A 72089-nucleotide genomic window follows, 5' to 3' on the forward strand; every position below is an offset into this window, starting at 1 on the left:
CCACCCACCCGCCCAACTGACAGCCAGCCATTAGACATGCACAGATAGTTCTGAGGGTCTTTATGTGATGTCATAAAGGGCCTGCTGATCAATGGGCAGCTTTCTGATTGGCTGCTGTATTTGATTGACAGATGGAAGCTGGCAGCTGATTGGCTGTCTAGCCTAAAGTGCTTTACACACCTCCCTGATGGTACCACTGGCTAAGACTCCACCTCAGCTCATTGGGTAATGAAAAATTTAGAACAATTGATGGATGAAAGCAGGCAGGCCGGCCATTTTGGGACACTCATTGGACTTGTTTAATGCAATGCACCTTTGTATATTCACATGCATTCGCTTCGTGCTGTAACCACTGTGCATAAAAATTTGGAAACATGGCATACAGTGTATCATTTTCTGTCTAAGTCATGTTTCCCATATTTTCCCTTCCCAGATACAAGCCCGTTTGAGTGTTTGGGGCAGTTTTTAGCTAAAATCATCCTACGGGGCCTAACTGCATATGCTAAAACCTGCCTATTTTGAATGGTGTAGTGGCCCCTGCAACCTCCAAAAATATCAGGACTTACTTCCCCAATAATCTGCTAACTCACCCCTGAAATACATACTTATTCACCCTATTTTGTTCATTGGACTCATTTCTCATTTGAAATGCCCATTTTTGGGGGGCCAGAAATGTGCTTCTTTAAAAGGTGATTTCTACGATACCCCACTTTTGCGCGTCGGACCTCAACTTTTCCCGTAAACGCAGAAAAAACGCAATTTTCAGGAGAAACGAGACAGACATCCCCTCCCTCTGCCACCCACCCGCCCAACTGACAGCCAGCCATTAGACATGCACAGATAGTTCTGAGGGTTTTTCTGTGATGTCATAAAGGGCCTGCTGATTAAGGGGCAGCTTTCTGATTGGCTGCTGTATTTGATTGACAGATAGAAGCTGGCAGCTGATTGGCAGTCTAGCCTAAAGTGCTTTACACACCTCCCTGATGGTACCACTGGCTAAGACTCCACCTCAGCTCGTTGGGAAATGAAAAATTTAGAACAATTGATGGATGAAAGCAGGCAGGCCGGCCATTTTGGGACGCTCATTGGACTTGTTTAATGCAATGCACCTTTGTATATTCACATGCATTCGCTTCATGCTGTAACCACTGTGCATAAAAATTTGGAAACATGGCAAACAGTGTATCATTTGGTGTCTAAGTCATGTTTCCCATTTTTTCCCTTCCCAGATACAAGCCCATTTGAGTGTTTGGGGCACTTTTTAGCTAAAATCATCCTACAGGGCCTAACTGCATATGCTAAAACCTGCCTATTTTAAATGGTGTAGTGGCCCCTGCAACCTCCAAAAATATCAGGACTAACTTCCCCAATAATCTGCTAAATCACCCCTGAAATACATACTTATTCACCCTATTTTGTTCATTGGACTCATTTCTCATTTGAAATGCCCATTTTTGGGGGGCCGGAAATGAGCCACTTTAAAAGGTGATTTCTACGATACCCCACTTTTGCGCGTCGGACCTCAACTTTTCCCGTAAACGCCGAAAAACTGCAATTTTCAGGAGAAACGAGACAGACATCCCCCCCCCTATGCCACCCACCCGCCCAACTGACAGCCAGCCATTAGACATGCAGAGATAGTTCTGAGAGTCTTTCTGTGATGTCATAAAGGGCCTGCTGATCAATGGGCAGCTTTCTGATTGGCTGCTGTATTTGATTGACAGATGGAAGCTGGCAGCTGATTGGCTGTCTAGCCTAAAGTGCTTTACACACCTCCCTGATGGTACCACTGGCTAAGACTCCACCTCAGCTCATTGGGTAATGAAAAATTTAGAACAATTGATGGATGAAAGCAGGCAGGCCGGCCATTTTGGGATACTCAGTGGACTTGTTTAATGCAATGCACCTTTGTATATTCACATGCATTCGCTTCATGCTGTAACCACTGTGCATAAAAATTTGGAAACATGGCAAACAGTGTATCATTTGCTGTCTAATGCTGGCCACACATCAGAAAGATATCGTTCCAACCAGCCAACTTTTGGCTGGTTGGAATGATAATCTTTCTAGTGTGTGGGAGCAAACGATTATCAGCCGTTTGCTCCCACACGGACAAAAACGCTGATCAACGGCCCAAAACGGTCGTTCCAACTAGCTGGGAAAAATCAAACCTGTTTGATTTTTCCCAGCTAATCGTTCTGGTGTAGGGGGAAAGTTCCCCCAACCGAACTATATGTAGACGGACAGTGACAAGCAGTGCCCGCCTACATCTGTCACTGCTGCCCCCGAAGCATCCCGTATCCTGCCCCCCCCCCCCCCCTTCAGCATCCCATGTCCTCTCCCTGCGGGCTGACGCTCACCTGCCGGGAGCAGAGCTTGGGTGATCACTCCTGCCTGTGGGCGCTGCGGGAGCACAACGGGCTGCTGCAGGCGAAGTTCTCCGGGCTGGGGACGGAGTTGAAGAAGAGGGCGCTGCGGGCCGGCCGTCGGGCGAAGTCGCTGGTGTCCCGGCTCTCCGCCGTGCAGAACGAGCTGCAGATGACGATGCTGCACTACCAGACAGGGGAGACAGGCACCGTCGAGAGAGGCGGCCTGTATATGTGTATCACCCGGCTCTCACCTTGCCCGGCTCTCTTCACGCTGCGGGTGTATACCCGGAGCCCGGCTTCCCTCGTCCTCCCGCTGCCACTGCCGCTGAAGCTATTCTTGAAAAGTAAGTGCTTCAGCCATCTGTCACTGTCCCCATGTCCCCGCTGTACCTGTCCTGCATTCCCCGCTGCCTGTCACTCTCCCCGCTGTCCCTGTGCCCACATCCTCCTCTGCCACTGTCCCTGTGTGATATTACTATTACTAATACTATTGGTTCTGCTGTGGAACTAAGAGTCCCAGCAAGCCCATTAATGGGCCGCATGCTGGGACCTGTGGTTCTCCAAGTCCCAGTATGCAGTGCAGGCTTGTTGGGACTCATAGTTCCACAGCAGAACCCAATGGTTTGTCTATCTTTTACAAAAAAAATCAGCACCGGACCAGGATGCAGGACCCCCGGACCAGGATGCCAGACCAGGACGCCGGAACTCAAGACCAGGATCCCAGGACACAAGACCAGGACACCAGACCAGGACCGAGGGCTACCTACGGGCTCAAGATAGGTAAGTATCAGTATGTATGGGCTCCGTATGTATTAAAGTTTTATTTTTTTTTATGTGTCAGTGTGCTTTTATTTAACTATTGGTTTTGTTGTGGAACTAAGAGTCCCAACATGGCCATTAATGGGCCCCATGCTGGGACTTGTGGTACTCCAAGTCCCAGTATGTGTTCCAGGCTTGCTGGGACTCATAGTTGCACAACAAAACCCAATGGTTTAATCTATGATTTTTTAATACCAGCCCGGCTCTTTTTATCATTTATTTTTCTATTTTTACACTGAAGCCTGCAAGAAGAAAAGCAAAAGTTCACTGAAATAAAGACACTTAAAAAAAAAAAAAATCTTCAAAACAGGCAGACACTGCCTGCCCACTTCTATGACATCAGAGGTTGGACAGAAGTTGGCTGGACTTAAAAAAAAAAAAAGAAGTTTGCTGGTTGGAAGAAAAGTTCGTTAGATGTGTGGGGAATGGTTTTAGTTGGACTGTCAAGTTGGATGGTTGGAGGTTTCAAGGGTTTTAAAAAAGTTGGTCGGAAGTTGGTCTGATGTGTGGCCAGCATAAGTCATGTTTCCCATATTTTCCCTTCCCAGATACAAGCCCGTTTGAGTGATTGGGGCACTTTTTAGCTAAAATCATCCTACGAGGCCTAACTGCATATGCTAAAGCCTGCCTATTTTGAATGGTGTAGTGGCCCCTGCAACCTCCAAAAATATCAGGACTTACTTCCCCAATAACCTGCTAACTCACCCCTGAAATACATACTTATTCACCCTATTTTGTTCATTGGACTCATTTCTCATTTGAAATGCCCATTTTTGGGGGGCCAGAAATGTGCGTCTTTAAAATGTGATTTCTACGATACCCCACTTTTGCGCGTCGGACCTCAACTTTTCCCGTAAACGCAGAAAAACCGCAATTTTCAGGAGAAACGAGACAGACATCCACTCCCTCTGCCACCCACCCGCCCAACTGACAGCCAGCCATTAGACATGCACAGATAGTTCTGAGGGTCTGTTTGTGATGTCATAAAGGGCCTGCTGATCAATGGGCAGCTTTCTGATTGGCTGCTGTATTTGATTGACAGATGGAAGCTGGCAGCTGATTGGCTGTCTAGCCTTAAGTGCTTTACACACCTCCCTGATGGTACCACTGGCTAAGACTCCACCTCAGCTCATTGGGTAATGAAAAATTTAGAACAATTGATGGATGAAAGCAGGCAGGCCGGCCATTTTGGGACACTCATTGGACTTGTTTAATGCAATGCACCTTTGTATATTCACATGCATTCGCTTCGTGCTGTAACCACTGTGCATAAAAATTTGGAAACATGGCATACAGTGTATCATTTTCTGTCTAAGTCATGTTTCCCATATTTTCCCTTCCCAGATACAAGCCCGTTTGAGTGTTTGGGGCAGTTTTTAGCTAAAATCATCCTACGGGGCCTAACTGCATATGCTAAAACCTGCCTATTTTGAATGGTGTAGTGACCCCTGCAACCTCCAAAAATATCAGGACTTACTTCCCCAATAATCTGCTAACTCACCCCTGAAATACATACTTATTCACCCTATTTTGTTCATTGGACTCATTTCTCATTTGAAATGCCCATTTTTGGGGGGCCAGAAATGTGCGTCTTTAAAATGTGATTTCTACGATACCCCACTTTTGCGCGTCGGACCTCAACTTTTCCCGTAAACGCAGAAAAAGCGCAATTTTCAGGAGAAACGAGACAGACATCCCCTCCCTCTGCCACCCACCCGCCCAACTGACAGCCAGCCATTAGACATGCACAGATAGTTCTGAGGGTCTGTTTGTGATGTCATAAAGGGCCTGCTGATCAATGGGCAGCTTTCTGATTGGCTGCTGTATTTGAGTGACAGATGGAAGCTGGCAGCTGATTGGCTGTCTAGCCTAAAGTGCTTTACACACCTCCCTGATGGTTCCACTGGCTAAGACTCCACCTCAGCTCATTGGGTAATGAAAAATTTAGAACAATTGATGGATGAAAGCAGGCAGGCCGGCCATTTTGGGACACTCAGTGGACTTGTTTAATGCAATGCACCTTTGTATATTCACATGCATTCGCTTCATGCTGTAACCACTGTGCATAAAAATTTGGAAACATGGCATATAGTGTATCATTTGGTGTCTAAGTCATGTTTCCCATATTTTCCCTTCCCAGATACAAGCCCGTTTGAGTGTTTGGGGCACTTTTTAGCTAAAATCATCCTACGGGGCCTAACTGCATATGCTAAAACCTGCCTATTTTGAATGGTGTAGTGGCCCCTGCAACCTCCAAAAATATCAGGACTTACTTCCCCAATAATCTGCTAACTCACCCCTGAAATACATACTTATTCACCCTATTTTGTTCATTGGACTCATTTCTCATTTGAAATGCCCATTTTTGGGGGGCCAGAAATGTGCGTCTTTAAAATGTGATTTCTACGATACCCCACTTTTGCGCGTCGGACCTCAACTTTTCCCGTAAACGCAGAAAAAGCGCAATTTTCAGGAGAAACGAGACAGACATCCCCTCCCTCTGCCACCCACCCGCCCAACTGACAGCCAGCCATTAGACATGCACAGATAGTTCTGAGGGTCTGTTTGTGATGTCATAAAGGGCCTGCTGATCAATGGGCAGCTTTCTGATTGGCTGCTGTATTTGAGTGACAGATGGAAGCTGGCAGCTGATTGGCTGTCTAGCCTAAAGTGCTTTACACACCTCCCTGATGGTTCCACTGGCTAAGACTCCACCTCAGCTCATTGGGTAATGAAAAATTTAGAACAATTGATGAATGAAAGCAGGCAGGCCGGCCATTTTGGGACACTCAGTGGACTTGTTTAATGCAATGCACCTTTGTATATTCACATGCATTCGCTTCATGCTGTAACCACTGTGCATAAAAATTTGGAAACATGGCATATAGTGTATCATTTGGTGTCTAAGTCATGTTTCCCATATTTTCCCTTCCCAGATACAAGCCCGTTTGAGTGTTTGGGGCACTTTTTAGCTAAAATCATCCTACGGGGCCTAACTGCATATGCTAAAACCTGCCTTTTTTGAATGGTGTAGTGGCCCCTGCAACCTCCAAAAATATCAGGACTTACTTCCCCAATAATCTGCTAACTCACCCCTGAAATACATACTTATTCACCCTATTTTGTTCATTGGACTCATTTCTCATTTGAAATGCCCATTTTTGGGGGGCCAGAAATGTGCGTCTTTAAAATGTGATTTCTACGATACCCCACTTTTGCGCGTCGGACCTCAACTTTTCCCGTAAACGCAGAAAAAGCGCAATTTTCAGGAGAAACGAGACAGACATCCCCTCCCTCTGCCACCCACCCGCCCAACTGACAGCCAGCCATTAGACATGCACAGATAGTTCTGAGGGTCTGTTTGTGATGTCATAAAGGGCCTGCTGATCAATGGGCAGCTTTCTGATTGGCTGCTGTATTTGATTGACAGATGGAAGCTGGCAGCTGATTGGCTGTCTAGCCTAAAGTGCTTTACACACCTCCCTGATGGTACCAGTGGCTAAGACTCCACCTCAGCTCATTGGGTAATGAAAAATTTAGAACAATTGATGGATGAAAGCAGGCAGGCCGGCCATTTTGGGACGCTCATTGGACTTGTTTAATGCAATGCACCTTTGTATATTCACATGCATTCGCTTCATGCTGAAACCACTGTGCATAAAAATTTGGAAACATGGCAAACAGTGTATCATTTGCTGTCTAAGTCATGTTTCCCATATTTTCCCTTCCCAGATACAAGCCCGTTTGAGTGTTTGGGGCACTTTTTAGCTAAAATCAACCTACGGGGCCTAACTGCATATGCTAAAGCCTGCCTATTTTGAATGGTGTAGTGGCCCCTGCAACCTCCAAAAATATCAGGACTTACTTCCCCAATAACCTGCTAACTCACCCCTGAAATACATACTTATTCACCCTATTTTGTTCATTGGACTCATTTCTCATTTCAAATGCCCATTTTTGGGGGGCCAGAAATGTGCTTCTTTAAAAGGTGATTTCTACGATACCCCAGTTTTGCGCGTCGGACCTCAACTTTTCCCGTAAACGCAGAAAAAACGCAATTTTCAGGAGAAACGAGACAGACATCCCCTCCCTCTGCCACCCACCCGCCCAACTGACAGCCAGCCATTAGACATGCACAGATAGTTCTGAGGGTTTTTCTGTGATGTCATAAAGGGCCTGCTGATTAAGGGGCAGCTTTCTGATTGGCTGCTGTATTTGATTGACAGATAGAAGCTGGCAGCTGATTGGCAGTCTAGCCTAAAGTGCGTTACACACCTCCCTGATGGTACCACTGGCTAAGACTCCACCTCAGCTCGTTGGGAAATGAAAAATTTAGAACAATTGATGGATGAAAGCAGGCAGGCCGGCCATTTTGGGACGCTCATTGGACTTGTTTAATGCAATGCACCTTTGTTTATTCACATGCATTCGCTTCATGCTGTAACCACTGTGCATAAAAATTTGGAAACATGGCAAACAGTGTATCATTTGCTGTCTAAGTCATGTTTCTCATATTTTCCCTTCCCAGATACAAGCCCGTTTGAGTGTTTGGGGCACTTTTTAGCTAAAATCATCCTACGGGGCCTAACTGCATATGCTAAAGCCTGCCTATTTTGAATGGTGTAGTGGCCCCTGCAACCTCCAAAAATATCAGGACTTACTTCCCCAATAACCTGCTAACTCACCCCTGAAATACATACTTATTAACCCTATTTTGTTCATTGGACTCATTTCTCATTTGAAATGCCCATTGTTGGGGTCCAGAAATGTGCGTCTTTAAAAGGTGATTTCTACGATACCCCATTTTTGCGCGTCGGACCTCAACTTTTCCCGTAAACGCAGAAAAAGCGCAATTTTCAGGAGAAACGAGACAGACATCCCCTCCCTCCGCCACCCACCCACCCAACTGACAGCCAGCCATTAGACATGCACAGATAGTTCTGAGGGTCTTTCTGTGATGTCATAAAGGGCCTGCTGATCACTGGGCAGCTTTCTGATTGGCTGCTGTATTTGATTGACAGATGGAAGCTGGCAGCTGATTGGCTGTCTAGCCTAAAGTGCTTTACACACCTCCCTGATGGTACCACTGGCTAAGACTCCACCTCAGCTCATTGGGTAATGAAAAATTTAGAACAATTGATGGATGAAAGCAGGCAGGCCGGCCATTTTGGGACGCTCATTGGACTTGTTTAATGCAATGCACCTTTGTATATTCACATGCATTCGCTTCATGCTGAAACCACTGTGCATAAAAATTTGGAAACATGGCAAACAGTGTATCATTTGCTGTCTAAGTCATGTTTCCCATATTTTCCCTTCCCAGATACAAGCCCGTTTGAGTGTTTGGGGCACTTTTTAGCTAAAATCAACCTACGGGGCCTAACTGCATATGCTAAAGCCTGCCTATTTTGAATGGTGTAGTGGCCCCTGCAACCTCCAAAAATATCAGGACTTACTTCCCCAATAACCTGCTAACTCACCCCTGAAATACATACTTATTCACCCTATTTTGTTCATTGGACTCATTTCTCATTTCAAATGCCCATTTTTGGGGGGCCAGAAATGTGCTTCTTTAAAAGGTGATTTCTACGATACCCCAGTTTTGCGCGTCGGACCTCAACTTTTCCCGTAAACGCAGAAAAAACGCAATTTTCAGGAGAAACGAGACAGACATCCCCTCCCTCTGCCACCCACCCGCCCAACTGACAGCCAGCCATTAGACATGCACAGATAGTTCTGAGGGTTTTTCTGTGATGTCATAAAGGGCCTGCTGATTAAGGGGCAGCTTTCTGATTGGCTGCTGTATTTGATTGACAGATAGAAGCTGGCAGCTGATTGGCAGTCTAGCCTAAAGTGCTTTACACACCTCCCTGATGGTACCACTGGCTAAGACTCCACCTCAGCTCGTTGGGAAATGAAAAATTTAGAACAATTGATGGATGAAAGCAGGCAGGCCGGCCATTTTGGGACGCTCATTGGACTTGTTTAATGCAATGCACCTTTGTATATTCACATGCATTCGCTTCATGCTGTAACCGCTGTGCATAAAAATTTGGAAACATGGCAAACAGTGTATCATTTGGTGTCTAAGTCATGTTTCCCATATTTTCCCTTCCCAGATACAAGCCCGTTTGAGTGTTTGGGGCACTTTTTAGCTAAAATCAACCTACGGGGCCTAACTGCATATGCTAAAGCCTGCCTATTTTGAATGGTGTAGTGGCCCCTGCAACCTCCAAAAATATCAGGACTTACTTCCCCAATAACCTGCTAACTCACCCCTGAAATACATACTTATTCACCCTATTTTGTTCATTGGACTCATTTCTCATTTCAAATGCCCATTTTTGGGGGGCCAGAAATGTGCTTCTTTAAAAGGTGATTTCTACGATACCCCAGTTTTGCGCGTCGGACCTCAACTTTTCCCGTAAACGCAGAAAAAACGCAATTTTCAGGAGAAACGAGACAGACATCCCCTCCCTCTGCCACCCACCCGCCCAACTGACAGCCAGCCATTAGACATGCACAGATAGTTCTGAGGGTTTTTCTGTGATGTCATAAAGGGCCTGCTGATTAAGGGGCAGCTTTCTGATTGGCTGCTGTATTTGATTGACAGATAGAAGCTGGCAGCTGATTGGCAGTCTAGCCTAAAGTGCGTTACACACCTCCCTGATGGTACCACTGGCTAAGACTCCACCTCAGCTCGTTGGGAAATGAAAAATTTAGAACAATTGATGGATGAAAGCAGGCAGGCCGGCCATTTTGGGACGCTCATTGGACTTGTTTAATGCAATGCACCTTTGTTTATTCACATGCATTCGCTTCATGCTGTAACCACTGTGCATAAAAATTTGGAAACATGGCAAACAGTGTATCATTTGCTGTCTAAGTCATGTTTCTCATATTTTCCCTTCCCAGATACAAGCCCGTTTGAGTGTTTGGGGCACTTTTTAGCTAAAATCATCCTACGGGGCCTAACTGCATATGCTAAAGCCTGCCTATTTTGAATGGTGTAGTGGCCCCTGCAACCTCCAAAAATATCAGGACTTACTTCCCCAATAACCTGCTAACTCACCCCTGAAATACATACTTATTAACCCTATTTTGTTCATTGGACTCATTTCTCATTTGAAATGCCCATTGTTGGGGTCCAGAAATGTGCGTCTTTAAAAGGTGATTTCTACGATACCCCATTTTTGCGCGTCGGACCTCAACTTTTCCCGTAAACGCAGAAAAAGCGCAATTTTCAGGAGAAACGAGACAGACATCCCCTCCCTCCGCCACCCACCCACCCAACTGACAGCCAGCCATTAGACATGCACAGATAGTTCTGAGGGTCTTTCTGTGATGTCATAAAGGGCCTGCTGATCACTGGGCAGCTTTCTGATTGGCTGCTGTATTTGATTGACAGATGGAAGCTGGCAGCTGATTGGCTGTCTAGCCTAAAGTGCTTTACACACCTCCCTGATGGTACCACTGGCTAAGACTCCACCTCAGCTCATTGGGTAATGAAAAATTTAGAACAATTGATGGATGAAAGCAGGCAGGCCGGCCATTTTGGGACGCTCATTGGACTTGTTTAATGCAATGCACCTTTGTATATTCACATGCATTCGCTTCATGCTGAAACCACTGTGCATAAAAATTTGGAAACATGGCAAACAGTGTATCATTTGCTGTCTAAGTCATGTTTCCCATATTTTCCCTTCCCAGATACAAGCCCGTTTGAGTGTTTGGGGCACTTTTTAGCTAAAATCAACCTACGGGGCCTAACTGCATATGCTAAAGCCTGCCTATTTTGAATGGTGTAGTGGCCCCTGCAACCTCCAAAAATATCAGGACTTACTTCCCCAATAACCTGCTAACTCACCCCTGAAATACATACTTATTCACCCTATTTTGTTCATTGGACTCATTTCTCATTTCAAATGCCCATTTTTGGGGGGCCAGAAATGTGCTTCTTTAAAAGGTGATTTCTACGATACCCCAGTTTTGCGCGTCGGACCTCAACTTTTCCCGTAAACGCAGAAAAAACGCAATTTTCAGGAGAAACGAGACAGACATCCCCTCCCTCTGCCACCCACCCGCCCAACTGACAGCCAGCCATTAGACATGCACAGATAGTTCTGAGGGTTTTTCTGTGATGTCATAAAGGGCCTGCTGATTAAGGGGCAGCTTTCTGATTGGCTGCTGTATTTGATTGACAGATAGAAGCTGGCAGCTGATTGGCAGTCTAGCCTAAAGTGCTTTACACACCTCCCTGATGGTACCACTGGCTAAGACTCCACCTCAGCTCGTTGGGAAATGAAAAATTTAGAACAATTGATGGATGAAAGCAGGCAGGCCGGCCATTTTGGGACGCTCATTGGACTTGTTTAATGCAATGCACCTTTGTATATTCACATGCATTCGCTTCATGCTGTAACCGCTGTGCATAAAAATTTGGAAACATGGCAAACAGTGTATCATTTGGTGTCTAAGTCATGTTTCCCATATTTTCCCTTCCCAGATACAAGCCCGTTTGAGTGTTTGGGGCACTTTTTAGCTAAAATCAACCTACGGGGCCTAACTGCATATGCTAAAGCCTGCCTATTTTGAATGGTGTAGTGGCCCCTGCAACCTCCAAAAATATCAGGACTTACTTCCCCAATAACCTGCTAACTCACCCCTGAAATACATACTTATTCACCCTATTTTGTTCATTGGACTCATTTCTCATTTCAAATGCCCATTTTTGGGGGGCCAGAAATGTGCTTCTTTAAAAGGTGATTTCTACGATACCCCAGTTTTGCGCGTCGGACCTCAACTTTTCCCGTAAACGCAGAAAAAACGCAATTTTCAGGAGAAACGAGACAGACATCCCCTCCCTCTGCCACCCACCCGCCCAACTGACAGCCAGCCATTAGACATGCACAGATAGTTCTGAGGGTTTTTCTGTGATGTCATAAAGGGCCTGCTGATTAAGGGGCAGCTTTCTGATTGGCTGCTGTATTTGATTGACAGATAGAAGCTGGCAGCTGATTGGCAGTCTAGCCTAAAGTGCTTTACACACCTCCCTGATGGTACCACTGGCTAAGACTCCACCTCAGCTCGTTGGGAAATGAAAAATTTAGAACAATTGATGGATGAAAGCAGGCAGGCCGGCCATTTTGGGACGCTCATTGGACTTGTTTAATGCAATGCACCTTTGTATATTCACATGCATTCGCTTCATGCTGTAACCGCTGTGCATAAAAATTTGGAAACATGGCAAACAGTGTATCATTTGGTGTCTAAGTCATGTTTCCCATTTTTTCCCTTCCCAGATACAAGCCCATTTGAGTGTTTGGGGCACTTTTTAGCTAAAATCATCCTACAGGGCCTAACTGCATATGCTAAAACCTGCCTATTTTGAATGGTGTAGTGGCCCCTGCAACCTCCAAAAATATCAGGACTAACTTCCCCAATAATCTGCTAACTCACCCCTGAAATACATACTTATTCACCCTATTTTGTTCATTGGACTCATTTCTCATTTGAAATGCCCATTTTTGGGGGGCCGGAAATGAGCCACTTTAAAAGGTGATTTCTACGATACCCCACTTTTGCGCGTCGGACCTCAACTTTTCCCGTAAACGCCAAAAAACTGCAATTTTCAGGAGAAACGAGACAGACATCCCCCCCCTATGCCACCCACCCGCCCAACTGACAGCCAGCAATTAGACATGCACAGATAGTTCTGAGGGTCTGTCTGTGATGTCATAAAGGGCCTGCTGATCAATGGGCAGCTTTCTGATTGGTTGCTGTATTTGATTGACAGATGGAAGCTGGCAGCTGATTGGCTGTCTAGCCTAAAGTGCTTTACACACCTCCCTGATGGTACCACTGGCTAAGACTCCACCTCAGCTCATTGGGTAATGAAAAATGTAGAACAATTGATGGATGAAAGCAGGCAGGCCGGCCATTTTGGGACGCTCATTGGACTTGTTTAATGCAATGCACCTTTGTATATTCACATGCATTCGCTTCATGCTGTAACCACTGTGCATAAAAATTTGGAAACATGGCATACAGTGTATCATTTGCTGTCTAAGTCATGTTTCCCATATTTTCCCTTCCCATATACAAGCCCGTTTGAGTGTTTGGGGCACTTTTTAGCTAAAATTAACCTACGGGGCCTAACTGCATATGCTAAAGCCCGCCTATTTTGAATGGTGTAGTGGCCCCTGCAACCTCCAAAAATATCAGGACTTACTTCCCCAATAACCTGCTAACTCACCCCTGAAATACATACTTATTCACCCTATTTTGTTCATTGGACTCATTTCTCATTTGAAATGCCCATTTTTGGGGGGGCAGAAATGTGCATCTTTAAAAGGTGATTTCTACGTTACCCCACTTTTGCGCGTCGGATCTCAACTTTTCCCGTAAACGCAGAAAAAGCGCAATTTTCAGGAGAAACGAGACAGACATCCCCTCCCTCTGCCACCCACCCACCCAACTGACAGCCAGCCATTAGACATGCACAGATAGTTCTGAGAGTCTTTCTGTGATGTCATAAAGGGCCTGCTGATCAATGGGCAGCTTTCTGATTGGCTGCTGTATTTGATTGACAGATGGAAGCTGGCAGCTGATTGGCTGTCTAGCCTAAAGTGCTTTACACACCTCCCTGATGGTACCACTGGCTAAGACTCCACCTCAGCTCATTGGGTAATGAAAAATTTAGAACAATTGATGGATGAAAGCAGGCAGGCCGGCCATTTTGGGACACTCAGTGGACTTGTTTAATGCAATGCACCTTTGTATATTCACATGCATTCGCTTCATGCTGTAACCACTGTGCATAAAAATTTGGAAACATGGCAAACAGTGTATCATTTGCTGTCTAATGCTGGCCACACATCAGAAAGATATCGTTCCAACCAGCCAACTTTTGGCTGGTTGGAATGATAATCTTTCTAGTGTGTGGGAGCAAACGAATATCAGCCGTTTGCTCCCACACGGACAAAAACGCTGATCAACGGCCCAAAACGGTCGTTCCAACTAGCTGGGAAAAATCAAACCTGTTTGATTTTTCCCAGCGAATCGTTCTGGTGTAGGGGGAAAGTTCCCCCAACCGAACGATATGTAGACGGACAGTGACAAGCAGTGCCCGCCTACATCTGTCACTGCTGCCCCCGAAGCATCCCGTGTCCTGTCCGTCCCCCCCCCCCCTTCAGCATCCCATGTCCTCTCCCTGCGGGCTGACGCTCACCTGCCGTGAGCAGAGCTTGGGTGATCACTCCTGCCTGTGGGCGCTGCGGGAGCACAACGGGCTGCTGCAGGCGAAGTTCTCCGGGCTGGGGACGGAGTTGAAGAAGAGGGCGCTGCGGGCCGGCCGTCGGGCGAAGTCGCTGGTGTCCCGGCTCTCCGCCGTGCAGAACGAGCTGCAGATGACGGTGCTGCACTACCAGACAGGGGAGACAGGCACCGTCGAGAGAGGCGGCCTGTATATGTGTATCACCCGGCTCTCACCTTGCCCGGCTCTCTTCACGCTGCGGGTGTATACCCGGAGCCCGGCTTCCCTCGTCCTCCCGCTGCCACTGCCGCTGAAGCTATTCTTGAAAAGTAAGTGCTTCAGCCGTCTGTCACTGTCCCCATGTCCCCGCTGTACCTGTCCTGCATTCCCCGCTGCCTGTCACTCTCCCCGCTGTCCCTGTGCCCACATCCTCCTCTGCCACTGTCCCTGTGTGATATTACTATTACTAATACTATTGGTTCTGCTGTGGAACTAAGAGTCCCAGCAAGCCCATTAATGGGCCGCATGCTGGGACCTGTGGTTCTCCAAGTCCCAGTATGCAGTGCAGGCTTGTTGGGACTCATAGTTCCACAGCAGAACCCAATGGTTTGTCTATCTTTTACAAAAAAAATCAGCACCGGACCAGGATGCAGGACCCCCGGACCAGGATGCCAGACCAGGACGCCGGAACTCAAGACCAGGATCCCAGGACACAAGACCAGGACACCAGACCAGGACCGAGGGCTACCTACGGGCTCAAGATAGGTAAGTATCAGTATGTATGGGCTCCGTATGTATTAAAGTTTTATTTTTTTTTTATGTGTCAGTGTGCTTTTATTTAACTATTGGTTTTGTTGTGGAACTAAGAGTCCCAACATGGCCATTAATGGGCCGCATGCTGGGACTTGTGGTACTCCAAGTCCCAGTATGTGTTCCAGGCTTGCTGGGACTCATAGTTGCACAACAAAACCCAATGGTTTAATCTATGATTTTTTAATACCAGCCCGGCTCTTTTTATCATTTATTTTTCTATTTTTACACTGAAGCCTGCAAGAAGAAAAGCAAAAGTTCACTGAAATAAAGACACTTAAAAAAAAAAAAAATCTTCAAAACAGGCAGACACTGCCTGCCCACTTCTATGACATCAGAGGTTGGACAGAAGTTGGCTGGACTTAAAAAAAAAAAAAGAAGTTTGCTGGTTGGAAGAAAAGTTGGTTAGATGTGTGGGGAATGGTTTTAGTTGGACTGTCAAGTTGGATGGTTGGAGGTTTCAAGGGTTTTAAAAAAGTTGGTCGGAAGTTGGTCTGATGTGTGGCCAGCATAAGTCATGTTTCCCATATTTTCCCTTCCCAGATACAAGCCCGTTTGAGTGATTGGGGCACTTTTTAGCTAAAATCATCCTACGAGGCCTAACTGCATATGCTAAAGCCTGCCTATTTTGAATGGTGTAGTGGCCCCTGCAACCTCCAAAAATATCAGGACTTACTTCCCCAATAACCTGCTAACTCACCCCTGAAATACATACTTATTCACCCTATTTTGTTCATTGGACTCATTTCTCATTTGAAATGCCCATTTTTGGGGGGCCAGAAATGTGCGTCTTTAAAATGTGATTTCTACGATACCCCACTTTTGCGCGTCGGACCTCAACTTTTCCCGTAAACGCAGAAAAACCGCAATTTTCAGGAGAAACGAGACAGACATCCCCTCCCTCTGCCACCCACCCGCCCAACTGACAGCCAGCCATTAGACATGCACAGATAGTTCTGAGGGTCTGTTTGTGATGTCATAAAGGGCCTGCTGATCAATGGGCAGCTTTCTGATTGGCTGCTGTATTTGATTGACAGATGGAAGCTGGCAGCTGATTGGCTGTCTAGCCTTAAGTGCTTTACACACCTCCCTGATGGTACCACTGGCTAAGACTCCACCTCAGCTCATTGGGTAATGAAAAATGTAGAACAATTGATGGATGAAAGCAGGCAGGCCGGCCATTTTGGGACACTCATTGGACTTGTTTAATGCAATGCACCTTTGTATATTCACATGCATTCGCTTCGTGCTGTAACCACTGTGCATAAAAATTTGGAAACATGGCATATAGTGTATCATTTTCTGTCTAAGTCATGTTTCCCATATTTTCCCTTCCCAGATACAAGCCCGTTTGAGTGTTTGGGGCAGTTTTTAGCTAAAATCATCCTACGGGGCCTAACTGCATATGCTAAAACCTGCCTTTTTTGAATGGTGTAGTGGCCCCTGCAACCTCCAAAAATATCAGGACTTACTTCCCCAATAATCTGCTAACTCACCCCTGAAATACATACTTATTCACCCTATTTTGTTCATTGGACTCATTTCTCATTTGAAATGCCCATTTTTGGGGGGCCAGAAATGTGCGTCTTTAAAATGTGATTTCTACGATACCCCACTTATGCACGTCGGACCTCAACTTTTCCCGTAAACGCAGAAAAACCGCAATTTTCAGGAGAAACGAGACAGACATCCCCTCCCTCTGCCACCCACCCGCCCAACTGACAGCCAGCCATTAGACATGCACAGATAGTTCTGAGGGTCTGTTTGTGATGTCATAAAGGGCCTGCTGATCAATGGGCAGCTTTCTGATTGGCTGCTGTATTTGATTGACAGATGGAAGCTGGCAGCTGATTGGCTGTCTAGCCTAAAGTGCTTTACACACCTCCCTGATGGTACCAGTGGCTAAGACTCCACCTCAGCTCATTGGGTAATGAAAAATTTAGAACAATTGATGGATGAAAGCAGGCAGGCCGGCAATTTTGGGACACTCAGTGGACTTGTTTAATGCAATGCACCTTTGTATATTCACATGCATTCGCTTCATGCTGTAACCACTGTGCATAAAAATTTGGAAACATGGCATTTAGTGTATCTTTTGGTGTCTAAGTCATGTTTCCCATATTTTCCCTTCCCAGATGCAAGCCCGTTTGAGTGTTTGGGGCACTTTTTAGCTAAAATCATCCTACGGGGCCTAACTGCATATGCTAAAACCTGCCTATTTTGAATGGTGTAGTGGCCCCTGCAACCTCCAAAAAAAATCAGGACTTACTTCCCCAATAACCTGCTAACTCACCCCTGAAATACATACTTATTCACCCTATTTTGTACATTGGACTCATTTCTTATTTGAAATGCCCATTTTTGGGGGGCCAGAAATGTGCGTCTTTAAAAGGTGATTTCTACGATACCCCACTTTTGCGCGTCGGACCTCAACTTTTCCCGTAAACGCAGAAAAAGCGCAATTTTCAGGAGAAACGAGACAGACATCCCCTCCCTCTGCCACCCACCCGCCCAACTGACAGCCAGCCATTAGACATGCACAGATAGTTCTGAGGGTCTTTATGTGATGTCATAAAGGGCCTGCTGATCAATGGGCAGCTTTCTGATTGGCTGCTGTATTTGATTGACAGATAGAAGCTGGCAGCTGATTGGCTGTCTAGCCTAAAGTGCTTTACACACCTCCCTGATGGTACCACTGGCTAAGACTCCACCTCAGCTCATTGGGTAATGAAAAATTTAGAACAATTGATGGATGAAAGCAGGCAGGCCGGCCATTTTGGGACACTCATTGGACTTGTTTAATGCAATGCACCTTTGTATATTCACATGCATTCGCTTCGTGCTGTAACCACTGTGCATAAAAATTTGGAAACATGGCATACAGTGTATAATTTTCTGTCTAAGTCATGTTTCCCATATTTTCCCTTCCCAGATACAAGCCCGTTTGAGTGTTTGGGGCAGTTTTTAGCTAAAATCATCCTACGGGGCCTAACTGCATATGCTAAAACCTGCCTATTTTGAATGGTGTAGTGGCCCCTGCAACCTCCAAAAATATCAGGACTTACTTCCCCAATAATCTGCTAACTCACCCCTGAATAACATACTTATTCACCCTATTTTGTTCATTGGACTCATTTCTCATTTGAAATGCCCATTTTTGGGGGGCCAGAAATGTGCGTCTTTAAAATGTGATTTCTACGATACCCCACTTTTGCGCGTCGGACCTCAACTTTTCCCGTAAACGCAGAAAAAGCGCAATTTTCAGGAGAAACGAGACAGACATCCCCTCCCTCTGCCACCCACCCGCCCAACTGACAGCCAGCCATTAGACATGCACAGATAGTTCTTAGGGTCTGTTTGTGATGTCATAAAGGGCCTGCTGATCAATGGGCAGCTTTCTGATTGGCTGCTGTATTTGAGTGACAGATGGAAGCTGGCAGCTGATTGGCTGTCTAGCCTAAAGTGCTTTACACACCTCCCTGATGGTACCACTGGCTAAGACTCCACCTCAGCTCATTGGGTAATGAAAAATTTAGAACAATTGATGGATGAAAGCAGGCAGGCCGGCCATTTTGGGACACTCAGTGGACTTGTTTAATGCAATGCACCTTTGTATATTCACATGCATTCGCTTCATGCTGTAACCACTGTGCATAAAAATTTGGAAACATGGCATATAGTGTATCATTTGGTGTCTAAGTCATGTTTCCCATATTTTCCCTTCCCAGATACAAGCCCGTTTGAGTGTTTGGGGCACTTTTTAGCTAAAATCATCCTACGGGGCCTAACTGCATATGCTAAAACCTGCCTTTTTTGAATGGTGTAGTGGCCCCTGCAACCTCCAAAAATATCAGGACTTACTTCCCCAATAATCTGCTAACTCACCCCTGAAATACATACTTATTCACCCTATTTTGTTCATTGGACTCATTTCTCATTTGAAATGCCCATTTTTGGGGGGCCAGAAATGTGCGTCTTTAAAATGTGATTTCTACGATACCCCACTTTTGCGCGTCGGACCTCAACTTTTCCCGTAAACGCAGAAAAAGCGCAATTTTCAGGAGAAACGAGACAGACATCCCCTCCCTCTGCCACCCACCCGCCCAACTGACAGCCAGCCATTAGACATGCACAGATAGTTCTGAGGGTCTTTATGTGATGTCATAAAGGGCCTGCTGATCAATGGGCAGCTTTCTGATTGGCTGCTGTATTTGATTGACAGATGGAAGCTGGCAGCTGATTGGCTGTCTAGCCTAAAGTGCTTTACACACCTCCCTGATGGTACCACTGGCTAAGACTCCACCTCAGCTCATTGGGTAATGAAAAATTTAGAACAATTGATGGATGAAAGCAGGCAGGCCGGCCATTTTGGGACACTCATTGGACTTGTTTAATGCAATGCACCTTTGTATATTCACATGCATTCGCTTCGTGCTGTAACCACTGTGCATAAAAATTTGGAAACATGGCATACAGTGTATCATTTTCTGTCTAAGTCATGTTTCCCATATTTTCCCTTCCCAGATACAAGCCCGTTTGAGTGTTTGGGGCAGTTTTTAGCTAAAATCATCCTACGGGGCCTAACTGCATATGCTAAAACCTGCCTATTTTGAATGGTGTAGTGGCCCCTGCAACCTCCAAAAATATCAGGACTTACTTCCCCAATAATCTGCTAACTCACCCCTGAAATACATACTTATTCACCCTATTTTGTTCATTGGACTCATTTCTCATTTGAAATGCCCATTTTTGGGGGGCCAGAAATGTGCGTCTTTAAAATGTGATTTCTACGATACCCCACTTTTGCGCGTCGGACCTCAACTTTTCCCGTAAACGCAGAAAAAGCGCAATTTTCAGGAGAAACGAGACAGACATCCCCTCCCTCTGCCACCCACCCGCCCAACTGACAGCCAGCCATTAGACATGCACAGATAGTTCTTAGGGTCTGTTTGTGATGTCATAAAGGGCCTGCTGATCAATGGGCAGCTTTCTGATTGGCTGCTGTATTTGAGTGACAGATGGAAGCTGGCAGCTGATTGGCTGTCTAGCCTAAAGTGCTTTACACACCTCCCTGATGGTACCACTGGCTAAGACTCCACCTCAGCTCATTGGGTAATGAAAAATTTAGAACAATTGATGGATGAAAGCAGGCAGGCCGGCCATTTTGGGACACTCAGTGGACTTGTTTAATGCAATGCACCTTTGTATATTCACATGCATTCGCTTCATGCTGTAACCACTGTGCATTAAATTTGGAAACATGGCATATAGTGTATCATTTGGTGTCTAAGTCATGTTTCCCATATTTTCCCTTCCCAGATACAAGCCCGTTTGAGTGTTTGGGGCACTTTTTAGCTAAAATCATCCTACGGGGCCTAACTGCATATGCTAAAACCGGCCTTTTTTGAATGGTGTAGTGGCCCCTGCAACCTCCAAAAATATCAGGACTTACTTCCCCAATAATCTGCTAACTCACCCCTGAAATACATACTTATTCACCCTATTTTGTTCATTGGACTCATTTCTCATTTGAAATGCCCATTTTTGGGGGGCCAGAAATGTGCGTCTTTAAAATGTGATTTCTACGATACCCCACTTTTGCGCGTCGGACCTCAACTTTTCCCGTAAACGCAGAAAAACCGCAATTTTCAGGAGAAACGAGACAGACATCCCCTCCCTCTGCCACCCACCCGCCCAACTGACAGCCAGCCATTAGACATGCACAGATAGTTCTGAGGGTCTGTTTGTGATGTCATAAAGGGCCTGCTGATCAATGGGCAGCTTTCTGATTGGCTGCTGTATTTGATTGACAGATGGAAGCTGGCAGCTGATTGGCTGTCTAGCCTAAAGTGCTTTACACACCTCCCTGATGGTACCACTGGCTAAGACTCCACCTCAGCTCGTTGGGAAATGAAAAATTTAGAACAATTGATGGATGAAAGCAGGCAGGCCGGCCATTTTGGGACGCTCATTGGACTTGTTTAATGCAATGCACCTTTGTATATTCACATGCATTCGCTTCATGCTGTAACCGCTGTGCATAAAAATTTGGAAACATGGCAAACAGTGTATCATTTGGTGTCTAAGTCATGTTTCCCATATTTTCCCTTCCCAGATACAAGCCCGTTTGAGTGTTTGGGGCACTTTTTAGCTAAAATCAACCTACGGGGCCTAACTGCATATGCTAAAGCCTGCCTATTTTGAATGGTGTAGTGGCCCCTGCAACCTCCAAAAATATCAGGACTTACTTCCCCAATAACCTGCTAACACCCCTGAAATACATACTTATTCACCCTATTTTGTTCATTGGACTCATTTCTCATTTCAAATGCCCATTTTTGGGGGGCCAGAAATGTGCTTCTTTAAAAGGTGATTTCTACGATACCCCAGTTTTGCGCGTCGGACCTCAACTTTTCCCGTAAACGCAGAAAAAACGCAATTTTCAGGAGAAACGAGACAGACATCCCCTCCCTCTGCCACCCACCCGCCCAACTGACAGCCAGCCATTAGACATGCACAGATAGTTCTGAGGGTTTTTCTGTGATGTCATAAAGGGCCTGCTGATTAAGGGGCAGCTTTCTGATTGGCTGCTGTATTTGATTGACAGATAGAAGCTGGCAGCTGATTGGCAGTCTAGCCTAAAGTGCTTTACACACCTCCCTGATGGTACCACTGGCTAAGACTCCACCTCAGCTCGTTGGGAAATGAAAAATTTAGAACAATTGATGGATGAAAGCAGGCAGGCCGGCCATTTTGGGACACTCATTGGACTTGTTTAATGCAATGCACCTTTGTATATTCACATGCATTCGCTTCATGCTGTAACCGCTGTGCATAAAAATTTGGAAACATGGCAAACAGTGTATCATTTGGTGTCTAAGTCATGTTTCCCATTTTTTCCCTTCCCAGATACAAGCCCATTTGAGTGTTTGGGGCACTTTTTAGCTAAAATCATCCTACAGGGCCTAACTGCATATGCTAAAACCAGCCTATTTTGAATGGTGTAGTGGCCCCTGCAACCTCCAAAAATATCAGGACTAACTTCCCCAATAATCTGCTAACTCACCCCTGAAATACATACTTATTCACCCTATTTTGTTCATTGGACTTATTTCTCATTTGAAATGCCCATTTTTGGGGGGCCGGAAATGAGCCACTTTAAAAGGTGATTTCTACGATACCCCACTTTTGCGCGTCGGACCTCAACTTTTCCCGTAAACGCCAAAAAACTGCAATTTTCAGGAGAAACGAGACAGACATCCCCCCCCTATGCCACCCACCCGCCCAACTGACAGCCAGCAATTAGACATGCACAGATAGTTCTGAGGGTCTGTCTGTGATGTCATAAAGGGCCTGCTGATCAATGGGCAGCTTTCTGATTGGTTGCTGTATTTGATTGACAGATGGAAGCTGGCAGCTGATTGGCTGTCTAGCCTAAAGTGCTTTACACACCTCCCTGATGGTACCACTGGCTAAGACTCCACCTCAGCTCATTGGGTAATGAAAAATGTAGAACAATTGATGGATGAAAGCAGGCAGGCCGGCCATTTTGGGACGCTCATTGGACTTGTTTAATGCAATGCACCTTTGTATATTCACATGCATTCGCTTCATGCTGTAACCACTGTGCATAAAAATTTGGAAACATGGCATACAGTGTATCATTTGCTGTCTAAGTCATGTTTCCCATATTTTCCCTTCCCATATACAAGCCCGTTTGAGTGTTTGGGGCACTTTTTAGCTAAAATTAACCTACGGGGCCTAACTGCATATGCTAAAGCCCGCCTATTTTGAATGGTGTAGTGGCCCCTGCAACCTCCAAAAATATCAGGACTTACTTCCCCAATAACCTGCTAACTCACCCCTGAAATACATACTTATTCACCCTATTTTGTTCATTGGACTCATTTCTCATTTGAAATGCCCATTTTTGGGGGGGCAGAAATGTGCATCTTTAAAAGGTGATTTCTACGTTACCCCACTTTTGCGCGTCGGATCTCAACTTTTCCCGTAAACGCAGAAAAAGCGCAATTTTCAGGAGAAACGAGACAGACATCCCCTCCCTCTGCCACCCACCCACCCAACTGACAGCCAGCCATTAGACATGCACAGATAGTTCTGAGAGTCTTTCTGTGATGTCATAAAGGGCCTGCTGATCAATGGGCAGCTTTCTGATTGGCTGCTGTATTTGATTGACAGATGGAAGCTGGCAGCTGATTGGCTGTCTAGCCTAAAGTGCTTTACACACCTCCCTGATGGTACCACTGGCTAAGACTCCACCTCAGCTCATTGGGTAATGAAAAATTTAGAACAATTGATGGATGAAAGCAGGCAGGCCGGCCATTTTGGGACACTCAGTGGACTTGTTTAATGCAATGCACCTTTGTATATTCACATGCATTCGCTTCATGCTGTAACCACTGTGCATAAAAATTTGGAAACATGGCAAACAGTGTATCATTTGCTGTCTAATGCTGGCCACACATCAGAAAGATATCGTTCCAACCAGCCAACTTTTGGCTGGTTGGAATGATAATCTTTCTAGTGTGTGGGAGCAAACGAATATCAGCCGTTTGCTCCCACACGGACAAAAACGCTGATCAACGGCCCAAAACGGTCGTTCCAACTAGCTGGGAAAAATCAAACCTGTTTGATTTTTCCCAGCGAATCGTTCTGGTGTAGGGGGAAAGTTCCCCCAACCGAACGATATGTAGACGGACAGTGACAAGCAGTGCCCGCCTACATCTGTCACTGCTGCCCCCGAAGCATCCCGTGTCCTGTCCGTCCCCCCCCCCCCTTCAGCATCCCATGTCCTCTCCCTGCGGGCTGACGCTCACCTGCCGTGAGCAGAGCTTGGGTGATCACTCCTGCCTGTGGGCGCTGCGGGAGCACAACGGGCTGCTGCAGGCGAAGTTCTCCGGGCTGGGGACGGAGTTGAAGAAGAGGGCGCTGCGGGCCGGCCGTCGGGCGAAGTCGCTGGTGTCCCGGCTCTCCGCCGTGCAGAACGAGCTGCAGATGACGGTGCTGCACTACCAGACAGGGGAGACAGGCACCGTCGAGAGAGGCGGCCTGTATATGTGTATCACCCGGCTCTCACCTTGCCCGGCTCTCTTCACGCTGCGGGTGTATACCCGGAGCCCGGCTTCCCTCGTCCTCCCGCTGCCACTGCCGCTGAAGCTATTCTTGAAAAGTAAGTGCTTCAGCCGTCTGTCACTGTCCCCATGTCCCCGCTGTACCTGTCCTGCATTCCCCGCTGCCTGTCACTCTCCCCGCTGTCCCTGTGCCCACATCCTCCTCTGCCACTGTCCCTGTGTGATATTACTATTACTAATACTATTGGTTCTGCTGTGGAACTAAGAGTCCCAGCAAGCCCATTAATGGGCCGCATGCTGGGACCTGTGGTTCTCCAAGTCCCAGTATGCAGTGCAGGCTTGTTGGGACTCATAGTTCCACAGCAGAACCCAATGGTTTGTCTATCTTTTACAAAAAAAATCAGCTACGGACCAGGATGCAGGACCCCCGGACCAGGATGCCAGACCAGGACGCCGGAACTCAAGACCAGGATCCCAGGACACAAGACCAGGACACCAGACCAGGACCGAGGGCTACCTACGGGCTCAAGATAGGTAAGTATCAGTATGTATGGGCTCCGTATGTATTAAAGTTTTATTTTTTTTTATGTGTCAGTGTGCTTTTATTTAACTATTGGTTTTGTTGTGGAACTAAGAGTCCCAACATGGCCATTAATGGGCCGCATGCTGGGACTTGTGGTACTCCAAGTCCCAGTATGTGTTCCAGGCTTGCTGGGACTCATAGTTGCACAACAAAACCCAATGGTTTAATCTATGATTTTTTAATACCAGCCCGGCTCTTTTTATCATTTATTTTTCTATTTTTACACTGAAGCCTGCAAGAAGAAAAGCAAAAGTTCACTGAAATAAAGACACTTAAAAAAAAAAAAAATCTTCAAAACAGGCAGACACTGCCTGCCCACTTCTATGACATCAGAGGTTGGACAGAAGTTGGCTGGACTTAAAAAAAAAAAAAGAAGTTTGCTGGTTGGAAGAAAAGTTGGTTAGATGTGTGGGGAATGGTTTTAGTTGGACTGTCAAGTTGGATGGTTGGAGGTTTCAAGGGTTTTAAAAAAGTTGGTCGGAAGTTGGTCTGATGTGTGGCCAGCATAAGTCATGTTTCCCATATTTTCCCTTCCCAGATACAAGCCCGTTTGAGTGATTGGGGCACTTTTTAGCTAAAATCATCCTACGAGGCCTAACTGCATATGCTAAAGCCTGCCTATTTTGAATGGTGTAGTGGCCCCTGCAACCTCCAAAAATATCAGGACTTACTTCCCCAATAACCTGCTAACTCACCCCTGAAATACATACTTATTCACCCTATTTTGTTCATTGGACTCATTTCTCATTTGAAATGCCCATTTTTGGGGGGCCAGAAATGTGCGTCTTTAAAATGTGATTTCTACGATACCCCACTTTTGCGCGTCGGACCTCAACTTTTCCCGTAAACGCAGAAAAACCGCAATTTTCAGGAGAAACGAGACAGACATCCCCTCCCTCTGCCACCCACCCGCCCAACTGACAGCCAGCCATTAGACATGCACAGATAGTTCTGAGGGTCTGTTTGTGATGTCATAAAGGGCCTGCTGATCAATGGGCAGCTTTCTGATTGGCTGCTGTATTTGATTGACAGATGGAAGCTGGCAGCTGATTGGCTGTCTAGCCTTAAGTGCTTTACACACCTCCCTGATGGTACCACTGGCTAAGACTCCACCTCAGCTCATTGGGTAATGAAAAATGTAGAACAATTGATGGATGAAAGCAGGCAGGCCGGCCATTTTGGGACACTCATTGGACTTGTTTAATGCAATGCACCTTTGTATATTCACATGCATTCGCTTCGTGCTGTAACCACTGTGCATAAAAATTTGGAAACATGGCATACAGTGTATCATTTTCTGTCTAAGTCATGTTTCCCATATTTTCCCTTCCCAGATACAAGCCCGTTTGAGTGTTTGGGGCAGTTTTTAGCTAAAATCATCCTACGGGGCCTAACTGCATATGCTAAAACCTGCCTTTTTTGAATGGTGTAGTGGCCCCTGCAACCTCCAAAAATATCAGGACTTACTTCCCCAATAATCTGCTAACTCACCCCTGAAATACATACTTATTCACCCTATTTTGTTCATTGGACTCATTTCTCATTTGAAATGCCCATTTTTGGGGGGCCAGAAATGTGCGTCTTTAAAATGTGATTTCTACGATACCCCACTTATGCACGTCGGACCTCAACTTTTCCCGTAAACGCAGAAAAACCGCAATTTTCAGGAGAAACGAGACAGACATCCCCTCCCTCTGCCACCCACCCGCCCAACTGACAGCCAGCCATTAGACATGCACAGATAGTTCTGAGGGTCTGTTTGTGATGTCATAAAGGGCCTGCTGATCAATGGGCAGCTTTCTGATTGGCTGCTGTATTTGATTGACAGATGGAAGCTGGCAGCTGATTGGCTGTCTAGCCTAAAGTGCTTTACACACCTCCCTGATGGTACCACTGGCTAAGACTCCACCTCAGCTCATTGGGTAATGAAAAATTTAGAACAATTGATGGATGAAAGCAGGCAGGCCGGCAATTTTGGGACACTCAGTGGACTTGTTTAATGCAATGCACCTTTGTATATTCACATGCATTCGCTTCATGCTGTAACCACTGTGCATAAAAATTTGGAAACATGGCATTTAGTGTATCTTTTGGTGTCTAAGTCATGTTTCCCATATTTTCCCTTCCCAGATGCAAGCCCGTTTGAGTGTTTGGGGCACTTTTTAGCTAAAATCATCCTACGGGGCCTAACTGCATATGCTAAAACCTGCCTATTTTGAATGGTGTAGTGGCCCCTGCAACCTCCAAAAAAAATCAGGACTTACTTCCCCAATAACCTGCTAACTCACCCCTGAAATACATACTTATTCACCCTATTTTGTACATTGGACTCATTTCTTATTTGAAATGCCCATTTTTGGGGGGCCAGAAATGTGCGTCTTTAAAAGGTGATTTCTACGATACCCCACTTTTGCGCGTCGGACCTCAACTTTTCCCGTAAACGCAGAAAAAGCGCAATTTTCAGGAGAAACGAGACAGACATCCCCTCCCTCTGCCACCCACCCGCCCAACTGACAGCCAGCCATTAGACATGCACAGATAGTTCTGAGGGTCTTTATGTGATGTCATAAAGGGCCTGCTGATCAATGGGCAGCTTTCTGATTGGCTGCTGTATTTGATTGACAGATAGAAGCTGGCAGCTGATTGGCTGTCTAGCCTAAAGTGCTTTACACACCTCCCTGATGGTACCACTGGCTAAGACTCCACCTCAGCTCATTGGGTAATGAAAAATTTAGAACAATTGATGGATGAAAGCAGGCAGGCCGGCCATTTTGGGACACTCATTGGACTTGTTTAATGCAATGCACCTTTGTATATTCACATGCATTCGCTTCGTGCTGTAACCACTGTGCATAAAAATTTGGAAACATGGCATACAGTGTATAATTTTCTGTCTAAGTCATGTTTCCCATATTTTCCCTTCCCAGATACAAGCCCGTTTGAGTGTTTGGGGCAGTTTTTAGCTAAAATCATCCTACGGGGCCTAACTGCATATGCTAAAACCTGCCTATTTTGAATGGTGTAGTGGCCCCTGCAACCTCCAAAAATATCAGGACTTACTTCCCCAATAATCTGCTAACTCACCCCTGAATAACATACTTATTCACCCTATTTTGTTCATTGGACTCATTTCTCATTTGAAATGCCCATTTTTGGGGGGCCAGAAATGTGCGTCTTTAAAATGTGATTTCTACGATACCCCACTTTTGCGCGTCGGACCTCAACTTTTCCCGTAAACGCAGAAAAAGCGCAATTTTCAGGAGAAACGAGACAGACATCCCCTCCCTCTGCCACCCACCCGCCCAACTGACAGCCAGCCATTAGACATGCACAGATAGTTCTTAGGGTCTGTTTGTGATGTCATAAAGGGCCTGCTGATCAATGGGCAGCTTTCTGATTGGCTGCTGTATTTGAGTGACAGATGGAAGCTGGCAGCTGATTGGCTGTCTAGCCTAAAGTGCTTTACACACCTCCCTGATGGTACCACTGGCTAAGACTCCACCTCAGCTCATTGGGTAATGAAAAATTTAGAACAATTGATGGATGAAAGCAGGCAGGCCGGCCATTTTGGGACACTCAGTGGACTTGTTTAATGCAATGCACCTTTGTATATTCACATGCATTCGCTTCATGCTGTAACCACTGTGCATAAAAATTTGGAAACATGGCATATAGTGTATCATTTGGTGTCTAAGTCATGTTTCCCATATTTTCCCTTCCCAGATACAAGCCCGTTTGAGTGTTTGGGGCACTTTTTAGCTAAAATCATCCTACGGGGCCTAACTGCATATGCTAAAACCTGCCTTTTTTGAATGGTGTAGTGGCCCCTGCAACCTCCAAAAATATCAGGACTTACTTCCCCAATAATCTGCTAACTCACCCCTGAAATACATACTTATTCACCCTATTTTGTTCATTGGACTCATTTCTCATTTGAAATGCCCATTTTTGGGGGGCCAGAAATGTGCGTCTTTAAAATGTGATTTCTACGATACCCCACTTTTGCGCGTCGGACCTCAACTTTTCCCGTAAACGCAGAAAAAGCGCAATTTTCAGGAGAAACGAGACAGACATCCCCTCCCTCTGCCACCCACCCGCCCAACTGACAGCCAGCCATTAGACATGCACAGATAGTTCTGAGGGTCTTTATGTGATGTCATAAAGGGCCTGCTGATCAATGGGCAGCTTTCTGATTGGCTGCTGTATTTGATTGACAGATGGAAGCTGGCAGCTGATTGGCTGTCTAGCCTAAAGTGCTTTACACACCTCCCTGATGGTACCACTGGCTAAGACTCCACCTCAGCTCATTGGGTAATGAAAAATTTAGAACAATTGATGGATGAAAGCAGGCAGGCCGGCCATTTTGGGACACTCATTGGACTTGTTTAATGCAATGCACCTTTGTATATTCACATGCATTCGCTTCGTGCTGTAACCACTGTGCATAAAAATTTGGAAACATGGCATACAGTGTATCATTTTCTGTCTAAGTCATGTTTCCCATATTTTCCCTTCCCAGATACAAGCCCGTTTGAGTGTTTGGGGCAGTTTTTAGCTAAAATCATCCTACGGGGCCTAACTGCATATGCTAAAACCTGCCTATTTTGAATGGTGTAGTGGCCCCTGCAACCTCCAAAAATATCAGGACTTACTTCCCCAATAATCTGCTAACTCACCCCTGAAATACATACTTATTCACCCTATTTTGTTCATTGGACTCATTTCTCATTTGAAATGCCCATTTTTGGGGGGCCAGAAATGTGCGTCTTTAAAATGTGATTTCTACGATACCCCACTTTTGCGCGTCGGACCTCAACTTTTCCCGTAAACGCAGAAAAAGCGCAATTTTCAGGAGAAACGAGACAGACATCCCCTCCCTCTGCCACCCACCCGCCCAACTGACAGCCAGCCATTAGACATGCACAGATAGTTCTTAGGGTCTGTTTGTGATGTCATAAAGGGCCTGCTGATCAATGGGCAGCTTTCTGATTGGCTGCTGTATTTGAGTGACAGATGGAAGCTGGCAGCTGATTGGCTGTCTAGCCTAAAGTGCTTTACACACCTCCCTGATGGTACCACTGGCTAAGACTCCACCTCAGCTCATTGGGTAATGAAAAATTTAGAACAATTGATGGATGAAAGCAGGCAGGCCGGCCATTTTGGGACACTCAGTGGACTTGTTTAATGCAATGCACCTTTGTATATTCACATGCATTCGCTTCATGCTGTAACCACTGTGCATTAAATTTGGAAACATGGCATATAGTGTATCATTTGGTGTCTAAGTCATGTTTCCCATATTTTCCCTTCCCAGATACAAGCCCGTTTGAGTGTTTGGGGCACTTTTTAGCTAAAATCATCCTACGGGGCCTAACTGCATATGCTAAAACCGGCCTTTTTTGAATGGTGTAGTGGCCCCTGCAACCTCCAAAAATATCAGGACTTACTTCCCCAATAATCTGCTAACTCACCCCTGAAATACATACTTATTCACCCTATTTTGTTCATTGGACTCATTTCTCATTTGAAATGCCCATTTTTGGGGGGCCAGAAATGTGCGTCTTTAAAATGTGATTTCTACGATACCCCACTTTTGCGCGTCGGACCTCAACTTTTCCCGTAAACGCAGAAAAACCGCAATTTTCAGGAGAAACGAGACAGACATCCCCTCCCTCTGCCACCCACCCGCCCAACTGACAGCCAGCCATTAGACATGCACAGATAGTTCTGAGGGTCTGTTTGTGATGTCATAAAGGGCCTGCTGATCAATGGGCAGCTTTCTGATTGGCTGCTGTATTTGATTGACAGATGGAAGCTGGCAGCTGATTGGCTGTCTAGCCTAAAGTGCTTTACACACCTCCCTGATGGTACCACTGGCTAAGACTCCACCTCAGCTCATTGGGTAATGAAAAATTTAGAACAATTGATGGATGAAAGCAGGCAGGCCGGCCATTTTGGGACGCTCATTGGACTTGTTTAATGCAATGCACCTTTGTATATTCACATGCATTCGCTTCATGCTGAAACCACTGTGCATAAAAATTTGGAAACATGGCAAACAGTGTATCATTTGCTGTCTAAGTCATGTTTCCCATATTTTCCCTTCCCAGATACAAGCCCGTTTGAGTGTTTGGGGCACTTTTTAGCTAAAATCAACCTACGGGGCCTAACTGCATATGCTAAAGCCTGCCTATTTTGAATGGTGTAGTGGCCCCTGCAACCTCCAAAAATATCAGGACTTACTTCCCCAATAACCTGCTAACTCACCCCTTAAATACATACTTATTCACCATATTTTGTTCATTGGACTCATTTCTCATTTGAAATGCCCATTTTTGGGGAGCCGGAAATGTGCTTCTTTAAAAGGTGATTTCTACGATACCCCAGTTTTGCGCGTCGGACCTCAACTTTTCCCGTAAACGCCGAAAAACTGCAATTTTCAGGAGAAACGAGACAGACATCCCCCCCCTATGCCACCCACCCGCCCAACTGACAGCCAGCAATTAGACATGCACAGATAGTTCTGAGGGTCTGTCTGTGATGTCATAAAGGGCCTGCTGATCAATGGGCAGCTTTCTGATTGGTTGCTGTATTTGATTGACAGATGGAAGCTGGCAGCTGATTGGCTGTCTAGCCTAAAGTGCTTTACACACCTCCCTGATGGTACCACTGGCTAAAACTCCACCTCAGCTCATTGGGTAATGAAAAATTTAGAACAATTGATGGATGAAAGCAGGCAGGCCGGCCATTTTGGGACGCTCATTGGACTTGTTTAATGCAATGCACCTTTGTATATTCACATGCATTCGCTTCATGCTGTAACCACTGTGCATAAAAATTTGGAAACATGGCATACAGTGTATCATTTGCTGTCTAAGTCATGTTTCCCATATTTTCCCTTCCCATATACAAGCCCGTTTGAGTGTTTGGGGCACTTTTTAGCTAAAATTAACCTACGGGGCCTAACTGCATATGCTAAAGCCCGCCTATTTTGAATGGTGTAGTGGCCCCTGCAACCTCCAAAAATATCAGGACTTACTTCCCCAATAACCTGCTAACTCACCCCTGAAATACATACTTATTCACCCTATTTTGTTCATTGGACTCATTTCTCATTTGAAATGCCCATTTTTGGGGGGGCAGAAATGTGCATCTTTAAAAGGTGATTTCTACGTTACTCCACTTTTGCGCGTCGGATCTCAACTTTTCCCGTAAACGCAGAAAAAACGCAATTTTCAGGAGAAACGAGACAGACATCCCCTCCCTCTGCCACCCACCCACCCAACTGACAGCCAGCCATTAGACATGCACAGATAGTTCTGAGAGTCTTTCTGTGATGTCATAAAGGGCCTGCTGATCAATGGGCAGCTTTCTGATTGGCTGCTGTATTTGATTGACAGATGGAAGCTGGCAGCTGATTGGCTGTCTAGCCTAAAGTGCTTTACACACCTCCCTGATGGTACCACTGGCTAAGACTCCACCTCAGCTCATTGGGTAATGAAAAATTTAGAACAATTGATGGATGAAAGCAGGCAGGCCGGCCATTTTGGGACACTCAGTGGACTTGTTTAATGCAATGCACCTTTGTATATTCACATGCATTCGCTTCATGCTGTAACCACTGTGCATAAAAATTTGGAAACATGGCAAACAGTGTATCATTTGCTGTCTAATGCTGGCCACACATCAGAAAGATATCGTTCCAACCAGCCAACTTTTGGCTGGTTGGAATGATAATCTTTCTAGTGTGTGGGAGCAAACGATTATCAGCCGTTTGCTCCCACACGGACAAAAACGCTGATCAACGGCCCAAAACGGTCGTTCCAACTAGCTGGGAAAAATCAAACCTGTTTGATTTTTCCCAGCTAATCGTTCTGGTGTAGGGGGAAAGTTCCCCCAACCGAACGATATGTAGACGGACAGTGACAAGCAGTGCCCGCCTACATCTGTCACTGCTGCCCCCTTCAGCATCCCATGTCCTCTCCCTGCGGGCTGACGCTCACCTGCCGGGAGCAGAGCTTGGGTGATCACTCCTGCCTGTGGGCGCTGCGGGAGCACAACGGGCTGCTGCAGGCGAAGTTCTCCGGGCTGGGGACGGAGTTGAAGAAGAGGGCGCTGCGGGCCGGCCGTCGGGCGAAGTCGCTGGTGTCCCGGCTCTCCGCCGTGCAGAACGAGCTGCAGATGACGGTGCTGCACTACCAGACAGGGGAGACAGGCACCGTCGAGAGAGGCGGCCTGTATATGTGTATCACCCGGCTCTCACCTTGCCCGGCTCTCTTCACGCTGCAGGTGTATACCCGGAGCCCGGCTTCCCTCGTCCTCCCGCTGCCACTGCCGCTGAAGCTATTCTTGAAAAGTAAGTGCTTCAGCCGTCTGTCACTGTCCCCATGTCCCCGCTGTACCTGTCCTGCATTCCCCGCTGCCTGTCACTCTCCCCGCTGTCCCTGTGCCCACATCCTCCTCTGCCACTGTCCCTGTGTGATATTACTATTACTAATACTATTGGTTCTGCTGTGGAACTAAGAGTCCCAGCAAGCCCATTAATGGGCCGCATGCTGGGACCTGTGGTTCTCCAAGTCCCAGTATGCAGTGCAGGCTTGTTGGGACTCATAGTTCCACAGCAGAACCCAATGGTTTGTCTATCTTTTACAAAAAAAATCAGCACCGGACCAGGATGCAGGACCCCCGGACCAGGATGCCAGACCAGGACGCCGGAACTCAAGACCAGGATCCCAGGACACAAGACCAGGACACCAGACCAGGACCGAGGGCTACCTACGGGCTCAAGATAGGTAAGTATCAGTATGTATGGGCTCCGTATGTATTAAAGTTTTATTTTTTTTTATGTGTCAGTGTGCTTTTATTTAACTATTGGTTTTGTTGTGGAACTAAGAGTCCCAACATGGCCATTAATGGGCCGCATGCTGGGACTTGTGGTACTCCAAGTCCCAGTATGTGTTCCAGGCTTGCTGGGACTCATAGTTGCACAACAAAACCCAATGGTTTAATCTATGATTTTTTAATACCAGCCCGGCTCTTTTTATCATTTATTTTTCTATTTTTACACTGAAGCCTGCAAGAAGAAAAGCAAAAGTTCACTGAAATAAAGACACTTAAAAAAAAAAAAATCTTCAAAACAGGCAGACACTGCCTGCCCACTTCTATGACATCAGAGGTTGGACAGAAGTTGGCTGGACTTAAAAAAAAAAAAAGAAGTTTGCTGGTTGGAAGAAAAGTTGGTTAGATGTGTGGGGAATGGTTTTAGTTGGACTGTCAAGTTGGATGGTTGGAGGTTTCAAGGGTTTTAAAAAAGTTGGTCGGAAGTTGGTCTGATGTGTGGCCAGCATAAGTCATGTTTCCCATATTTTCCCTTCCCAGATACAAGCCCGTTTGAGTGATTGGGGCACTTTTTAGCTAAAATCATCCTACGAGGCCTAACTGCATATGCTAAAGCCTGCCTATTGTGAATGGTGTAGTGGCCCCTGCAACCTCCAAAAATATCAGGACTTACTTCCCCAATAACCTGCTAACTCACCCCTGAAATACATACTTATTCACCCTATTTTGTTCATTGGACTCATTTCTCATTTGAAATGCCCATTTTTGGGGGGCCAGAAATGTGCGTCTTTAAAATGTGATTTCTACGATACCCCACTTTTGCGCGTCGGACCTCAACTTTTCCCGTAAACGCAGAAAAACCGCAATTTTCAGGAGAAACGAGACAGACATCCCCTCCCTCTGCCACCCACCCGCCCAACTGACAGCCAGCCATTAGACATGCACAGATAGTTCTGAGGGTCTGTTTGTGATGTCATAAAGGGCCTGCTGATCAATGGGCAGCTTTCTGATTGGCTGCTGTATTTGATTGACAGATGGAAGCTGGCAGCTGATTGGCTGTCTAGCCTTAAGTGCTTTACACACCTCCCTGATGGTACCACTGGCTAAGACTCCACCTCAGCTCATTGGGTAATGAAAAATTTAGAACAATTGATGGATGAAAGCAGGCAGGCCGGCCATTTTAGGACACTCAGTGGACTTGTTTAATGCAATGCACCTTTGTATATTCACATGCATTCGCTTCGTGCTGTAACCACTGTGCATAAAAATTTGGAAACATGGCATACAGTGTATCATTTTCTGTCTAAGTCATGTTTCCCATATTTTCCCTTCCCAGATACAAGCCCGTTTGAGTGTTTGGGGCAGTTTTTAGCTAAAATCATCCTACGGGGCCTAACTGCATATGCTAAAACCTGCCTATTTTGAATGGTGTAGTGGCCCCTGCAACCTCCAAAAATATCAGGACTTACTTCCCCAATAATCTGCTAACTTACCCCTGAAATACATACTTATTCACCCTATTTTGTTCATTGGACTCATTTCTCATTTGAAATGCCCATTTTTGGGGGGCCAGGAATGTGCGTCTTTAAAATGTGATTTCTACGATACCCCACTTTTGCGCGTCGGACCTCAACTTTTCCCGTAAACGCAGAAAAAGCGCAATTTTCAGGAGAAACGAGACAGACATCCCCTCCCTCTGCCACCCACCCGCCCAACTGACAGCCAGCCATTAGACATGCACAGATAGTTCTGAGGGTCTGTTTGTGATGTCATAAAGGGCCTGCTGATCAATGGGCAGCTTTCTGATTGGCTGCTGTATTTGAGTGACAGATGGAAGCTGGCAGCTGATTGGCTGTCTAGCCTAAAGTGCTTTACACACCTCCCTGATGGTACCACTGGCTAAGACTCCACCTCAGCTCATTGGTTAATGAAAAATTTAGAACAATTGATGGATGAAAGCAGGCAGGCCGGCCATTTTGGGACACTCAGTGGACTTGTTTAATGCAATGCACCTTTGTATATTCACATGCATTCGCTTCATGCTGTAACCACTGTGCATAAAAATTTGGAAACATGGCATATAGTGTATCATTTGGTGTCTAAGTCATGTTTCCCATATTTTCCCTTCCCAGATACAAGCCCGTTTGAGTGTTTGGGGCACTTTTTAGCTAAAATCATCCTACGGGGCCTAACTGCATATGCTAAAACCTGTCTTTTTTGAATGGTGTAGTGGCCCCTGCAACCTCCAAAAATATCAGGACTTACTTCCCCAATAATCTGCTAACTCACCCCTGAAATACATACTTATTCACTCTATTTTGTTCATTGGACTCATTTCTCATTTGAAATGCCCATTTTTGGGGGGCCAGAAATGTGCGTCTTTAAAATGTGATTTCTACGATACCCCACTTTTGCGCGTCGGACCTCAACTTTTCCCGTAAACGCAGAAAAACCGCAATTTTCAGGAGAAACGAGACAGACATCCCCTCCCTCTGCCACCCACCCGCCCAACTGACAGCCAGCCATTAGACATGCACAGATAGTTCTGAGGGTCTGTTTGTGATGTCATAAAGGGCCTGCTGATCAATGGGCAGCTTTCTGATTGGCTGCTGTATTTGATTGACAGATGGAAGCTGGCAGCTGATTGGCTGTCTAGCCTAAAGTGCTTTACACACCTCCCTGATGGTACCAGTGGCTAAGACTCCACCTCAGCTCATTGGGTAATGAAAAATTTAGAACAATTGATGGATGAAAGCAGGCAGGCCGGCAATTTTGGGACACTCAGTGGACTTGTTTAATGCAATGCACCTTTGTATATTCACATGCATTCGCTTCATGCTGTAACCACTGTGCATAAAAATTTGGAAACATGGCATTTAGTGTATCTTTTGGTGTCTAAGTCATGTTTCCCATATTTTCCCTTCCCAGATGCAAGCCCGTTTGAGTGTTTGGGGCACTTTTTAGCTAAAATCATCCTACGGGGCCTAACTGCATATGCTAAAACCTGCCTATTTTGAATGGTGTAGTGGCCCCTGCAACCTCCAAAAAATATCAGGACTTACTTCCCCAATAACCTGCTAACTCACCCCTGAAATACATACTTATTCACCCTATTTTGTACATTGGACTCATTTCTCATTTGAAATGCCCATTTTTGGGGGGCCAGAAATGTGCGTCTTTAAAAGGTGATTTCTACGATACCCCACTTTTGCGCGTTGGACCTCAACTTTTCCCGTAAACGCAGAAAAAGCGAAATTTTCAGGAGAAACGAGACAGACATCCCCTCCCTCTGCCACCCACCCACCCAACTGACAGCCAGCCATTAGACATGCACAGATAGTTCTGAGGGTCTGTCTGTGATGTCATAAAGGGCCTGCTGATCAATGGGCAGCTTTCTGATTGGCTGCTGTATTTGATTGACAGATGGAAGCTGGCAGCTGATTGGCTGTCTAGCCTAAAGTGCATTACACACCTCCCTGATGGTACCACTGGCTAAGACTCCACCTCAGCTCATTGGGTAATGAAAAATTTAGAACAATTGATGGATGAAAGCAGGCAGGCCGGCCATTTTGGGACGCTCATTGGACTTGTTTAATGCAATGCACCTTTGTATATTCACATGCATTCGCTTCATGCTGTAACCACTGTGCATAAAAATTTGGAAACATGGCATTTAGTGTATCTTTTGGTGTCTAAGTCATGTTTCCCATATTTTCCCTTCCCAGATGCAAGCCCGTTTGAGTGTTTGGGGCACTTTTTAGCTAAAATCATCCTACAGGGCCTAACTGCATATGCTAAAGCCTGCCTATTTTGAATGGTGTAGTGGCCCCTGCAACCTCCAAAAATATCAGGACTTACTTCCCCAATAACCTGCAAACTCACCCCTGAAATACATACTTATTCATCCTATTTTGTTCATTGGACTCATTTCTCATTTGAAATGCCCATTTTTGGGGGGCCAGAAATGTGCGTCTTTAAAAGGTGATTTCTACGATACCCCACTTTTGCGCGTCGGATCTCAACTTTTCCCGTAAACGCAGAAAAAACGCAATTTTAGGGAGAAACGAGACAGACATCCCCTCCCTCTGCCACCCACCCACCCAACTGACAGCCAGCCATTAGACATGCACAGATAGTTCTGAGGGTCTGTCTGTGATGTCATAAAGGGCCTGCTGATCAATGGGCAGCTTTCTGATTGGCTGCTGTATTTGATTGACAGATGGAAGCTGGCAGCTGATTGGCTGTCTAGCCTAAAGTGCATTACACACCTCCCTGATGGTACCACTGGCTAAGACTCCACCTCAGCTCATTGGGTAATGAAAAATTTAGAACAATTGATGGATGAAAGCAGGCAGGCCGGCCATTTTGGGACACTCAGTGGACTTGTTTAATGCAATGCACCTTTGTATATTCACATGCATTCGCTTCATGCTGTAACCACTGTGCATAAAAATTTGTAAACATGGCAAACAGTGTATCATTTGCTGTCTAAGTCATGTTTCCCATATTTTCCCTTCCCAGATGCAAGCCCGTTTGAGTGTTTGGGGCACTTTTTAGCTAAAATCATCCTACAGGGCCTAACTGCATATGCTAAAGCCTGCCTATTTTGAATGGTGTAGTGGCCCCTGCAACCTCCAAAAATATCAGGACTTACTTCCCCAATAACCTGCTAACTCACCCCTGAAATACATACTTATTCATCCCCTTTTTGTTCATTGGACTCATTTCTCATTTGAAATGCCCATTTTTGGGGGGCCAGAAATGTGCGTCTTTAAAAGGTGATTTCTACGATACCCCACTTTTGCGCGTCGGATCTCAACTTTTCCCGTAAACGCAGAAAAACCGCAATTTTAGGGAGAAACGAGACAGACATCCCCTCCCTCTGCCACCCACCCGCCCAACTGACAGCCAGGCATTAGACATGCACAGATAGTTCTGAGGGTCTTTCTGTGATGTCATAAAGGGCCTGCTGATCAATGGGCAGCTTTCTGATTGGCTGCTGTATTTGATTGACAGATGGAAGCTGGCAGCTGATTGGCTGTCTAGCCTAAAGTGCTTTACACACCTCCCTGATGGTACCACTGGCTAAGACTCCACCTCAGCTCATTGGGTAATGAAAAATTTAGAACAATTGATGGATGAAAGCAGGCAGGCCGGCCATTTTGGGACACTCAGTGGACTTGTTTAATGCAATGCACCTTTGTATATTCACATGCATTCGCTTCATGCTGTAACCACTGTGCATAAAAATTTGTAAACATGGCAAACAGTGTATCATTTGCTGTCTAAGTCATGTTTCCCATATTTTCCCTTCCCAGATGCAAGCCCGTTTGAGTGTTTGGGGCAGTTTTTAGCTAAAATCATCCTACAGGGCCTAACTGCATATGCTAAAGCCTGCCTATTTTGAATGGTGTAGTGGCCCCTGCAACCTCCAAAAATATCAGGACTTACTTCCCCAATAACCTGCTAACTCACCCCTGAAATACATACTTATTCATCCTATTTTGTTCATTGGACTCATTTCTCATTTGAAATGCCCATTTTTGGGTGGCCAGAAATGTGCGTCTTTAAAAGGTGATTTCTACGATAACCCACTTTTGCGCGTCGGACCTCAACTTTTCCCGTAAACGCAGAAAAAGCGAAATTTTCAGGAGAAACGAGACAGACATCCCCTCCCTCTGCCACCCACCCACCCAACTGACAGCCAGCCATTAGACATGCACAGATAGTTCTGAGGGTCTGTCTGTGATGTCATATAGGGCCTGCTGATCAATGGGCAGCTTTCTGATTGGCTGCTGTATTTGATTGACAGATGGAAGCTGGCAGCTGATTGGCTGTCTAGCCTAAAGTGCATTACACACCTCCCTGATGGTACCACTGGCTAAGACTCCACCTCAGCTCATTGGGTAATGAAAAATTTAGAACAATTGATGGATGAAAGCAGGCAGGCCGGCCATTTTGGGACACTCAGTGGACTTGTTTAATGCAATGCACCTTTGTATATTCACATGCATTCGCTTCATGCTGTAACCACTGTGCATAAAAATTTGTAAACATGGCAAACAGTGTATCATTTGCTGTCTAAGTCATGTTTCCCATATTTTCCCTTCCCAGATGCAAGCCCGTTTGAGTGTTTGGGGCACTTTTTAGCTAAAATCATCCTACAGGGCCTAACTGCATATGCTAAAGCCTGCCTATTTTGAATGGTGTAGTGGCCCCTGCAACCTCCAAAAATATCAGGACTTACTTCCCCAATAACCTGCTAACTCACCCCTGAAATACATACTTATTCATCCTATTTTGTTCATTGGACTCATTTCTCATTTGAAATGCCCATTTTTGGGGGGCCAGAAATGTGCGTCTTTAAAAGGTGATTTCTACGATACCCCACTTTTGCGCGTTGGACCTCAACTTTTCCCGTAAACGCAGAAAAAGCGAAATTTTCAGGAGAAACGAGACAGACATCCCCTCCCTCTGCCACCCACCCACCCAACTGACAGCCAGCCATTAGACATGCACAGATAGTTCTGAGGGTCTGTCTGTGATGTCATATAGGGCCTGCTGATCAATGGGCAGCTTTCTGATTGGCTGCTGTATTTGATTGACAGATGGAAGCTGGCAGCTGATTGGCTGTCTAGCCTAAAGTGCATTACACACCTCCCTGATGGTACCACTGGCTAAGACTCCACCTCAGCTCATTGGGTAATGAAAAATTTAGAACAATTGATGGATGAAAGCAGGCAGGCCGGCCATTTTGGGACGCTCATTGGACTTGTTTAATGCAATGCAGGGCCGGCGCTACCCGCTCAGCAAAGGATGCAAAGCAGGTAGGCGCCGGGCAGGAGAGGCGCCACTGTCCCTGCTCTGCATCCCCTGCTGTCTGTGTCTGCCGGCTGCTGCGTCTGGCTGTCACACTTGACGACAGGAAGCAGCGCCGACGCCGAGGCACAGAGCTCCCTCCAGGCTCCTACCTGTCCTAAACATCAGATGAGAGGCCAGGTCAGCACTGCAGCACGCAGCACGCAGCAGCAGCAGTACTGTACGTGCGAAAAGGGGCGGAGCTTCACGGACGGAGGGGGCGGGGCTACACGGAACAGAAGGGGCGGAGCTATGAGGGTGCAAGACTGAAGACACAGGGGGGCAGATGTATGATGTGTCGTTATGGGGGAGAAGGGGTATCAGCGCACGTTATGTGCACTGATACCGCTTCTCCCCCATGTATGATGCGGCCGGGATGCGATAATGGACAGGGGCGCTATGCGCCCCTGTCCATATCGGCGCTGCTATCAAAATGATAGCAGGCCGAATGTATGAACGGTCAGCATCGCTGACCGTTCCGCACGAAGCCGGTTTTGGCTTCGCCAGCATCAGGCTGGCGAAGCCCTATCTAAACAGCAGGGACAGCGCTGTCCCTGCTGTTAGTTCTGGGCTGCGCTGGGGATCTTGCGTGAACAGCGAGATCCCGCGCATGCCCAGTGCGGCCGGCCGGGGGACAGGAGATAGCGCATCAGTATTAACTGATGCGCTATCTCCAGAAAGGGACATCGCCGAAGGGGGGAGTTAACGCTCCCCCGCTTCGGCAGACAAGATGTTAATACATCTTGTCGATGTCCCTTCCTGCTTCGCCTCGCTATTGAGGCGAAGCAGGAAGTATCATAGCGGCGCGATAAGCGCTGCTATGATACATCTGCCCCAGGATTAGGATGAGCAGCTGCCAGGAGAGTGTGAGTGTAATGCTACTAATGTCAGCAACTGGTGTCGGCACGTTCAATAGGCAGCACTACTAATGTCGGCAAATATTGTGGGCACTTGTATAGTCAGCGCTACTAATGTCGGCAACTATTGTGGGCACGTGTATAGTTAGCTCTACTAATGTCGGCAACTGGTGTGGGCACGTCTATAGGCAGCACTACTAATGTCGGCAACTATTGTGGGCACGTGTATAGTCAGCACTACTGATGTCGGTAACTGGTGTGGGCACGTCTATAGGCAGCACTACTAATGTTGGCAACTATTGTGGGCACGTGTATAGTCAGCGCTACTAATGTCGGCAACTATTGTGGGTACGTGTATAGTCAGCGCTACTAATGTCGGCAACTATTGTGGGTACGTGTATAGTCAGCGCTACTAATGTCAGCAACTGGTGTCGGCACGTTCAATAGGCAGCACTACTAATGTCGGCAACTATTGTGGGCACGTGTATAGTAAGCGCTACTAATGTCGGCAACTGGTGTGGGCACGTCTATAGGCAGCACTTCTAATGTCGGCAACTATTGTGGGCACGTGTATAGTCAGCACTACTGATGTCGGTAACTGGTGTGGGCACGTCTATAGGCAGCACTACTAATGTTGGCAACTATTGTGGGCACGTGTATACTCAGCGCTACTAATGTGGGCAACTATTGTGGGTACGTGTATAGTCAGCGCTACTAATGTCGGCAACTATTGTGGGCACGTGTATAGTCAGCACTACTGATGTCGGTAACTGGTGTGGGCACGTCTATAGGCAGCACTACTAATGTTGGCAACTATTGTGGGCACGTGTATATTCAGCGCTACTAATGTGGGCAACTATTGTGGGTACGTGTATAGTCAGCGCTACTAATGTGGGCAACTATTGTGGGTACGTGTATAGTCAGCACTACTAATGTGGGCAACTATTGTGGGTACGTGTATAGTCAACGCTACTAATGTCGGCAACTATTGTGGGTACGTGTATAGTCAGCGCTTCTAATGTGGGCAACTATTGTGGGTATGTGTATAGTCAGCGCTACTAATGTGGGTAACTATTGTGGGTACGTGTATAGTCAGCGCTACTAATGTGGGCAACTATTGTGGGTACATGTATAGTCAACGCTACTAATGTCGGCAACTATTGTGGGTACGTGTATAGTCATCGCTACTAATGTCGGCAACTATTGTGGGCACGTGTATAGTCAGCGCTACTAATGTCGGCAACTGGTGTGGGCACGTGTATAAGCAGCACGGTGTGTGGCATAATGTGTAATGGGCATTATGGTGTGCTGCATATTATGTAAGGGGCATCATGATGTGTGGCACAATGTATAATTTGCATTACTGTGTGTGGTATAATGTGTAATTGGCATTGAGGTGTGAAGCATAATGTGTTATGGGGATTACGGTGTAATTGGTACTTTTATGTGACCACGCCGCTTCCTCATGAAGCCATGCTCCTACATTTTTTAGCGCGCCTACGGCGCGAACTCTCCCTCTTTTTTAACTCATGGCACCAAAATTGTGCTACTATGTGGTGTAATTTGGAGTGAGAGTACTATTGTGTGCCCATTCCCCTTCCTTGTGAGATCACACGTTTTTCTTTCGTTGTGCGCTGTCCCTTTGTAAAGCTTGGGTGGGCGCAAATTCATAGTTTGCAGGAGGGCGCCGAATCCCCTAGCACCGGCCCTGATGCAATGCACCTTTGTATATTCACATGCATTCGCTTCATGCTGTAACCACTGTGCATAAAAATTTGGAAACATGGCATTTAGTGTATCTTTTGGTGTCTAAGTCATGTTTCCCATATTTTCCCTTCCCAGATGCAAGCCCGTTTGAGTGTTTGGGGCACTTTTTAGCTAAAATCATCCTACAGGGCCTAACTGCATATGCTAAAGCCTGCCTATTTTGAATGGTGTAGTGGCCCCTGCAACCTCCAAAAATATCAGGACTTACTTCCCCAATAACCTGCAAACTCACCCCTGAAATACATACTTATTCATCCTATTTTGTTCATTGGACTCATTTCTCATTTGAAATGCCCATTTTTGGGGGGCCAGAAATGTGCGTCTTTAAAAGGTGATTTCTACGATACCCCACTTTTGCGCGTCGGATCTCAACTTTTCCCGTAAACGCAGAAAAACCGCAATTTTAGGGAGAAACGAGACAGACATCCCCTCCCTCTGCCACCCACCCGCCCAACTGACAGCCAGCCATTAGACATGCACAGATAGTTCTGAGGGTCTGTTTGTGATGTCATAAAGGGCCTGCTGATCAATGGGCAGCTTTCTGATTGGCTGCTGTATTTGATTGACAGATGGAAGCTGGCAGCTGAGTGGCTGTCTAGCCTAAAGTGCTTTACACACCTCCCTGATGGTACCACTGGCTAAGACTCCACCTCAGCTCATTGGGTAATGAAAAATTTAGAACAATTGATGGATGAAAGCAGGCAGGCCGGCCATTTTGGGACACTCAGTGGACTTGTTTAATGCAATGCACCTTTGTATATTCACATGCATTCGCTTCATGCTGTAACCACTGTGCATAAAAATTTGTAAACATGGCAAACAGTGTATCATTTGCTGTCTAAGTCATGTTTCCCATATTTTCCCTTCCCAGATACAAGCCCGTTTGAGTGTTTGGGGCACTTTTTAGCTAAAATCATCCTACGGGGCCTAACTGCATATGCTAAAGCCTGCTTATTTTGAATGGTGTAGTGGCCCCTGCAACCTCCAAAAATATCAGGACTTACTTCCCCAATAACCTGCTAACTCACCCCTGAAATACATACTTATTCATCCTATTTTGTTCATTGGACTCATTTCTCATTTGAAATGCCCATTTTTGGGGGGCCAGAAATGTGCGTCTTTAAAATGTGATTTCTACGATACCCCACTTTTGCGCGTCGGACCTCAACTTTTCCCGTAAACGCAGAAAAACCGCAATTTTCAGGAGAAACGAGACAGACATCCCCTCCCTCTGCCACCCACCCGCCCAACTGACAGCCAGCCATTAGACATGCACAGATAGTTCTGAGGGTCTGTTTGTGATGTCATAAAGGGCCTGCTGATCAATGGGCAGCTTTCTGATTGGCTGCTGTATTTGATTGACAGATGGAAGCTGGCAGCTGATTGGCTGTCTAGCCTAAAGTGCTTTACACACCTCCCTGATGGTACCACTGGCTAAGACTCCACCTCAGCTCATTGGGTAATGAAAAATTTAGAACAATTGATGGATGAAAGCAGGCAGGCCGGCCATTTTAGGACACTCAGTGGACTTGTTTAATGCAATGCACCTTTGTATATTCACATGCATTCGCTTCATGCTGTAACCACTGTGCATAAAAATTTGGAAACATGGCAAACAGTGTATCATTTGCTGTATAAGTCATGTTTCCCATATTTTCCCTTCCCAGATACAAGCCCGTTTGAGTGTTTGGGGCACTTTTTAGCTAAAATCATCCTACGGGGCCTAACTGCATATGCTAAAGCCTGCCTATTTTGAATGGTGTAGTGGCCCCTGCAACCTCCAAAAATATCAGGACTTACTTCCCCAATAACCTGCTAACTCACCCCTGAAATACATACTTATTCATCCTATTTTGTTCATTGGACTCATTTCTCATTTGAAATGGCCATTTTTGGGGGGCCAGAAATGTGCGTCTTTAAAATGTGATTTCTACGATACCCCACTTTTGCGCGTCGGACCTCAACTTTTCCCGTAAACGCAGTAAAACCGCAATTTTCAGGAGAAACGAGACAGACATCCCCTCCCTCTGCCACCCACCCGCCCAACTGACAGCCAGCCATTAGACATGCACAGATAGTTCTGAGGGTCTGTTTGTGATGTCATAAAGGGCCTGCTGATCAATGGGCAGCTTTCTGATTGGCTGCTGTATTTGATTGACAGATGGAAGCTGGCAGCTGATTGGCTGTCTAGCCTAAAGTGCTTTACACACCTCCCTGATGGTACCACTGGCTAAGACTCCACCTCAGCTCATTGGGTAATGAAAAATTTAGAACAATTGATGGATGAAAGCAGGCAGGCCGGCCATTTTGGGACGCTCATTGGACTTGTTTAATGCAATGCACCTTTGTATATTCACATGCATTCGCTTCATGCTGTAACCACTGTGCATAAAAATTTGGAAACATGGCATACAGTGTATCATTTGCTGTCTAAGTCATGTTTCCCATATTTTCCCTTCCCAGATACAAGCCCGTTTGAGTGTTTGGGGCACTTTTTAGCTAAAATCAACCTACGGGGCCTAACTGCATATGCTAAAGCCCGCCTATTTTGAATGGTGTAGTGGCCCCTGCAACCTCCAAAAATATCAGGACTTACTTCCCCAATAACCTGCTAACTCACCCCTGAAATACATACTTATTCACCCTATTTTGTTCATTGGACTCATTTCTCAGTTGAAATGCCCATTTTTGGGGGGGCAGAAATGTGCATCTTTAAAAGGTGATTTCTACGATACCCCACTTTTGCGCGTCGGATCTCAACTTTTCCCGTAAACGCAGAAAAAGCGCAATTTTCAGGAGAAACGAGACAGACATCCCCTCCCTCTGCCACCCACCCACCCAACTGACAGCCAGCCATTAGACATGCACAGATAGTTCTGAGAGTCTTTCTGTGATGTCATAAAGGGCCTGCTGATCAATGGGCAGCTTTCTGATTGGCTGCTGTATTTGATTGACAGATGGAAGCTGGCAGCTGATTGGCTGTCTAGCCTAAAGTGATTTACACACCTCCCTGATGGTACCACTGGCTAAGACTCCACCTCAGCTCATTGGGTAATGAAAAATTTAGAACAATTGATGGATGAAAGCAGGCAGGCCGGCCATTTTGGGACACTCAGTGGACTTGTTTAATGCAATGCACCTTTGTATATTCACATGCATTCGCTTCATGCTGTAACCACTGTGCATAAAAATTTGGAACCATGGCAAACAGTGTATCATTTGCTGTCTAAGTCATGTTTCCCATATTTTCCCTTCCCAGATACAAGCCCGTTTGAGTGATTGGGGCACTTTTTAGCTAAAATCATCCTACGAGGCCTAACTGCATATGCTAAAGCCTGCCTATTTTGAATGGTGTAGTGGCCCCTGCAACCTCCAAAAATATCAGGACTTACTTCCCCAATAACCTGCTAACTCACCCCTGAAATACATACTTATTCACCCTATTTTGTTCATTGGACTCATTTCTCATTTGAAATGCCCATTTTTGGGGGGCCAGAAATGTGCGTCTTTAAAAGGTGATTTCTACGATACCCCACTTTTGCGCGTCGGACCTCAACTTTTCCCGTAAACGCAGAAAAACCGCAATTTTCAGGAGAAACGAGACAGACATCCCCTCCCTCTGCCACCCACCCACCCAACTGACAGCCAGCCATTAGACATGCACAGATAGTTCTGGGGGTCTGTTTGTGATGTCATAAAGGGCCAGCTGATCAATGGGCAGCTTTCTGATTGGCTGCTGTATTTGATTGACAGATGGAAGCTGGCAGCTGATTGGCTGTCTAGCCTAAAGTGCTTTACACACCTCCCTGATGGTACCACTGGCTAAGACTCCACCTCAGCTCATTGGGTAATGAAAAATTTAGAACAATTGATGGATGAAAGCAGGCAGGCCGGCCATTTTGGGACGCTCATTGGACTTGTTTAATGCAATGCACCTTTGTATATTCACATGCATTTGCTTCATGCTGTAACCACTGTGCATAAAAATTTGGAAACATGGCATACAGTGTATCATTTTCTTTCTAAGTCATGTTTCCCATATTTTCCCTTCCCAGATACAAGCCCGTTTGAGTGTTTGGGGCACTTTTTAGCTAAAATCATCCTACGGGGCCTAACTGCATATGCTAAAACCTGCATATTTTGAATGGTGTAGTGGCTCCTGCAACCTCCAAAAATATCAGGACTTACTTCCCCAATAATCTGCTAACTCACCCCTGAAATACATACTTATTCACCCTATTTTGTTCATTGGACTCATTTCTCATTTGAAATGCCCATTTTTGGGGGGCCAGAAATGTGCGTCTTTAAAATGTGATTTCTACGATACCCCACTTTTGCGCGTCGGACCTCAACTTTTCCCGTAAACGCAGAAAAAGCGCAATTTTCAGGAGAAACGAGACAGACATCCCCTCCCTCTGCCACCCACCCACCCAACTGACAGCCAGCCATTAGACATGCACAGATAGTTCTGGGGGTCTGTTTGTGATGTCATAAAGGGCCAGCTGATCAATGGGCAGCTTTCTGATTGGCTGCTGTATTTGATTGACAGATGGAAGCTGGCAGCTGATTGGCTGTCTAGCCTAAAGTGCTTTACACACCTCCCTGATGGTACCACTGGCTAAGACTCCACCTCAGCTCATTGGGTAATGAAAAATTTAGAACAATTGATGGATGAAAGCAGGCAGGCCGGCCATTTTGGGACGCTCATTGGACTTGTTTAATGCAATGCACCTTTGTATATTCACATGCATTTGCTTCATGCTGTAACCACTGTGCATAAAAATTTGGAAACATGGCATACAGTGTATCATTTTCTTTCTAAGTCATGTTTCCCATATTTTCCCTTCCCAGATACAAGCCCGTTTGAGTGTTTGGGGCACTTTTTAGCTAAAATCATCCTACGGGGCCTAACTGCATATGCTAAAACCTGCATATTTTGAATGGTGTAGTGGCTCCTGCAACCTCCAAAAATATCAGGACTTACTTCCCCAATAATCTGCTAACTCACCCCTGAAATACATACTTATTCACCCTATTTTGTTCATTGGACTCATTTCTCATTTGAAATGCCCATTTTTGGGGGGCCAGAAATGTGCGTCTTTAAAATGTGATTTCTACGATACCCCACTTTTGCGCGTCGGACCTCAACTTTTCCCGTAAACGCAGAAAAAGCGCAATTTTCAGGAGAAACGAGACAGACATCCCCTCCCTCTGCCACCCACCCGCCCAACTGACAGCCAGCCATTAGACATGCACAGATAGTTCTGAGGGTCTGTTTGTGATGTCATAAAGGGCCTGCTGATCAATGGGCAGCTTTCTGATTGGCTGCTGTATTTGATTGACAGATGGAAGCTGGCAGCTGATTGGCTGTCTAGCCTAAAGTGCTTTACACACCTCCCTGATGGTACCACTGGCTAAGACTCCACCTCAGCTCATTGGGTAATGAAAAATTTAGAACAATTGATGGATGAAAGCAGGCAGGCCGGCCATTTTGGGACGCTCATTGGACTTGTTTAATGCAATGCACCTTTGTATATTCACATGCATTCGCTTCATGCTGTAACCACTGTGCTTAAAAATTTGGAAACATGGCATACAGTGTATCATTTTCTTTCTAAGTCATGTTTCCCATATTTTCCCTTCCCAGATACAAGCCCGTTTGAGTGTTTGGGGCACTTTTTAGCTAAAATCATCCTACGGGGCCTAACTGCATATGCTAAAACCTGCCTATTTTGAATGGTGTAGTGGCTCCTGCAACCTCCAAAAATATCAGGACTTACTTCCCCAATAATCTGCTAACTCACCCCTGAAATACATACTTATTCACCCTATTTTGTTCATTGGACTCATTTCTCATTTGAAATGCCCATTTTTGGGGGGCCAGAAATGTGCGTCTTTAAAATGTGATTTCTACGATACCCCACTTTTGCGCGTCGGACCTCAACTTTTCCCGTAAACGCAGAAAAAGCGCAATTTTCAGGAGAAACGAGACAGACATCCCCTCCCTCTGCCACCCACCCGCCCAACTGACAGCCAGCCATTAGACATGCACAGATAGTTCTGAGGGTCTGTTTGTGATGTCATAAAGGGCCTGCTGATCAATGGGCAGCTTTCTGATTGGCTGCTGTATTTGATTGACAGATGGAAGCTGGCAGCTGATTGGCTGTCTAGCCTAAAGTGCTTTACACACCTCCCTGATGGTACCACTGGCTAAGACTCCACCTCAGCTCATTGGGTAATGAAAAATTTAGAACAATTGATGGATGAAAGCAGGCAGGCCGGCCATTTTGGGACACTCAGTGGACTTGTTTAATGCAATGCACCTTTGTATATTCACATGCATTCGCTTCATGCTGTAACCACTGTGCATAAAAATTTGGAAACATGGCATATAGTGTATCATTTGGTGTCTAAGTCATGTTTCCCATATTTTCCCTTCCCAGATACAAGCCCGTTTGAGTGTTTGGGGCACTTTTTAGCTAAAATCATCCTACGGGGCCTAACTGCATATGCTAAAACCTGCCTTTTTTGAATGGTGTAGTGGCCCCTGCAACCTCCAAAAATATCAGGACTTACTTCCCCAATAATCTGCTAACTCACCCCTGAAATACATACTTATTCACCCTATTTTGTTCATTGGACTCATTTTTCATTTGAAATGCCCATTTTTGGGGGGCCAGAAATGTGCGTCTTTAAAATGTGATTTCTACGATACCCCACTTTTGCGCGTCGGACCTCAACTTTTCCCGTAAACGCAGAAAAACCGCAATTTTCAGGAGAAACGAGACAGACATCCCCTCCCTCTGCCACCCACCCGCCCAACTGACAGCCAGCCATTAGACATGCACAGATAGTTCTGAGGGTCTGTTTGTGATGTCATAAAGGGCCTGCTGATCAATGGGCAGCTTTCTGATTGGCTGCTGTATTTGATTGACAGATGGAAGCTGGCAGCTGATTGGCTGTCTAGCCTAAAGTGCTTTACACACCTCCCTGATGGTACCAGTGGCTAAGACTCCACCTCAGCTCATTGGGTAATGAAAAATTTAGAACAATTGATGGATGAAAGCAGGCAGGCCGGCAATTTTGGGACACTCAGTGGACTTGTTTAATGCAATGCACCTTTGTATATTCACATGCATTCGCTTCATGCTGTAACCACTGTGCATAAAAATTTGGAAACATGGCATACAGTGTATCATTTTCTGTCTAAGTCATGTTTCCCATATTTTCCCTTCCCAGATACAAGCCCGTTTGAGTGTTTGGGGCACTTTTTAGCTAAAATCATCCTACGGGGCCTAACTGCATATGCTAAAGCCCGCCTATTTTGAATGGTGTAGTGGCCCCTGCAACCTCCAAAAATATCAGGACTTACTTCCCCAATAATCTGCTAACTCATCCCTGAAATACATACTTATTCACCCTATTTTGTTCATTGGACTCATTTCTCATTAGAAATGCCCATTTTTGGGGGGCCAGAAATGTGCGTCTTTAAAATGTGATTTCTACGATACCCCACTTTTGCGCGTCGGACCTCAACTTTTCCCGTAAACGCAGAAAAACCGCAATTTTCAGGAGAAACGAGACAGACATCCCCTCCCTCTGCCACCCACCCGCCCAACTGACAGCCAGCCATTAGACATGCACAGATAGTTCTGAGGGTCTGTTTGTGATGTCATAAAGGGCCTGCTGATCAATGGGCAGCTTTCTGATTGGCTGCTGTATTTGATTGACAGATGGAAGCTGGCAGCTGATTGGCTGTCTAGCCTAAAGTGCTTTACACACCTCCCTGATGGTACCACTGGCTAAGACTCCACCTCAGCTCATTGGGTAATGAAAAATTTAGAACAATTGATGGATGAAAGCAGGCAGGCCGGCCATTTTGGGACGCTCATTGGACTTGTTTAATGCAATGCACCTTTGTATATTCACATGCATTCGCTTCATGCTGTAACCACTGTGCATAAAAATTTGGAAACATGGCATACAGTGTATCATTTTCTGTCTAAGTCATGTTTCCCATATTTTCCCTTCCCAGATACAAGCCCGTTTGAGTGTTTGGGGCACTTTTTAGCTAAAATCATCCTACGGGGCCTAACTGCATATGCTAAAGCCCGCCTATTTTGAATGGTGTAGTGGCCCCTGCAACCTCCAAAAATATCAGGACTTACTTCCCCAATAATCTGCTAACTCATCCCTGAAATACATACTTATTCACCCTATTTTGTTCATTGGACTCATTTCTCATTAGAAATGCCCATTTTTGGGGCGCCAGAAATGTGCGTCTTTAAAATGTGATTTCTACGATACCCCACTTTTGCGCGTCGGACCTCAACTTTTCCCGTAAACGCAGAAAAACCGCAATTTTCAGGAGAAACGAGACAGACATCCCCTCCCTCTGCCACCCACCCGCCCAACTGACAGCCAGCCATTAGACATGCACAGATAGTTCTGAGGGTCTGTTTGTGATGTCATAAAGGGCCTGCTGATCAATGGGCAGCTTTCTGATTGGCTGCTGTATTTGATTGACAGATGGAAGCTGGCAGCTGATTGGCTGTCTAGCCTAAAGTGCTTTACACACCTCCCTGATGGTACCAGTGGCTAAGACTCCACCTCAGCTCATTGGGTAATGAAAAATTTAGAACAATTGATGGATGAAAGCAGGCAGGCCGGCCATTTTGGGACGCTCATTGGACTTGTTTAATGCAATGCACCTTTGTATATTCACATGCATTCGCTTCATGCTGTAACCACTGTGCATAAAAATTTGGAAACATGGCATACACTGTATCATTTGCTGTCTAAGTCATGTTTCCCATATTTTCCCTTCCCAGATACAAGCCCGTTTGAGTGTTTGGGGCACTTTTTAGCTAAAATCAACCTACGGGGCCTAACTGCATATGCTAAAGCCCGCCTATTTTGAATGGTGTAGTGGCCCCTGCAACCTCCAAAAATATCAGGACTTACTTCCCCAATAACCTGCTAACTCACCCCTGAAATACATACTTATTCACCCTATTTTGTTCATTGGACTCATTTCTCATTTGAAATGCCCATTTTTGGGGGGGCAGAAATGTGCATCTTTAAAAGGTGATTTCTACGATACCCCACTTTTGCGCGTCGGATCTCAACTTTTCCCGTAAACGCAGAAAAAGCGCAATTTTCAGGAGAAACGAGACAGACATCCCCTCCCTCTGCCACCCACCCACCCACCCAACTGACAGCCAGCCATTAGACATGCACAGATAGTTCTGAGAGTCTTTCTGTGATGTCATAAAGGGCCTGCTGATCAATGGGCAGCTTTCTGATTGGCTGCTGTATTTGATTGACAGATGGAAGCTGGCAGCTGATTGGCTGTCTAGCCTAAAGTGCTTTACACACCTCCCTGATAGTACCACTGGCTAAGACTCCACCTCAGCTCATTGGTTAATGAAAAATTTAGAACAATTGATGGATGAAAGCAGGCAGGCCGGCCATTTTGGGACACTCAGTGGACTTGTTTAATGCAATGCACCTTTGTATATTCACATGCATTCGCTTCATGCTGTAACCACTGTGCATAAAAATTTGGAAACATGGCAAACAGTGTATCATTTGCTGTCTAAGTCATGTTTCCCATATTTTCCCTTCCCAGATACAAGCCCGTTTGAGTGATTGGGGCACTTTTTAGCTAAAATCATCCTACGAGGCATAACTGCATATGCTAAAGCCTGCCTATTTTGAATGGTGTAGTGGCCCCTGCAACCTCCAAAAATATCAGGACTTACTTCCCCAATAACCTGCTAACTCACCCCTGAAATACATACTTATTCACCCTATTTTGTTCATTTGACTCATTTCTCATTTGAAATGCCCATTTTTTTTGGGGGGGGGGGGCAGAAATGTGCGTCTTTAAAAGGTGATTTCTACGATACCCCACTTTTGCGCTTCGGACCTCAACTTTTCCCGTAAACGCAGAAAAACCGCAATTTTCAGGAGAAACGAGACAGACATCCCCTCCCTCTGCCACCCACCCGCCCAACTGACAGCCAGCCATTAGACATGCACAGATAGTTCTGAGGGTCTGTTTGTGATGTCATAAAGGGCCTGCTGATCAATGGGCAGCTTTCTGATTGGCTGCTGTATTTGATTGACAGATGGAAGCTGGCAGCTGATTGGCTGTCTAGCCTAAAGTGCTTTACACACCTCCCTGATGGTACCACTGGCTAAGACTCCACCTCAGCTCATTGGGTAATGAAAAATTTAGAACAATTGATGGATGAAAGCAGGCAGGCCGGCCATTTTGGGACGCTCATTGGACTTGTTTAATGCAATGCACCTTTGTATATTCACATGCATTCGCTTCATGCTGTAACCACTATGCATTAAAATTTGGAAACATGGCATACAGTGTATCATTTTCTGTCTAAGTCATGTTTCCCATATTTTCCCTTCCCAGATACAAGCCCGTTTGAGTGTTTGGGGCACTTTTTAGCTAAAATCATCCTACGGGGCCTAACTGCATATGCTAAAACCTGCCTATTTTGAATGGTGTAGTGGCCCCTGCAACCTCCAAAAATATCAGGACTTACTTCCCCAATAATCTGCTAACTCACCCCTGAAATACATACTTATTCACCCTATTTTGTTCATTGGACTCATTTCTCATTTGAAATGCCCATTTTTGGGGGGCCAGAAATGTGCGTCTTTAAAATGTGATTTCTACGATACCCCACTTTTGCGCGTCGAACCTCAACTTTTCCCGTAAACGCAGAAAAACCACAATTTTCAGGAGAAACGAGACAGACATCCCCTCCCTCTGCCACCCACCCGCCCAACTGACAGCCAGCCATTAGACATGCACAGATAGTTCTGAGGGTCTGTTTGTGATGTCATAAAGGGCCTGCTGATCAATGGGCAGCTTTCTGATTGGCTGCTGTATTTGATTGACAGATGGAAGCTGGCAGCTGATTGGCTGTCTAGCCTAAAGTGCTTTACACACCTCCCTGATGGTACCACTGGCTAAGACTCCACCTCAGCTCATTGGGTAATGAAAAATTTAGAACAATTGATGGATGAAAGCAGGCAGGCCGGCCATTTTGGGACGCTCATTGGACTTGTTTAATGCAATGCACCTTTGTATATTCACAGGCATTCGCTTCATGCTGTAACCACTGTGCATAAAAATTTGGAAACATGGCATACACTGTATCATTTGCTGTCTAAGTCATGTTTCCCATATTTTCCCTTCCCAGATACAAGCCCGTTTGAGTGTTTGGGGCACTTTTTAGCTAAAATCAACCTACGGGGCCTAACTGCATATGCTAAAGCCCGCCTATTTTGAATGGTGTAGTGGCCCCTGCAACCTCCAAAAATATCAGGACTTACTTCCCCAATAACCTGCTAACTCACCCCTGAAATACATACTTATTCACACTATTTTGTTCATTGGACTCATTTCTCATTTGAAATGCCCATTTTTGGGGGGGCAGAAATGTGCATCTTTAAAAGGTGATTTCTACGATACCCCACTTTTGCGCGTCGGATCTCAACTTTTCCCGTAAACGCAGAAAAACCGCAATTTTCAGGAGAAACGAGACAGACATCCCCTCCCTCTGCCACCCACCCACCCAACTGACAGCCAGCCATTAGACATGCACAGATAGTTCTGAGAGTCTTTCTGTGATGTCATAAAGGGCCTGCTGATCAATGGGCAGCTTTCTGATTGGCTGCTGTATTTAATTGACAGATGGAAGCTGGCAGCTGATTGGCTGTCTAGCCTAAAGTGCTTTACACACCTCCCTGATGGTACCACTGGCTAAGACTCCACCTCAGCTCATTGGTTAATGAAAAATTTAGAACAATTGATGGATGAAAGCAGGCAGGCCGGCCATTTTGGGACATTCAGTGGACTTGTTTAATGCAATGCACCTTTGTATATTCACATGCATTCGCTTCATGCTGTAACCACTGTGCATAAAAATTTGGAAACATGGCAAACAGTGTATCATTTGCTGTCTAAGTCATGTTTCCCATATTTTCCCTTCCCAGATACAAGCCCGTTTGAGTGATTGGGGCACTTTTTAGCTAAAATCATCCTACGAGGCCTAACTGCATATGCTAAAGCCTGCCTATTTTGAATGGTGTAGTGGCCCCTGCAACCTCCAAAAATATCAGGACTTACTTCCCCAATAACCTACTAACTCACCCCTGAAATACATACTTATTCACCCTATTTTGTTCATTTGACTCATTTTTCATTTGAAATGCCCATTTTTTTTGGGGGGGGGCAGAAATGTGCGTCTTTAAAAGGTGATTTCTACGATACCCCACTTTTGCGCGTCGGACCTCAACTTTTCCCGTAATCGCAGAAAAACCGCAATTTTCAGGAGAAACGAGACAGACATCCCCTCCCTCTGCCACCCACCCGCCCAACTGACAGCCAGCCATTAGACATGCACAGATAGTTCTGAGGGTCTGTTTGTGATGTCATAAAGGGCCTGCTGATCAATGGGCAGCTTTCTGATTGGCTGCTGTATTTGATTGACAGATGGAAGCTGGCAGCTGATTGGCTGTCTAGCCTAAAGTGCTTTACACACCTCCCTGATGGTACCACTGGCTAAGACTCCACCTCAGCTCATTGGGTAATGAAAAATTTAGAACAATTGATGGATGAAAGCAGGCAGGCCGGCCATTTTGGGACGCTCATTGGACTTGTTTAATGCAATGCACCTTTGTATATTCACATGCATTCGCTTCATGCTGTAACCACTGTGCATAAAAATTTGGAAACATGGCATACAGTGTATCATTTTCTGTCTAAGTCATGTTTCCCATATTTTCCCTTCCCAGATACAAGCCCGTTTGAGTGTTTGGGGCACTTTTTAGCTAAAACCATCCTACGGGGCCTAACTGCATATGCTAAAACCTGCCTATTTTGAATGGTGTAGTGGCCCCTGCAACCTCCAAAAATATCAGGACTTACTTCCCCAATAATCTGCTAACTCACCCCTGAAATACATACTTATTCACCCTATTTTGTTCATTGGACTCATTTCTCATTTGAAATGCCCATTTTTGGGGGGTCAGAAATGTGCGTCTTTAAAATGTGATTTCTACGATACCCCACTTTTGCGAGTCGGACCTCAACTTTTCCCGTAAACGCAGAAAAAGCGCAATTTTCAGGAGAAACGAGAAAGACATCCCCTCCCTCTGCCACCCACCCGCCCAACTGACAGCCAGCCATTAGACATGCACAGATAGTTCTGAGGGTCTGTTTGTGATGTCATAAAGGGCCTGCTGATCAATGGGCAGCTTTCTGATTGGCAACTGTATTTGATTGACAGATGGAAGCTGGCAGCTGATTGGCTGTCTAGCCTAAAGTGCTTTACACACCTCCCTGATGGTACCACTGGCTAAGACTCCACCTCAGCTCATTGGGTAATGAAAAATTTAGAACAATTGATGGATGAAAGCAGGCAGGCCGGCCATTTTGGGACACTCAGTGGACTTGTTTAATGCAATGCACCTTTGTATATTCACATGCATTCGCTTCATGCTGTAACCACTGTGCATAAAAATTTGGAAACATGGCAAACAGTGTATCATTTGCTGTCTAAGTCATGTTTCCCATATTTTCCCTTCCCAGATACAAGCCCGTTTAAGTGATTGGGGCACTTTTTAGCTAAAATCATCCTACGAGGCCTAACTGCATATGCTAAAGCCTGCCTATTTTGAATGGTGTAGTGGCCCCTGCAACCTCCAAAAATATCAGGACTTACTTCCCCAATAACCTGCTAACTCACCCCTGAAATACATACTTATTCATCCTATTTTGTTCATTGGACTCATTTCTCATTTGAAATGCCCATTTTTGGTGGGCCAGAAATGTGCGTCTTTAAAAGGTTATTTCTACGATACCCCACTTTTGCGCGTCGGACCTCAACTTTTCCCGTAAACGCAGAAAAAGCGCAATTTTCAGGAGAAACGAGACAGACATCCCCTCCCTCTGCCACCCACCCACCCAACTGACAGCCAGCCATTAGACATGCACAGATAGTTCTGAGGGTCTGTCTGTGATGTCATAAAGGGCCTGCTGATCAATGGGCAGCTTTCTGATTGGCTGCTGTATTTGATTGACAGATGGAAGCTGGCAGCTGATTGGCTGTCTAGCCTAAAGTGCTTTACACACCTCCCTGATGGTACCACTGGCTAAGACTCCACCTCAGCTCATTGGGTAATGAAAAATTTAGAACAATTGATGGATGAAAGCATGCAGGCCGGCCATTTTGGGACACTCAGTGGACTTGTTTAATGCAATGCACCTTTGTATATTCACATGCATTCGCTTCATGCTGTAACCACTGTGCATAAAAATTTGGAAACATGGCATATAGTGTATCATTTGGTGTCTAAGTCATGTTTCCCATATTTTCCCTTCCCAGATACAAGCCCGTTTGAGTGTTTGGGGCACTTTTTAGCTAAAATCATCCTACGGGGCCTAACTGCATATGCTAAAACCTGCCTTTTTTGAATGGTGTAGTGGCCCCTGCAACCTCCAAAAATATCAGGACTTACTTCCCCAATAATCTGCTAACTCACCCCTGAAATACATACTTATTCACCCTATTTTGTTCATTGGACTCATTTCTCATTTGAAATGCCCATTTTTGGGGGGCCAGAAATGTGCGTCTTTAAAATGTGATTTCTACGATACCCCACTTTTGCGCGTCGGACCTCAACTTTTCCCGTAAACGCAGAAAAACCGCAATTTTCAGGAGAAACGAGACAGACATCCCCTCCCTCTGCCACCCACCCGCCCAACTGACAGCCAGCCATTAGACATGCACAGATAGTTCTGAGGGTCTGTTTGTGATGTCATAAAGGGCCTGCTGATCAATGGGCAGCTTTCTGATTGGCTGCTGTATTTGATTGACAGATGGAAGCTGGCAGCTGATTGGCTGTCTAGCCTAAAGTGCTTTACACACCTCCCTGATGGTACCAGTGGCTAAGACTCCACCTCAGCTCATTGGGTAATGAAAAATTTAGAACAATTGATGGATGAAAGCAGGCAGGCCGGCCATTTTGGGACGCTCATTGGACTTGTTTAATGCAATGCACCTTTGTATATTCACATGCATTCGCTTCATGCTGTAACCACTGTGCATAAAAATTTGGAAACATGGCATACAGTGTATCATTTGCTGTCTAAGTCATGTTTCCCATATTTTCCCTTCCCAGATACAAGCCCGTTTGAGTGTTTGGGGCACTTTTTAGCTAAAATCAACCTACGGGGCCTAACTGCATATGCTAAAGCCCGCCTATTTTGAATGGTGTAGTGGCCCCTGCAACCTCCAAAAATATCAGGACTTACTTCCCCAATAACCTGCTAACTCACCCCTGAAATACATACTTATTCATCCTATTTTGTTCATTGGACTCATTTCTCATTTGAAATGCCCATTTTTGGTGGGCCAGAAATGTGCGTCTTTAAAAGGTTATTTCTACGATACCCCACTTTTGCGCGTCGGACCTCAACTTTTCCCGTAAACGCAGAAAAAGCGCAATTTTCAGGAGAAACGAGACAGACATCCCCTCCCTCTGCCACCCACCCACCCAACTGACAGCCAGCCATTAGACATGCACAGATAGTTCTGAGGGTCTGTCTGTGATGTCATAAAGGGCCTGCTGATCAATGGGCAGCTTTCTGATTGGCTGCTGTATTTGATTGACAGATGGAAGCTGGCAGCTGATTGGCTGTCTAGCCTAAAGTGCTTTACACACCTCCCTGATGGTACCACTGGCTAAGACTCCACCTCAGCTCATTGGGTAATGAAAAATTTAGAACAATTGATGGATGAAAGCATGCAGGCCGGCCATTTTGGGACACTCAGTGGACTTGTTTAATGCAATGCACCTTTGTATATTCACATGCATTCGCTTCATGCTGTAACCACTGTGCATAAAAATTTGGAAACATGGCATATAGTGTATCATTTGGTGTCTAAGTCATGTTTCCCATATTTTCCCTTCCCAGATACAAGCCCGTTTGAGTGTTTGGGGCACTTTTTAGCTAAAATCATCCTACGGGGCCTAACTGCATATGCTAAAACCTGCCTTTTTTGAATGGTGTAGTGGCCCCTGCAACCTCCAAAAATATCAGGACTTACTTCCCCAATAATCTGCTAACTCACCCCTGAAATACATACTTATTCACCCTATTTTGTTCATTGGACTCATTTCTCATTTGAAATGCCCATTTTTGGGGGGCCAGAAATGTGCGTCTTTAAAATGTGATTTCTACGATACCCCACTTTTGCGCGTCGGACCTCAACTTTTCCCGTAAACGCAGAAAAACCGCAATTTTCAGGAGAAACGAGACAGACATCCCCTCCCTCTGCCACCCACCCGCCCAACTGACAGCCAGCCATTAGACATGCACAGATAGTTCTGAGGGTCTGTTTGTGATGTCATAAAGGGCCTGCTGATCAATGGGCAGCTTTCTGATTGGCTGCTGTATTTGATTGACAGATGGAAGCTGGCAGCTGATTGGCTGTCTAGCCTAAAGTGCTTTACACACCTCCCTGATGGTACCAGTGGCTAAGACTCCACCTCAGCTCATTGGGTAATGAAAAATTTAGAACAATTGATGGATGAAAGCAGGCAGGCCGGCCATTTTGGGACGCTCATTGGACTTGTTTAATGCAATGCACCTTTGTATATTCACATGCATTCGCTTCATGCTGTAACCACTGTGCATAAAAATTTGGAAACATGGCATACAGTGTATCATTTGCTGTCTAAGTCATGTTTCCCATATTTTCCCTTCCCAGATACAAGCCCGTTTGAGTGTTTGGGGCACTTTTTAGCTAAAATCAACCTACGGGGCCTAACTGCATATGCTAAAGCCCGCCTATTTTGAATGGTGTAGTGGCCCCTGCAACCTCCAAAAATATCAGGACTTACTTCCCCAATAACCTGCTAACTCACCCCTGAAATACATACTTATTCATCCTATTTTGTTCATTGGACTCATTTCTCATTTGAAATGCCCATTTTTGGTGGGCCAGAAATGTGCGTCTTTAAAAGGTTATTTCTACGATACCCCACTTTTGCGCGTCGGACCTCAACTTTTCCCGTAAACGCAGAAAAAGCGCAATTTTCAGGAGAAACGAGACAGACATCCCCTCCCTCTGCCACCCACCCACCCAACTGACAGCCAGCCATTAGACATGCACAGATAGTTCTGAGGGTCTGTCTGTGATGTCATAAAGGGCCTGCTGATCAATGGGCAGCTTTCTGATTGGCTGCTGTATTTGATTGACAGATGGAAGCTGGCAGCTGATTGGCTGTCTAGCCTAAAGTGCTTTACACACCTCCCTGATGGTACCACTGGCTAAGACTCCACCTCAGCTCATTGGGTAATGAAAAATTTAGAACAATTGATGGATGAAAGCATGCAGGCCGGCCATTTTGGGACACTCAGTGGACTTGTTTAATGCAATGCACCTTTGTATATTCACATGCATTCGCTTCATGCTGTAACCACTGTGCATAAAAATTTGGAAACATGGCATATAGTGTATCATTTGGTGTCTAAGTCATGTTTCCCATATTTTCCCTTCCCAGATACAAGCCCGTTTGAGTGTTTGGGGCACTTTTTAGCTAAAATCAACCTACGGGGCCTAACTGCATATGCTAAAGCCCGCCTATTTTGAATGGTGTAGTGGCCCCTGCAACCTCCAAAAATATCAGGACTTACTTCCCCAATAACCTGCTAACTCACCCCTGAAATACATACTTATTCACCCTATTTTGTTCATTGGACTCATTTCTCATTTGAAATGCCCATTTTTGGGGGGGCAGAAATGTGCATCTTTAAAAGGTGATTTCTACGATACCCCACTTTTGCGCGTCGGCTCTCAACTTTTCCCGTAAACGCAGAAAAAGCGCAATTTTCAGGAGAAACGAGACAGACATCCCCTCCCTCTGCCATCAACCCACCCAACTGACAGCCAGCCATTAGACATGCACAGATAGTTCTGAGAGTCTTTCTGTGATGTCATAAAGGGCCTGCTGATCAATGGGCAGCTTTCTGATTGGCTGCTGTATTTGATTGACAGATGGAAGCTGGCAGCTGATTGGCTGTCTAGCCTAAAGTGCTTTACACACCTCCCTGATGGTACCACTGGCTAAGACTCCACCTCAGCTCATTGGGTAATGAAAAATTTAGAACAATTGATGGATGAAAGCAGGCAGGCCGGCCATTTTGGGACACTCAGTGGACTTGTTTAATGCAATGCACCTTTGTATATTCACATGCATTCGCTTCATGCTGTAACCACTGTGCATAAAAATTTGGAAACATGGCAAACAGTGTATCATTTGCTGTCTAAGTCATGTTTCCCATATTTTCCCTTCCCAGATACAAGCCCGTTTGAGTGATTGGGGCACTTTTTAGCTAAAATCATCCTACGGGGCCTAACTGCATATGCTAAAGCCCGCCTATTTTGAATGGTGTAGTGGCCCCTGCAACCTCCAAAAATATCAGGACTTACTTCCCCAATAACCTGCTAACTCACCCCTGAAATACATACTTATTCACCCTATTTTGTTCATTGGACTCATTTCTCATTTGAAATGCCCATTTTTGGGGGGGCAGAAATGTGCATCTTTAAAAGGTGATTTCTACGATACCCCACTTTTGCGCGTCGGCTCTCAACTTTTCCCGTAAACGCAGAAAAAGCGCAATTTTCAGGAGAAACGAGACAGACATCCCCTCCCTCTGCCATCAACCCACCCAACTGACAGCCAGCCATTAGACATGCACAGATAGTTCTGAGAGTCTTTCTGTGATGTCATAAAGGGCCTGCTGATCAATGGGCAGCTTTCTGATTGGCTGCTGTATTTGATTGACAGATGGAAGCTGGCAGCTGATTGGCTGTCTAGCCTAAAGTGCTTTACACACCTCCCTGATGGTACCACTGGCTAAGACTCCACCTCAGCTCATTGGGTAATGAAAAATTTAGAACAATTGATGGATGAAAGCAGGCAGGCCGGCCATTTTGGGACACTCAGTGGACTTGTTTAATGCAATGCACCTTTGTATATTCACATGCATTCGCTTCATGCTGTAACCACTGTGCATAAAAATTTGGAAACATGGCAAACAGTGTATCATTTGCTGTCTAAGTCATGTTTCCCATATTTTCCCTTCCTAGATACAAGCCCGTTTGAGTGATTGGGGCACTTTTTAGCTAAAATCATCCTACGGGGCCTAACTGCATATGCTAAAGCCTGCCTATTTTGAATGGTGTAGTGGCCCCTGCAACCTCCAAAAATATCAGGACTTACTTCCCCAATAACCTGCTAACTCACCCCTGAAATACATACTTATTCACCCTATTTTGTTCATTGGACTCATGTCTCATTTGAAAAGCCCATTTTTGGGGGGGCAGAAATGTGCATCTTTAAAAGGTGATTTCTACGATACCCCTCTTTTGCGCGTCGGCTCTCAACTTTTCCCGTAAACGCAGAAAAAGCGCAATTTTCAGGAGAAACGAGACAGACATCCCCTCCCTCTGCCACCCACCCACCCAACTGACAGCCAGCCATTAGACATGCACAGATAGTTCTGAGAGTCTTTCTGTGATGTCATAAAGGGCCTGCTGATCAATGGGCAGCTTTCTGATTGGCTGCTGTATTTGATTGACAGATGGAAGCTGGCAGCTGATTGGCTGTCTAGCCTAAAGTGCTTTACACACCTCCCTGATGGTACCACTGGCTAAGACTCCACCTCAGCTCATTGGGTAATGAAAAATTTAGAACAATTGATGGATGAAAGCAGGCAGGCCGGCCATTTTGGGACACTCAGTGGACTTGTTTAATGCAATGCACCTTTGTATATTCACATGCATTCGCTTCATGCTGTAACCACTGTGCATAAAAATTTGGAAACATGGCAAACAGTGTATCATTTGCTGTCTAAGTCATGTTTCCCATATTTTCCCTTCCCAGATACAAGCCCGTTTGAGTGTTTGGGGCACTTTTTAGCTAAAATCAACCTACGGGGCCTAACTGCATATGCTAAAGCCCGCCTATTTTGAATGGTGTAGTGGCCCCTGCAACCTCCAAAAATATCAGGACTTACTTCCCCAATAACCTGCTAACTCACCCCTGAAATACATACTTATTCACCCTATTTTGTTCATTGGACTCATTTCTCATTTGAAATGCCCATTTTTGGGGGGGCAGAAATGTGCATCTTTAAAAGGTGATTTCTACGATACCCCACTTTTGCGCGTCGGCTCTCAACTTTTCCCGTAAACGCAGAAAAAGCGCAATTTTCAGGAGAAACGAGACAGACATCCCCTCCCTCTGCCACCCACCCACCCAACTGACAGCCAGCCATTAGACATGCACAGATAGTTCTGAGAGTCTTTCTGTGATGTCATAAAGGGCCTGCTGATCAATGGGCAGCTTTCTGATTGGCTGCTGTATTTGATTGACAGATGGAAGCTGGCAGCTGATTGGCTGTCTAGCCTAAAGTGCTTTACACACCTCCCTGATGGTACCACTGGCTAAGACTCCACCTCAGCTCATTGGGTAATGAAAAATTTAGAACAATTGATGGATGAAAGCAGGCAGGCCAGCCATTTTGGGACACTCAGTGGACTTGTTTAATGCAATGCACCTTTGTATATTCACATGCATTCGCTTCATGCTGTAACCACTGTGCATAAAAATTTGGAAACATGGCAAACAGTGTATCATTTGCTGTCTAAGTCATGTTTCCCATATTTTCCCTTCCCAGATACAAGCCCGTTTGAGTGATTGGGGCACTTTTTAGCTAAAATCATCCTACGGGGCCTAACTGCATATGCTAAAGCCTGCCTATTTTGAATGGTGTAGTGGCCCCTGCAACCTCCAAAAATATCAGGACTTACTTCCCCAATAACCTGCTAACTCACCCCTGAAATACATACTTATTCACCCTATTTTGTTCATTGGACTCATGTCTCATTTGAAAAGCCCATTTTTGGGGGGGCAGAAATGTGCATCTTTAAAAGGTGATTTCTACGATACCCCTCTTTTGCGCGTCGGCTCTCAACTTTTCCCGTAAACGCAGAAAAAGCGCAATTTTCAGGAGAAACGAGACAGACATCCCCTCCCTCTGCCACCCACCCACCCAACTGACAGCCAGCCATTAGACATGCACAGATAGTTCTGAGAGTCTTTCTGTGACGTCATAAAGGGCCTGCTGATCAATGGGCAGCTTTCTGATTGGCTGCTGTATTTGATTGACAGATGGAAGCTGGCAGCTGATTGGCTGTCTAGCCTAAAGTGCTTTACACACCTCCCTGATGGTACCACTGGCTAAGACTCCACCTCAGCTCATTGGGTAATGAAAAATTTAGAACAATTGATGGATGAAAGCAGGCAGGCCGGCCATTTTGGGACACTCAGTGGACTTGTTTAATGCAATGCACCTTTGTATATTCACATGCATTCGCTTCATGCTGTAACCACTGTGCATAAAAATTTGGAAACATGGCAAACAGTGTATCATTTGCTGTCTAAGTCATGTTTCCCATATTTTCAATTCCCAGATACAAGCCCGTTTGAGTGATTGGGGCACTTTTTAGCTAAAATCATCCTACGAGGCCAAACTGCATATGCTAAAGCCTGCCTATTTTGAATGGTGTAGTGGCCCCTGCAACCTCCAAAAATATCAGGACTTACTTCCCCAATAACCTGCTAACTCACCCCTGAAATACATACTTATTCACCCTATTTTGTTCATTGGACTCATTTCTCATTTGAAATGCCCATTTTTGGGGGGCCAGAAATGTGCGTCCTTAAAATGTGATTTCTACGATACCCCACTTTTGCGCGTCGGACCTCAACTTTTCCCGTAAACGCAGAAAAACCGCAATTTTCAGGAGAAACGAGACAGACATCCCCTCCCTCTGCCACCCACCCGCCCAACTGACAGCCATGCATTAGACATGCACAGATAGTTCTGAGAGTCTTTCTGTGATGTCATAAAGGGCCTGCTGATCAATGGGCAGCTTTCTGATTGGCTGCTGTATTTGATTGACAGATGGAAGCTGGCAGCTGATTGGCTGTCTAGCCTAAAGTGCTTTACACACCTCCCTGATGGTACCACTGGCTAAGACTCCACCTCAGCTCATTGGGTAATGAAAAATTTAGAACAATTGATGGATGAAAGCAGGCAGGCCGGCCATTTTGGGACACTCAGTGGACTTGTTTAATGCAATGCACCTTTGTATATTCACATGCATTCGCTTCATGCTGTAACCACTGTGCATACAAATTTGGAAACATGGCAAACAGTGTATCATTTGCTGTCTAAGTCATGTTTCCCATATTTTCAATTCCCAGATACAAGCCCGTTTGAGTGATTGGGGCACTTTTTAGCTAAAATCATCCTACGAGGCCTAACTGCATATGCTAAAGCCTGCCTATTTTGAATGGTGTAGTGGCCCCTGCAACCTCCAAAAATATCAGGACTTACTTCCCCAATAACCTGCTAACTCACCCCTGAAATACATACTTATTCACCCTATTTTGTTCATTGGACTCATTTCTCATTTGAAATGCCCATTTTTGGGGGGCCAGAAATGTGCGTCTTTAAAATGTGATTTCTACGATACCCCACTTTTGCGCGTCGGACCTCAACTTTTCCCGTAAACGCAGAAAAACCGCAATTTTCAGGAGAAACGAGACAGACATCCCCTCCCTCTGCCACCCACCCGCCCAACTGACAGCCAGCCATTAGACATGCACAGATAGTTCTGAGAGTCTTTCTGTGATGTCATAAAGGGCCTGCTGATCAATGGGCAGCTTTCTGATTGGCTGCTGTATTTGATTGACAGATGGAAGTTGGCAGCTGATTGGCTGTCTAGCCTAAAGTGCTTTACACACCTCCCTGATGGTACCACTGGCTAAGACTCCACCTCAGCTCATTGGGTAATGAAAAATTTAGAACAATTGATGGATGAAAGCAGGCAGGCTGGCCATTTTGGGACACTCAGTGGACTTGTTTAATGCAATGCACCTTTGTATATTCACATGCATTCGCTTCATGCTGTAACCACTGTGCATAAAAATTTGGAAACATGGCATACAGTGTATCATTTTCTGTCTAAGTCATGTTTCCCATATTTTCCCTTCCCAGATACAAGCCCGTTTGAGTGATTGGGGCACTTTTTAGCTAAAATCATCCTACGAGGCCTAACTGCATATGCTAAAGCCTGCCTATTTTGAATGGTGTAGTGGCCCCTGCAACCTCCAAAAATATCAGGACTTACTTCCCCAATAACCTGCTAACTCACCCCTGAAATACATACTTATTCACCCTATTTTGTTCATTGGACTCATTTCTCATTTGAAATGCCCATTTTTGGGGGGCCAGAAATGTGCGTCTTTAAAATGTGATTTCTACGATACCCCACTTTTGCGCGTCGGACCTCAACTTTTCCCGTAAACGCAGAAAAACCGCAATTTTCAGGAGAAACGAGACAGACATCCCCTCCCTCTGCCACCCACCCGCCCAACTGACAGCCAGCCATTAGACATGCACAGATAGTTCTGAGAGTCTTTCTGTGATGTCATAAAGGGCCTGCTGATCAATGGGCAGCTTTCTGATTGGCTGCTGTATTTGATTGACAGATGGAAGTTGGCAGCTGATTGGCTGTCTAGCCTAAAGTGCTTTACACACCTCCCTGATGGTACCACTGGCTAAGACTCCACCTCAGCTCATTGGGTAATGAAAAATTTAGAACAATTGATGGATGAAAGCAGGCAGGCTGGCCATTTTGGGACACTCAGTGGACTTGTTTAATGCAATGCACCTTTGTATATTCACATGCATTCGCTTCATGCTGTAACCACTGTGCATAAAAATTTGGAAACATGGCATACAGTGTATCATTTTCTGTCTAAGTCATGTTTCCCATATTTTCCCTTCCCAGATACAAGCCCGTTTGAGTGATTGGGGCACTTTTTAGCTAAAATCATCCTACGAGGCCTAACTGCATATGCTAAAGCCTGCCTATTTTGAATGGTGTAGTGGCCCCTGCAACCTCCAAAAATATCAGGACTTACTTCCCCAATAACCTGCTAACTCACCCCTGAAATACATACTTATTCATCCTATTTTGTTCATTGGACTCATTTCTCATTTGAAATGCCCATTTTTGGTGGGCCAGAAATGTGCGTCTTTAAAAGGTTATTTCTACGATACCCCACTTTTGCGCGTCGGACCTCAACTTTTCCCGTAAACGCAGAAAAAGCGCAATTTTCAGGAGAAACGAGACAGACATCCCCTCCCTCTGCCACCCACCCACCCAACTGACAGCCAGCCATTAGACATGCACAGATAGTTCTGAGGGTCTGTCTGTGATGTCATAAAGGGCCTGCTGATCAATGGGCAGCTTTCTGATTGGCTGCTGTATTTGATTGACAGATGGAAGCTGGCAGCTGATTGGCTGTCTAGCCTAAAGTGCTTTACACACCTCCCTGATGGTACCACTGGCTAAGACTCCACCTCAGCTCATTGGGTAATGAAAAATTTAGAACAATTGATGGATGAAAGCAGGCAGGCCGGCCATTTTGGGACACTCAGTGGACTTGTTTAATGCAATGCACCTTTGTATATTCACATGCATTCGCTTCATGCTGTAACCACTGTGCATAAAAATTTGGAAACATGGCATATAGTGTATCATTTGGTGTCTAAGTCATGTTTCCCATATTTTCCCTTCCCAGATACAAGCCCGTTTGAGTGTTTGGGGCACTTTTTAGCTAAAATCATCCTACGAGGCCTAACTGCATATGCTAAAGCCTGCCTATTTTGAATGGTGTAGTGGCCCCTGCAACCTCCAAAAATATCAGGACTTACTTCCCCAAAAACCTGCTAACTCACCCCCGAAATACATACTTATTCATCCTATTTTGTTCATTGGACTCATTTCTCATTTGAAATGCCCATTTTTGGGGGGGGCAGAAATGTGCGTCTTTAAAAGGTGATTTCTACGATACCCCACTTTTGCGCGTCGGACCTCAACTTTTCCCGTAAACGCAGAAAAACCGCAATTTTCAGGAGAAACGAGACAGACATCCCCTCCCTCTGCCACCCACCCACCCTACTGACAGCCAGCCATTAGACATGCACAGATAGTTCTGAGGGTCTGTTTGTGATGTCATAAAGGGCCTGCTGATCAATGGGCAGCTTTCTGATTGGCTGCTGTATTTGATTGACAGATGGAAGCTGGCAGCTGATTGGCTGTCTAGCCTAAAGTGCTTTACACACCTCCCTGATGGTACCAGTGGCTAAGACTCCACCTCAGCTCATTGGGTAATGAAAAATTTAGAACAATTGATGGATGAAAGCAGGCAGGCCGGCAATTTTGGGACACTCAGTGGATTTGTTTAATGCAATGCACCTTTGAATATTCACATGCATTCGCTTCATGCTGTAACCACTGTGCATAAAAATTTGGAAACATGGCATTTAGTGAATCTTTTGGTGTCTAAGTCATGTTTCCCATATTTTCCCTTCCCAGATGCAAGCCCGTTTGAGTGTTTCGGGCACTTTTTAGCTAAAATCATCCTACAGGGCCTAACTGCATATGCTAAAGCCTGCCTATTTTGAATGGTGTAGTGGCCCCTGCAACCTCCAAAAATATCAGGACTTACTTCCCCAATAACCTGCTAACTCACCCCTGAAATACATACTTATTCATCCTATTTTGTTCATTGGACTCATTTCTCATTTGAAATGCCCATTTTTGGGGGGCCAGAAATGTGCGTCTTTAAAAGGTGATTTCTACGATACCCCACTTTTGCGCGTCGGATCTCAACTTTTCCCGTAAACGCAGAAAAACCGCAATTTTAGGGAGAAACGAGACAGACATCCCCTCCCTCTGCCACCCACCCGCCCAACTGACAGCCAGCCATTAGACATGCACAGATAGTTCTGAGGGTCTTTCTGTGATGTCATAAAGGGCCTGCTGATCAATGGGCAGCTTTCTGATTGGCTGCTGTATTTGATTGACAGATGGAAGCTGGCAGCTGATTGGCTGTCTAGCCTAAAGTGCTTTACACACCTCCCTGATGGTACCACTGGCTAAGACTCCACCTCAGCTCATTGGGTAATGAAAAATTTAGAACAATTGATGGATGAAAGCAGGCAGGCCGGCCATTTTGGGACACTCAGTGGACTTGTTTAATGCAATGCACCTTTGTATATTCACATGCATTCGCTTCATGCTGTAACCACTGTGCATAAAAATTTGTAAACATGGCAAACAGTGTATCATTTGCTGTCTAAGTCATGTTTCCCATATTTTCCCTTCCCAGATATAAGCCCGTTTGAGTGTTTGGGGCACTTTTTAGCTAAAATCATCCTACGGGGCCTAACTGCATATGCTAAAGCCTGCCTATTTTGAATGGTGTAGTGGCCCTGCAACCTCCAAAAATATCAGGACTTACTTCCCCAATAACCTGCTAACTCACCCCTGAAATACATACTTATTCACCCTATTTTGTTCATTGGACTCATTTCTCATTTGAAATGCCCATTTTTGGGGGGGCAGAAATGTGCGTCTTTAAAAGGTGATTTCTACGATACCCCACTTTTGCGCGTCGGACCTCAACTTTTCCCGTAAACGCAGAAAAAGCGCAATTTTCAGGAGAAACGAGACAGACATCCCCTCCCTCTGCCACCCACCCGCCCAACTGACAGCCAGCCATTAGACATGCACAGATAGTTCTGAGGGTCTTTCTGTGATGTCATAAAGGGCCTGCTGATCAATGGGCAGCTTTCTGATTGGCTGCTGTATTTGATTGACAGATGGAAGCTGGCAGCTGAGTGGCTGTCTAGCCTAAAGTGCTTTACACACCTCCCTGATGGTACCACTGGCTAAGACTCCACCTCAGCTCATTGGGTAATGAAAAATTTAGAACAATTGATGGATGAAAGCAGGCAGGCCGGCCATTTTGGGACGCTCATTGGACTTGTTTAATGCAATGCACCTTTGTATATTCACATGCATTCGCTTCATGCTGTAACCACTGTGCATAAAAATTTGGAAACATGGCAAACAGTGTATCATTTGGTGTCTAAGTCATGTTTCCCATATTTTCCCTTCCCAGATACAAGCCCGTTTCAGTGTTTGGGGCACTTTTTAGCTAAAATCAACCTACGGGGCCTAACTGCATATGCTAAAGCCTGCCTATTTTGAATGGTGTAGTGACCCCTGCAACCTCCAAAAATATCAGAACTTACTTCCCCAATAACCTGCTAACTCACCCCTGAAATACATACTTATTCACCCTATTTTGTTCATTGGACTCATTTCTCATTTGAAATGCCCATTTTTGGGGGGCCAAAAATGTGCGTCTTTAAAAGGTGATTTCTACGATACCCCACTTTTGCGCGTCGGACCTCAACTTTTCCCGTAAACTCAGAAAAACCGCAATTTTAGGAAGAAACGAGACAGACATCCCCTCCCTCTGCCACCCACCCGCCCAACTGACAGCCAGCCATTAGACATGCACAGATAGTTCTGAGGGTCTTTCTGTGATGTCATAAAGGGCCTGCTGATCAATGGGCAGCTTTCTGATTGGCTGCTGTATTTGATTGACAGATGGAAGCTGGCAGCTGATTGGCTGTCTAGCCTAAAGTGCTTTACACACCTCCCTGATGGTACCACTGGCTAAGACTCCACCTCAGCTCATTGGGTAATGAAAAATTTAGAACAATTGATGGATAAAAGCAGGCAGGCCGGCCATTTTGGGACACTCAGTGGACTTGTTTAATGCAATGCACCTTTGTATATTCACATGCATTCGCTTCATGCTGTAACCACTGTGCATAAAAATTTGTAAACATGGCAAACAGTGTATCATTTGCTGTCTAAGTCATGTTTCCCATATTTTCCCTTCCCAGATACAAGCCCGTTTGAGTGTTTGGGGCACTTTTTAGCTAAAATCATCCTACGGGGCCTAACTGCATATGCTAAAGCCTGCCTATTTTGAATGGTGTAGTGGCCCTGCAACCTCCAAAAATATCAGGACTTACTTCCCCAATAACCTGCTAACTCAACCCTGAAATACATACTTATTCACCCTATTTTGTTCATTGGACTCATTTCTCATTTGAAATGCCCATTTTTGGGGGGGGCAGAAATGTGCGTCTTTAAAAGGTGATTTCTACAATACCCCAGTTTTGCGCGTCGGACCTCAACTTTTCCCGTAAACGCAGAAAAAGCGAAATTTTCAGGAGAAACGAGACAGACATCCCCTCCCTCTGCCACCCACCCACCCAACTGACAGCCAGCCACTAGACATGCACAGATAGTTCTGAGGGTCTTTCTGTGATGTCATAAAGGGCCTGCTGATCAATGGGCAGCTTTCTGATTGGCTGCTGTATTTGATTGACAGATGGAAGCTGGCAGCTGATTGGCTGTCTAGCCTAAAGTGCTTTACACACCTCCCTGATGGTACCACTGGCTAAGACTCCACCTCAGCTCATTGGGTAATGAAAAATTTAGAACAATTGATGGATGAAAGCAGGCAGGCCGGCCATTTTGGGACACTCAGTGGACATGTTTAATGCAATGCACCTTTTGTATATTCACATGCATTCGCTTCATGCTGTAACCACTGTGCATAAAAATTTGGAAACATGGCATACAGTGTATCATTTGCTGTCTAAGTCATGTTTCCCATATTTTCCCTTCCCAGATACAAGCCCGTTTGAGTGTTTGGGGCACATTTAGCTAAAATCAACCTACGGGGCCTAACTGCATATGCTAAAGCCTGCCTATTTTGAATGGT

Source organism: Crinia signifera, unplaced genomic scaffold (genome assembly GCF_055691185.1).
Source record: "Crinia signifera unplaced genomic scaffold, ASM5569118v1 HAP2_SCAFFOLD_73, whole genome shotgun sequence".
In the NCBI taxonomy this organism is placed as follows: Eukaryota; Metazoa; Chordata; class Amphibia; order Anura; family Myobatrachidae; genus Crinia; species Crinia signifera.